Here is a 71,599-nt window from a genome sequence, read left to right as displayed (position 1 = left end):
TGCGCATTAAGAAATGACCACCTCCAACGTTTGGTTTATGTTTTATAAGCATTTTTAATTTTATTGCTTAAATCGCATTTTCTCGGCGAGCTGAGCGCTTTTTCTGAATTGTGCCGCTCCCGTCACTCTGGTTAGGTTGGCATCGAAAAAAACGCTCTCGGGTGCTTTAGAGTGCCGAGTTTATTACTGCGCATTAAGAAATGACCACCTCCAACGTTTGGTTTATGTTTTATAAGCATTTTTAATTTTATTGCTTAAATCGCATTTTCTCGGCGAGCTGAGCACTTTTTCTGAATTGTGCCGCTCCCGTCACTCTGGTTAGGTTGGCATCGAAAAAAACGCTCTCGGGTGCTTTAGAGTGCCGAGTTATTCACTGCGCATGAAGAAATGACCACCTCCAACGTTTGGTTTATGTTTTATAAGCATTTTTAATTTTATTGCTTAAATCGCATTTTCTCGGCGAGCTGAGCGCTTTTTCTGAATTGTGCCGCTCCCGTCACTCTGGTTAGGTTGGCATCGAAAAAAACGCTCTCGGGTGCTTTAGAGTGCCGAGTTATTCACTGCGCATGAAGAAATGACCACCTCCAACGTTTGGTTTATGTTTAATAAGCATTTTTAATTTTATTGCTTAAATCGCATTTTCTCGGCGAGCTGAGCGCTTTTTCTGAATTGTGCCGCTCCCGTCACTCTGGTTAGGTTGGCATCGAAAAAAACGCTCTCGGGTGCTTTAGAGTGCCGAGTTATTCACTGCGCATGAAGAAATGACCACCTCCAACGTTTGGTTTATGTTTATAAGCATTTTTAATTTTATTGCTTAAATGGCATTTTCTCGGCGAGCTGAGCACTTTTTCTGAATTGTGCCGCTCCCGTCACTCTGGTTAGGTTGGCATCGAAAAAAACGCTCTCCGGTGCTTTAGAGTGCCGAGTTATTCACTGCGCATGAAGAAATGACCACCTCCAACGTTTGGTTTATGTTTAATAAGCATTTTTAATTTTATTGCTTGAATCGCATTTTCTCAGCGAGCTGAGCACTTTTTCTGAATTGTGCCGCTCCCGTCACTCTGGTTAGGTTGGCATCGAAAAAAACGCTCTCGGGTGCTTTAGAGTGCCGAGTTTATTACTGCGCATTAAGAAATGACCACCTCCAACGTTTGGTTTATGTTTTATAAGCATTTTTAATTTTATTGCTTAAATCGCATTTTCTCGGCGAGCTGAGCACTTTTTCTGAATTGTGCCGCTCCCGTCACTCTGGTGAGGTTGGCATCGAAAAAAACGCTCTCGGGTGCTTTAGAGTGCCGAGTTTATCACTGCGCATGAAGAAATGACCACCTCCAACGTTTGGTTTATGTTTTATAAGCATTTTTAATTTTATTGCTGAAATCGCATTTTCTCGGCGAGCTGAGCGCTTTTTCTGAATTGTGCCTCTCCCGTCACTCTGGTTAGGTTGGCATCGAAAAAAACGCTCTCGGGTGCTTTAGAGTGCCGAGTTATTCACTGCGCATGAAGAAATGACCACCTCCAACGTTTGGTTTATGTTTTATAAACATTTTTAATTTTATTGCTTAAATCGCATTTTCTCGGCGAGCTGAGCGCTTTTTCTGAATTGTGCCGCTCCCGTAACTCTGGTTAGGTTGGCATCGAAAAAAACGCTCTCGGGTGCTTTAGAGTGCCGAGTTTATCACTGCGCATGAAGAAATGACCACTTCCAACGTTTGGTTTATGTTTTATAAGCATTTTTAATTTTATTGCTTAAATCGCATTTTCTCGGCGAGCTGAGCACTTTTTCTGAATTGTGCCGCTCCCGTCACTCTGGTTAGGTTGGCATCGAAAAAAACGCTCTCGGGTGCTTTAGAGTGCCGAGTTTATTACTGCGCATTAAGAAATGACCACCTCCAACGTTTGGTTTATGTTTTATAAGCATTTTTAATTTTATTGCTTAAATCGCATTTTCTCGGCGAGCTGAGCACTTTTTCTGAATTGTGCCGCTCCCGTCACTCTGGTTAGGTTGGCATCGAAATAAACGCTCTCGGGTGCTTTAGAGTGCCGAGTTTATCACTGCGCATGAAGAAATGACCACCTCCAACGTTTGGTTTATGTTTTATAAGCATTTTTAATTTTATTGCTTAAATCGCATTTTCTCGGCGAGCTGAGCGCTTTTTCTGAATTGTGCCGCTCCCGTCACTCTGGTTAGGTTGGCATCGAAAAAAACGCTCTCGGGTGCTTTAGAGTGCCGAGTTATTCACTGCGCATGAAGAAATGACCACCTCCAATCTTTGGTTTATGTTTAATAAGCATTTTTAATTTTATTGCTGAAATCGCATTTTCTCGGCGAGCTGAGCGCTTTTTCTGAATTGTGCCGCTCCCGTCACTCTGGTTAGGTTGGCATCGAAAAAAATGCTCTCGGGTGCTTTAGAGTGCCGAGTTATTCACTGCGCATGAAGAAATGACCACCTCCAACGTTTGGTTTATGTTTAATAAGCATTTTTAATTTTATTGCTTAAATCGCATTTTCTCGGCGAGCTGAGCACTTTTTCTGAATTGTGCCGCTCCCGTCACTCTGGTTAGGTTGGCATCGAAAAAAACGCTCTCGGGTGCTTTAGAGTGCCGAGTTTATTACTGCGCATTAGGAAATGACCACCTCCAACGTTTGGTTTATGTTTTATAAGCATTTTTAATTTTATTGCTTAAATCGCATTTTCTCGGCGAGCTGAGCGCTTTTTCTGAATTGTGCCGCTCCCGTCACTCTGGTTAGGTTGGCATCGAAAAAAACGCTCTCGGGTGCTTTAGAGTGCCGAGTTTATTACTGCGCATTAAGAAATGACCACCTCCAACGTTTGGTTTATGTTTTATAAGCATTTTTAATTTTATAGCTTAAATCGCATTTTCTCGGCGAGCTGAGCACTTTTCCTGAATTGTGCCGCTCCCGTCACTCTGGTTAGGTTGGCATCGAAAAAAACGCTCTCGGGTGCTTTAGAGTGCCGAGTTTATTACTGCGCATTAAGAAATGACCACCTCCAACGTTTGGTTTATGTTTTATAAGCATTTTTAATTTTATTGCTTTAATCGCATTTTCTCGGCGAGCTGAGCACTTTTTCTGAATTGTGCCGCTCCCGTCACTCTGGTTAGGTTGGCATCGAAAAAAACGCTCTCGGGTGCTTTAGAGTGCCGAGTTTATTACTGCGCATTAAGAAATGACCACCTCCAACGTTTGGTTTATGTTTTATAAGCATTTTTAATTTTATTGCTTAAATCGCATTTTCTCGGCGAGCTGAGCACTTTTTCTGAATTGTGCCGCTCCCGTCACTCTGATTAGGTTGGCATCGAAAAAAACGCTCTCGGGTGCTTTAGAGTGCCGAGTTATTCACTGCGCATGAAGAAATGACCACCTCCAACGTTTGGTTTATGTTTAATAAGCATTTTTAATTTTATTGCTTGAATCGCATTTTCTCGGCGAGCTGAGCACTTTTTCTGAATTGTGCCGCTCCCGTCACTCTGGTCAGGTTGGCATCGAAAAAAACGCTCTCGGGTGCTTTAGAGTGCCGAGTTTATCACTGCGCATGAAGAAATGACCACCTCCAACGTTTGGTTTATGTTTTATAAGCATTTTTAATTTTATTGCTTAAATCGCATTTTCTCGGCGAGCTGAGCGCTTTTTCTGAATTGTGCCGCTCCCGTCACTCTGGTTAGGTTGGCATCGAAAAAAACGCTCTCGGGTGCTTTAGAGTGCCGAGTTTATCACTGCGCATGAAGAAATGACCACCTCCAACGTTTGGTTTATGTTTTATAAGCATTTTTAATTTTATTGCTTAAATCGCATTTTCTCGGCGAGCTGAGCACTTTTTCTGAATTGTGCCGCTCCCGTCACTCTGGTTAGGTTGGCATCGAAAAAAACGCTCTCGGGTGCTTTAGAGTGCCGAGTTTATCACTGCGCATGAAGAAATGACCACCTCCAACGTTTGGTTTATGTTTTATAAGCATTTTTAATTTTATTGCTTAAATCGCATTTTCTCGGCGAGCTGAGCGCTTCTTCTGAATTGTGCCTCTCCCGTCACTCTGGTTAGGTTGGCATCGAAAAAAACGCTCTCGGGTGCTTTAGAGTGCCGAGTTATTCACTGCGCACGAAGAAATGACCACTTCCAACGTTTGGTTTATGTTTTATAAGCATTTTTAATTTTATTGCTTAAATCGCATTTTCTCGGCGAGCTGAGCACTTTTTCTGAATTGTGCCGCTCCCGTCACTCTGGTTAGGTTGGCATCGAAAAAAACGCTCTCGGGTGCTTTAGAGTGCCGAGTTTATTACTGCGCATTAAGAAATGACCACCTCCAACGTTTGGTTTATGTTTTATAAGCATTTTTAATTTTATTGCTTAAATCGCATTTTCTCGGCGAGCTGAGCACTTTTTCTGAATTGTGCCGCTCCCGTCACTCTGGTTAGGTTGGCATCGAAAAAAACGCTCTCGGGTGCTTTAGAGTGCCGAGTTATTCACTGCGCATGAAGAAATGACCACCTCCAACGTTTGGTTTATGTTTTATAAGCATTTTTAATTTTATTGCTTAAATCGCATTTTCTCGGCGAGCTGAGCACTTTTTCTGAATTGTGCCGCTCCCGTCACTCTGGTTAGGTTGGCATCGAAAAAAACGCTCTCGGGTGCTTTAGAGTGCCGAGTTTATTACTGCGCATTAAGAAATGACCACCTCCAACGTTTGGTTTATGTTTTATAAGCATTTTTAATTTTATTGCTTAAATCGCATTTTCTCGGCGAGCTGAGCACTTTTTCTGAATTGTGCCGCTCCCGTCACTCTGGTGAGGTTGGCATCGAAAAAAACGCTCTCGGGTGCTTTAGAGTGCCGAGTTTATCACTGCGCATGAAGAAATGACCACCTCCAACGTTTGGTTTATGTTTTATAAGCATTTTTAATTTTATTGCTGAAATCGCATTTTCTCGGCGAGCTGAGCGCTTTTTCTGAATTGTGCCTCTCCCGTCACTCTGGTTAGGTTGGCATCGAAAAAAACGCTCTCGGGTGCTTTAGAGTGCCGAGTTATTCACTGCGCATGAAGAAATGACCACCTCCAACGTTTGGTTTATGTTTTATAAACATTTTTAATTTTATTGCTTAAATCGCATTTTCTCGGCGAGCTGAGCGCTTTTTCTGAATTGTGCCGCTCCCGTAACTCTGGTTAGGTTGGCATCGAAAAAAACGCTCTCGGGTGCTTTAGAGTGCCGAGTTTATCACTGCGCATGAAGAAATGACCACTTCCAACGTTTGGTTTATGTTTTATAAGCATTTTTAATTTTATTGCTTAAATCGCATTTTCTCGGCGAGCTGAGCACTTTTTCTGAATTGTGCCGCTCCCGTCACTCTGGTTAGGTTGGCATCGAAAAAAACGCTCTCGGGTGCTTTAGAGTGCCGAGTTTATTACTGCGCATTAAGAAATGACCACCTCCAACGTTTGGTTTATGTTTTATAAGCATTTTTAATTTTATTGCTTAAATCGCATTTTCTCGGCGAGCTGAGCACTTTTTCTGAATTGTGCCGCTCCCGTCACTCTGGTTAGGTTGGCATCGAAATAAACGCTCTCGGGTGCTTTAGAGTGCCGAGTTTATCACTGCGCATGAAGAAATGACCACCTCCAACGTTTGGTTTATGTTTTATAAGCATTTTTAATTTTATTGCTTAAATCGCATTTTCTCGGCGAGCTGAGCGCTTTTTCTGAATTGTGCCGCTCCCGTCACTCTGGTTAGGTTGGCATCGAAAAAAACGCTCTCGGGTGCTTTAGAGTGCCGAGTTATTCACTGCGCATGAAGAAATGACCACCTCCAATCTTTGGTTTATGTTTAATAAGCATTTTTAATTTTATTGCTGAAATCGCATTTTCTCGGCGAGCTGAGCGCTTTTTCTGAATTGTGCCGCTCCCGTCACTCTGGTTAGGTTGGCATCGAAAAAAACGCTCTCGGGTGCTTTAGAGTGCCGAGTTATTCACTGCGCATGAAGAAATGACCACCTCCAACGTTTGGTTTATGTTTAATAAGCATTTTTAATTTTATTGCTTAAATCGCATTTTCTCGGCGAGCTGAGCACTTTTTCTGAATTGTGCCGCTCCCGTCACTCTGGTTAGGTTGGCATCGAAAAAAACGCTCTCGGGTGCTTTAGAGTGCCGAGTTTATTACTGCGCATTAGGAAATGACCACCTCCAACGTTTGGTTTATGTTTTATAAGCATTTTTAATTTTATTGCTTAAATCGCATTTTCTCGGCGAGCTGAGCGCTTTTTCTGAATTGTGCCGCTCCCGTCACTCTGGTTAGGTTGGCATCGAAAAAAACGCTCTCGGGTGCTTTAGAGTGCCGAGTTTATTACTGCGCATTAAGAAATGACCACCTCCAACGTTTGGTTTATGTTTTATAAGCATTTTTAATTTTATAGCTTAAATCGCATTTTCTCGGCGAGCTGAGCACTTTTCCTGAATTGTGCCGCTCCCGTCACTCTGGTTAGGTTGGCATCGAAAAAAACGCTCTCGGGTGCTTTAGAGTGCCGAGTTTATTACTGCGCATTAAGAAATGACCACCTCCAACGTTTGGTTTATGTTTTATAAGCATTTTTAATTTTATTGCTTTAATCGCATTTTCTCGGCGAGCTGAGCACTTTTTCTGAATTGTGCCGCTCCCGTCACTCTGGTTAGGTTGGCATCGAAAAAAACGCTCTCGGGTGCTTTAGAGTGCCGAGTTTATTACTGCGCATTAACAAATGACCACCTCCAACGTTTGGTTTATGTTTTATAAGCATTTTTAATTTTATTGCTTAAATCGCATTTTCTCGGCGAGCTGAGCACTTTTTCTGAATTGTGCCGCTCCCGTCACTCTGATTAGGTTGGCATCGAAAAAAACGCTCTCGGGTGCTTTAGAGTGCCGAGTTATTCACTGCGCATGAAGAAATGACCACCTCCAACGTTTGGTTTATGTTTAATAAGCATTTTTAATTTTATTGCTTGAATCGCATTTTCTCGGCGAGCTGAGCACTTTTTCTGAATTGTGCCGCTCCCGTCACTCTGGTTAGGTTGGCATCGAAAAAAACGCTCTCGGGTGCTTTAGAGTGCCGAGTTTATCACTGCGCATGAAGAAATGACCACCTCCAACGTTTGGTTTATGTTTTATAAGCATTTTTAATTTTATTGCTTAAATCGCATTTTCTCGGCGAGCTGAGCGCTTTTTCTGAATTGTGCCGCTCCCGTCACTCTGGTTAGGTTGGCATCGAAAAAAACGCTCTCGGGTGCTTTAGAGTGCCGAGTTTATCACTGCGCATGAAGAAATGACCACCTCCAACGTTTGGTTTATGTTTTATAAGCATTTTTAATTTTATTGCTTAAATCGCATTTTCTCGGCGAGCTGAGCACTTTTTCTGAATTGTGCCGCTCCCGTCACTCTGGTTAGGTTGGCATCGAAAAAAACGCTCTCGGGTGCTTTAGAGTGCCGAGTTTATCACTGCGCATGAAGAAATGACCACCTCCAACGTTTGGTTTATGTTTTATAAGCATTTTTAATTTTATTGCTTAAATCGCATTTTCTCGGCGAGCTGAGCGCTTCTTCTGAATTGTGCCTCTCCCGTCACTCTGGTTAGGTTGGCATCGAAAAAAACGCTCTCGGGTGCTTTAGAGTGCCGAGTTATTCACTGCGCACGAAGAAATGACCACTTCCAACGTTTGGTTTATGTTTTATAAGCATTTTTAATTTTATTGCTTAAATCGCATTTTCTCGGCGAGCTGAGCACTTTTTCTGAATTGTGCCGCTCCCGTCACTCTGGTTAGGTTGGCATCGAAAAAAACGCTCTCGGGTGCTTTAGAGTGCCGAGTTTATTACTGCGCATTAAGAAATGACCACCTCCAACGTTTGGTTTATGTTTTATAAGCATTTTTAATTTTATTGCTTAAATCGCATTTTCTCGGCGAGCTGAGCACTTTTTCTGAATTGTGCCGCTCCCGTCACTCTGGTTAGGTTGGCATCGAAAAAAACGCTCTCGGGTGCTTTAGAGTGCCGAGTTATTCACTGCGCATGAAGAAATGACCACCTCCAACGTTTGGTTTATGTTTTATAAGCATTTTTAATTTTATTGCTTAAATCGCATTTTCTCGGCGAGCTGAGCACTTTTTCTGAATTTTGCCGCTCCCGTCACTCTGGTTAGGTTGGCATCGAAAAAAACGCTCTCGGGTGCTTTAGAGTGCCGAGTTTATCACTGCGCATGAAGAAATGACAACCTCCAACGTTTGGTTTATGTTTTATAAGCATTTTTAATTTTATTGCTTAAATCGCATTTTCTCGGCGAGCTGAGCGCTTTTTCTGAATTGTGCCGCTCCCGTCACTCTGGTTAGGTTGGCATCGAAAAAAACGCTCTCGGGTGCTTTAGAGTGCCGAGTTATTCACTGCGCATGAAGAAATGACCACCAACGTTTGGTTTATGTTTAATAAGCATTTTTAATTTTATTGCTTAAATTGCATTTTCTCGGCGAGCTGAGCGCTTTTTCTGAATTGTGCCGCTCCCGTCACTCTGGTTAGGTTGGCATCGAAAAAAACGCTCTCGGGTGCTTTAGAGTGCCGAGTTATTCACTGCGCATGAAGAAATGACCACCTCCAACGTTTGGTTTATGTTTAATAAGCATTTTTAATTTTATTGCTTAAATCGCATTTTCTCGGCGAGCTGAGCACTTTTTCTGAATTGTGCCGCTCCCGTCACTCTGGTTAGGTTGGCATCGAAAAAAACGCTCTCGGGTGCTTTAGAGTGCCGAGTTTATTACTGCGCATTAAGAAATGACCACCTCCAACGTTTGGTTTATGTTTTATAAGCATTTTTAATTTTATTGCTTAAATCGCATTTTCTCGGCGAGCTGAGCGCTTTTTCTGAATTGTGCCGCTCCCGTCACTCTGGTTAGGTTGGCATCGAAAAAAACGCTCTCGGGTGCTTTAGAGTGCCGAGTTTATTACTGCGCATTAAGAAATGACCACCTCCAACGTTTGGTTTATGTTTTATAAGCATTTTTAATTTTATTGCTTAAATCGCATTTTCTCGGCGAGCTGAGCACTTTTTCTGAATTGTGCCGCTCCCGTCACTCTGGTTAGGTTGGCATCGAAAAAAACGCTCTCGGGTGCTTTAGAGTGCCGAGTTATTCACTGCGCATGAAGAAATGACCACCTCCAACGTTTGGTTTATGTTTTATAAGCATTTTTAATTTTATTGCTTAAATCGCATTTTCTCGGCGAGCTGAGCGCTTTTTCTGAATTGTGCCGCTCCCGTCACTCTGGTTAGGTTGGCATCGAAAAAAACGCTCTCGGGTGCTTTAGAGTGCCGAGTTATTCACTGCGCATGAAGAAATGACCACCTCCAACGTTTGGTTTATGTTTAATAAGCATTTTTAATTTTATTGCTTAAATCGCATTTTCTCGGCGAGCTGAGCGCTTTTTCTGAATTGTGCCGCTCCCGTCACTCTGGTTAGGTTGGCATCGAAAAAAACGCTCTCGGGTGCTTTAGAGTGCCGAGTTATTCACTGCGCATGAAGAAATGACCACCTCCAACGTTTGGTTTATGTTTATAAGCATTTTTAATTTTATTGCTTAAATGGCATTTTCTCGGCGAGCTGAGCACTTTTTCTGAATTGTGCCGCTCCCGTCACTCTGGTTAGGTTGGCATCGAAAAAAACGCTCTCGGGTGCTTTAGAGTGCCGAGTTATTCACTGCGCATGAAGAAATGACCACCTCCAACGTTTGGTTTATGTTTAATAAGCATTTTTAATTTTATTGCTTGAATCGCATTTTCTCGGCGAGCTGAGCACTTTTTCTGAATTGTGCCGCTCCCGTCACTCTGGTTAGGTTGGCATCGAAAAAAACGCTCTCGGGTGCTTTAGAGTGCCGAGTTTATTACTGCGCATTAAGAAATGACCACCTCCAACGTTTGGTTTATGTTTTATAAGCATTTTTAATTTTATTGCTTAAATCGCATTTTCTCGGCGAGCTGAGCACTTTTTCTGAATTGTGCCGCTCCCGTCACTCTGGTGAGGTTGGCATCGAAAAAAACGCTCTCGGGTGCTTTAGAGTGCCGAGTTTATCACTGCGCATGAAGAAATGACCACCTCCAACGTTTGGTTTATGTTTTATAAGCATTTTTAATTTTATTGCTTAAATCGCATTTTCTCGGCGAGCTGAGCGCTTTTTCTGAATTGTGCCTCTCCCGTCACTCTGGTTAGGTTGGCATCGAAAAAAACGCTCTCGGGTGCTTTAGAGTGCCGAGTTATTCACTGCGCATGAAGAAATGACCACCTCCAACGTTTGGTTTATGTTTTATAAACATTTTTAATTTTATTGCTTAAATCGCATTTTCTCGGCGAGCTGAGCGCTTTTTCTGAATTGTGCCGCTCCCGTAACTCTGGTTAGGTTGGCATCGAAAAAAACGCTCTCGGGTGCTTTAGAGTGCCGAGTTTATCACTGCGCATGAAGAAATGACCACTTCCAACGTTTGGTTTATGTTTTATAAGCATTTTTAATTTTATTGCTTAAATCGCATTTTCTCGGCGAGCTGAGCACTTTTTCTGAATTGTGCCGCTCCCGTCACTCTGGTTAGGTTGGCATCGAAAAAAACGCTCTCGGGTGCTTTAGAGTGCCGAGTTTATTACTGCGCATTAAGAAATGACCACCTCCAACGTTTGGTTTATGTTTTATAAGCATTTTTAATTTTATTGCTTAAATCGCATTTTCTCGGCGAGCTGAGCACTTTTTCTGAATTGTGCCGCTCCCGTCACTCTGGTTAGGTTGGCATCGAAATAAACGCTCTCGGTGCTTTAGAGTGCCGAGTTTATCACTGCGCATGAAGAAATGACCACCTCCAACGTTTGGTTTATGTTTTATAAGCATTTTTAATTTTATTGCTTAAATCGCATTTTCTCGGCGAGCTGAGCGCTTTTTCTGAATTGTGCCGCTCCCGTCACTCTGGTTAGGTTGGCATCGAAAAAAACGCTCTCGGGTGCTTTAGAGTGCCGAGTTATTCACTGCGCATGAAGAAATGACCACCTCCAATGTTTGGTTTATGTTTAATAAGCATTTTTAATTTTATTGCTGAAATCGCATTTTCTCGGCGAGCTGAGCGCTTTTTCTGAATTGTGCCGCTCCCGTCACTCTGGTTAGGTTGGCATCGAAAAAAACGCTCTCGGGTGCTTTAGAGTGCCGAGTTATTCACTGCGCATGAAGAAATGACCACCTCCAACGTTTGGTTTATGTTTAATAAGCATTTTTAATTTTATTGCTTAAATCGCATTTTCTCGGCGAGCTGAGCACTTTTTCTGAATTGTGCCGCTCCCGTCACTCTGGTTAGGTTGGCATCGAAAAAAACGCTCTCGGGTGCTTTAGAGTGCCGAGTTTATTACTGCGCATTAGGAAATGACCACCTCCAACGTTTGGTTTATGTTTTATAAGCATTTTTAATTTTATTGCTTAAATCGCATTTTCTCGGCGAGCTGAGCGCTTTTTCTGAATTGTGCCGCTCCCGTCACTCTGGTTAGGTTGGCATCGAAAAAAACGCTCTCGGGTGCTTTAGAGTGCCGAGTTTATTACTGCGCATTAAGAAATGACCACCTCCAACGTTTGGTTTATGTTTTATAAGCATTTTTAATTTTGTAGCTTAAATCGCATTTTCTCGGCGAGCTGAGCACTTTTCCTGAATTGTGCCGCTCCCGTCACTCTGGTTAGGTTGGCATCGAAAAAAACGCTCTCGGGTGCTTTAGAGTGCCGAGTTTATTACTGCGCATTAAGAAATGACCACCTCCAACGTTTGGTTTATGTTTTATAAGCATTTTTAATTTTATTGCTTTAATCGCATTTTCTCGGCGAGCTGAGCACTTTTTCTGAATTGTGCCGCTCCCGTCACTCTGGTTAGGTTGGCATCGAAAAAAACGCTCTCGGGTGCTTTAGAGTGCCGAGTTTATTACTGCGCATTAAGAAATGACCACCTCCAACGTTTGGTTTATGTTTTATAAGCATTTTTAATTTTATTGCTTAAATCGCATTTTCTCGGCGAGCTGAGCACTTTTTCTGAATTGTGCCGCTCCCGTCACTCTGATTAGGTTGGCATCGAAAAAAACGCTCTCGGGTGCTTTAGAGTGCCGAGTTATTCACTGCGCATGAAGAAATGACTGTCAGGGTTTTCCAAAACTATCTTGATCAATGATTATGTTGGAATGTATGTAACCAGTAATGAATAACCTTGGTAGATTAGTTTTATGCTTATGTTGGTGTGTAACCAGTAATAAATAACCTAGCTTGTTCCATCCTACACAATGTCGTAAAACATCCCCTGCTCTGCTAATCTAGAGGTCAAGGGCCTTTCTTACTTGTCTATTCAGTCTACGGTCACCCCCACCCTTTTTCTCTTAATAAAGATGGTCTTGTGGGAAGCGAGAGTCAGACGTCATTCGATCATTGTTGTACGCACAGTGACGAATGGACTCTCCGCCTGCAGGTGCCCAAAACGACTAACTTGTCTCCAAGTGGTTCTTGCAAAATAAGTTAGAGTGAGCACCACTCTAACATTTTGGTGCCGAAACCCGGGACCCTCATACCCACCATCTGACTGACGGAGGAAGACATGCTGCATTGTCGACAAGCCAGCGTCCATTAGGAGGACCTGGAAAAGAAAGTCCTGGGAAGAGAACTTCTTCGCTGGGCCAGCATCTTAAGTCTGCCTTCGTCTGACAGAGGTGGTTGACGGGACCCGGAAATGCAACGAACCAGGGGTCAAGTGAGTTAAAGCCCTAAAGTTGTGTGATTGTGTTGTTGTAAGACGCGTAAAAAGTTAAAAAGGTGCACGAGATTTCAAGCTTTGGTTTGTCCGAGCTATGAGATTCAGCTTTGGTTTGTCCGAGCTATGAGATTCAGCTTTGGTTCGTCCGAGCTATGAGATTCAGCTTTGGTTTGTCCGAGCTATGAGATTCAGCTTTGGTTTGTCCGAGCTATGAGATTCAGCTTTGGTTCGTCCGAGCTATGAGATACAGCTTTGGTTTTTCCAAGCTAAGAAACAGCTGGGATTCTAGTCCCAGTGGAAAGAACGGGCTAAGAAAAAAGTTTTTTTTCTTAATTGAAGATTCATTTTTTTTGTCCGTTTTTTCCAAGCTGTTTGGAAGGGTTTCACACCCATCCTGGATAGGCCTAAGAATAAAAATAAAAAAGCGCTGGAGTTTGTGTGATTGGGAGTGACTGGTAGGATAAATTGACTAAATAGCAGTTCTAGCATTGATCCACGAAAATAATACAGGCTAGTAATTGTTCAAAGGTCAATTTAATCTTGCATTGAGGATCCTCAAAGAAAAAATAAATAAATAAATAAATAAATAATAATAATAATAATAATAATAATAATTGTATAAACCTAAAATACCAAATTAAGATGGGAAATAAATATAGTAGATCCCTAGCTCTTGATGGAGATGAGTTCATGGCGAGTAGATTTCTTGATTGTATGTAATACATGCTGAAGTGGAAAAAGAAAAGAGAGAGAGTTGAATTGTGCTAGACTGTGGTTGAAAGCTTCACAAGAGAGAAGAGAATAAATCCAAAAGACAGAAAGTTGAAAAGTGCTGCGACCATGTTTGTCAGGCCGGAAGACAATGAGGCCACAGTGCGCAGGCGCACTGTCCCGGCCACGGCTCCAGCCGCAGCTCAAGCAGAAGAGCAAGAGAGGCATTCCGCTCGTGTGCAAAACTTGTATACAACAACTATGCAGTGGGACAGGCATGCTGAAAAAGTTATCCAAAAAGGCAAATGTTCTGATGTATTTCATCTAGATGATGATAATGATCTAAATGAAGATACAACGATCTTCTCCCAAAGTTCCCAAAGGGGAGAGGAAGAGAGAGAGACCAACAAGGCCGAAGGCCACCATATAATTCAAAACCCCCATCAGATTCTGACAACTGTTGGAACTGTGGGAAACGTGGACACTGGTCAATAGAGTGTTTTAGAAGAAAAGAAAAAAAGCGGTGCCAGTCAAGGGGCAGAGGAAGAGGAAAAATTTAACGTAAAAAATATAACATTTACAGCATGACAAGCTTCCTCTCCTTTGACCCCTCATGCTAATACAGAGTAAAGGGAAATGTGCTTTTGGGAGTTTGCAAACATATTTTAAGGTTGTGTTAAACTTATAATCATATTAATATCTAGTATTGGAGTGCTCGTGTGGATTGGTGGGGCCGAGGAATGTGCAGGCAAACTGTATGAACTTGTTTTCTCGGAAGTGTTGTGTATAGTTCTAGACAGGGAGTACCGGACGAGATAATCTCAAGGTCGGTGAGCTACGAGAACAACGAGCAACTATATGAAACCAGACTTCGAGGGGAAAACCAAACCGTCTGACCTCAGCGACACCTGGACGGGGAGGAGATGGCCATCCACCAATCATCTCACAATATTTTGCATGCTTTAATATTCATATTGTGTTTCTTTAAAACTGGGCAACCCGGAAGAATGTGTCGTCTTTGGTGGTCACAAAAACGCACGAGTTTTAGTGTGAGGGACCCGGGACCCAGGCCTGTATTAGTGCGCTTTGTCAGGAATAAATAATTGGTAAATTTGGTCTAATTGATCTACTGGTCTTCTCTTTGACAGAACGAACTCGCAAAATTGTTAGGTGCGCCAGTGTGTGGATTAGGACATTGCAATTTATGTGTTAAGTGTTGATCACAATTTGGAGTCAGATCAATAGCTAAAATCCGTATCCTAACAGTTTCTTGGTGACCCCGTACGTGATGTCAAGAGAAGGGTAATTGACAAACTCGTGGTCTGTGTCCAAGTCATCGGACAGTTAGTCTGGGACAGCTGTCTCCCGGTCGGCGTACCGTTTGAATAAGGAATAAGCGCACAACGTTGAGCTGGTACGACGTCTCCTAAACCCTGAGCTCATCAATGATAAGGTAAGCAGAATACCTGTTACTATATGTCGAAATTCTGCAAATTGAAAGAGGAAATTTAAGAGGAGACTGTCGTTCAGATCAAATAAGGTGTGCATGAAGTGAATATACATACGGTGAATAAGTTTGGAACTTACGTGTGTAACGTGTACGGTAAAGTCAGGGACTTACGCGTACTACGGATAGGTCAGGGACCTAGTGCTTCGTCGTGGCGGACAAGGGTACGGTGACGATCGTATTCAGATAGCTGGGGTTAATAAAGAGATCCCCGAGGGGAAGTGAGGCCTCCTCAAAAAATATCCGGTGGTAACAGTTCCTCCTGTGAGAGACCAGACCGCTAAAATATCCAAAATGTGCAACCAAATTGGGGGGAGTGTGTGTGTGATGAGAGGAATGAATGGAGTGAGATTGAGAGGAATGTATGCTGGAAGTGCAAATTGTGAGCTACATGAGAGATGGATTCGAATCCCTTTGTCTGTGTGTTCTGTGTATGTGCGTAATCTCTGTAAAAGTTTGTGTCAGTCTATCGTCGTTCGTCTGAGCTCTGCGCGAGCACTTTGTGTATTGGCGTGCGTGCCGTGCGGATGCGTGTGTGTATGTGCGGTTGTGTGCGCGCTCGCTGTGTGTGCGTTTATGTGTACATGTGTGGTTGCGGGCGTGTGAGGAGGAAGAAGATGATGTTGTGATGCAACAGAGAAAAATGTTGGAGTGCGCGAATCAGGACAGTAGAAAGAAGTGCAGCCAGGGAGAGAGAGAGACACGGAGAAAATATAATTTGCGGAGTGGTCAGGGACAGATGACACAGGCCGAGGTGCAGAAAAATGAATTGATGTGTCCGCTGGTGACCACATCGGGCGGTCAGCACTACGAGCCCATGGTGCTCCGTGATGTGACCGCGATGATGGAAAAGATGCCCCCACTTCACAGAGGAGGCAAGGTGTGGCTGAACAAATTTTTAGCTCTGATGAGTGGGCAGAGCTGTACACTCGGTGACATGCGCCAGATGTTGGCAGGAGCATGCTCTCTAGTGCAATTGCAGGCAATTGAGGAAGCAGCAGGCACAGCGAGGCTGGGGAGGGAGGTGCCCTTGCCACAAGTAGCAGCGCCCCTGTTTGAAAACATTAAATTGACTTTCCCACAACCCACCGATCTGGCCCCCACTATGTTTCCTTATGATGTGAAAATGTCACCTGCACAACATTATGTAACATGTGTGGAAAGTTGGATTGAAACCACAGGTCGACATCCAGCTCTCACGCACGAGGCAGAGGTGCTCTTCCGAACGGCGCTGCTGGATGGACTTCCGCCAGATGTGAAGAAGCAGCTAATGTCAGATCCTGACATTCTGGTTTGTGCCGAAGAACGATTTAAACGTCATCTTTTGCATCACTGCAGAATGTTCACTGAGTCACAAGCTAAAGTTGAAAACGAGACAGATGCATTATCTAAACAGTTGTTGAAATTACAGTTGGCAAAAATGCATGGTGAAGCTAAACAGTCTAAATCACAAAAAAAAGGAAAATGCAAATGTCACAGGCTCCTCAGGTGGTGGGGCGCGGAAGGGGCCAGTTCCGGGGCGGATACAGGGGCCGGGGAGGGAGTGCACCTGCTTACCCGGGGAGGGCAACATACAAGCCCCATTCAACAAATGCATGTTTCATCTGCGGCGAAACCGATCACTGGGCAAGAGGATGTCCACAGTATCGACCACGCGGAGCCACCCACCCAGCCGAAGGCCCGCCATACCAACCCGGAGCGCCGATGCAACAGGCAGGAACAGCTCCACCCGGTGGACGGCCCTGGCAACAGCCACAAACGCACGGAGGTCAGTACTACCAACATGATGATCTCTGGTGTGGACAATTTGAATAGGGCTGCCCGGGGAGCCAGGAAAGCAGTGGCCCGGCGGAGCCAATGCTTCATGTGACAGTGGAAGGAAAACCTGTGAAGATGCTGGTGGACACGGGAGCAACTTATTCATCAATAAACACTGCCCTTCCTGTATCCTCACTGTCAAAGAAAACAACGACTTTAGTCGGCTTCTCGGGACAACCACGTACTCTGCCTTTCACCAAACCACTTGAAACTGTGATCACCCGAACAGGGTGTAGACTGTGGCACAAATACATCCATTCCACAGACACTCCGATCAATTTGATGGGAAGGGACTTGCTGTCAGCCGTTCAAGCCAGAATTCTGTGTGGGCCAGAGGGAGTGATTATTCAATTTCCAGATGGCATCAGCATCCAGTGCTCACAGCAGCTACAACAACATGGTCAGTGGCTGATGGCGCCCCTACCGGCAGAAGCAGAAACTGCAACCATCTACTGGGCCAGGCTGGAGCCAGAGACCCCTGCTGGTGGCGGTGTGTTCTCGACCTACCTACTGTGGAAGCCCTGGATCTGCTCACTGGCGCCATACCACCCACCTGTTGATCCTTTGCATTGCACGCTATATTATGACCGAAAAAGTGATGATGTTTATCGGGATTTGTTTGAAGAAATTGAAGGGCACATGTGGGATTTAACTTCATCATGCATTTTGATTGGTAAAGAGGGAGTTGCAGCAGCTACTGAATTAACACCAGAACAAATGCAGTGGTTCAAAATGACAGAAAAAGGGGTACCACACATTTCACTAGCTCTTGCCCCAGGTCATGAAGCCAGAGAATTGGGCTCAATGGTCAAACATTTGTTGCTGCAAACCGACTGGCGGAAGACACACATCCCTAATTTGTACTGGTCAGAGTCTCAGAAAGCTTACCAAATTAAACAACCCATGGTAGACTCAGGGCTGCCGGAGATGATGTTGGTATCTCGCACACATGGCAGGGAATTAACTGATCATGAGGACGCTGAAGTAATGCTCGCGGCCTTGCCCGACACCTTGTGGTCCCAAGGTCCATTTGATGTCGGGTTTTGTCACTCGATGGCCCCTATTGATCTCCAAATGGATGAGACGCAGCCTATCAAACGACCCCAATATCGTTGGCCGAGTGAGGCGAACCAAGGCATGGAAGACACTCTCTGCGGCCTCTGGGACGCAGGGGTGTTGGAAGTGTCATGCTCCGAATGGAACACCCCGTTAAGGCCAGTCCAAAAAGCAGATGGGAAAACATGGCGCATGGCGCATGATTTGAGAGCAGTAAATGATGTCACTATAACTCCTGTTCTTCCTGTGCCAGACCCGCACCGAATCCTTGCATCATTGAACCCTGCCTATCAGTGGTTCACCGTGATTGATTTGGCTAACGCCTTCTTCTGCCTCCCGCTTTCCCCCTCAGTGCGGCACGTGTTCGCATTCACTTACAAAGGGATGAAATTACAATACACTCGCATGCCGCAGGGATTCAAAAATTCGCCAGGATTGTTCAATCAGGTCCTCAAAGAACTCCTCGAACCATGCCAAATGCCGGATGGCACATTGTTGTTGCAATATGTCGATGATTTGTTGATTGCAGCAAAGGACGAGCAGGCGTGTCTTGCAGGAACAAAGAAAGTGTTGTTGTGGTTAGGAGAGAAAGGGTTCAAGGTGTCAAGGAAGAAACTGCAATGCTGTCGCCAACAGGTCACTTTTCTAGGTCGAGTGTTGACCCCTAGTGGCCTCGCCATGTCGCCTGAACATAGAAACTCCATCCTCCGGCACCCACGGCCCGCCACCGTCCAGGAGATGCTATCATTCCTGGGGTTGTGTGGCTACAGCAGACATTACATACCCTGTTTTGCCGACAAAACTGGTGTCCTCCGAGCCCTGATCCGCGAACAGGGGGCCAGGAATCTCAAGGCTTGCCTGGTCTGGACACCGGAGGCTACCGAGGTCTTTGTGTCACTGGTGCAGGAGCTGGCCTCTGCTGCGACCTTGGCCACTCCTGACTACACTCTGCCCTTCCATCTAGATGTCTCTATTTCAGGGAAAGTTGTGAATGGAGCTCTGTACCAGAAAATGCAGCATGGACGTGCAGTGTTGATGTATTGCAGCGTCCCCTTGGACAACATTGAGCAACGACAACCCGATTGTTCCAGGTATGCGGCTGGCCTGGCGAAGGTCTTACTCAAAACAGCCCACACGGTCATGGGGCATCCAGTCTATGTGTTAACTGATCATGCGGTCTCCTCGTTTGTCGCATCGGCGGCATTCACGTTGACTCCGCTGCGACAAACACGACTGTTGAAAATATTGACTGCCCCAAATGTCAACTATGTCCATTCCGGTGTGAACATGGCCGATCAATTGTTGGTGGGACCCCATGAGTGTGCATCAAAGGTCCAGACGGTGACGAAAGTCCGACCTGACCTCTATTCCACTCCGCTCGGGCACGGTCGGGTAGCGTTTACAGATGGCTGCTGTTGGAGAGACAGGATGGGCTCCCTCCATGCGGCCGCGGCGGCGGTCGAGTGGAGGGATGGCTCCTTCCAGCCTCTTAAAGTGATGAAGCTCAACACCCACCCATCAGCCCAGGCGGCGGAAGTCTTTGCTCTGGTGTTAGCTTTGCGACAATGCAAGGGGGAGGCCGTGACCATCTATTCTGACTCCGCTTATGCGGTGTCGGCGGCTTTGATCGATCTGGTAGGGTGGCTACAGAATGGGTTCACGACGGCCAGAGGCTCGGAGATTGCGCACAAGGATTTGATGTTGCAGTTGTTTGAGGCGTTGAAGTACCCGAGCGAGGTGGCCATTGTCAAAGTGCCTGGTCACTCCAAAGCTGACACTTTAGTGGCTAGGGGGAATCGAGCGGCTGATGAATTGGCCAAGCAGACGGCCGGGTACGGCGGGGCAGAGGACATGATGGTGTCCCGCGGTCCACTAATTGTGGACGGGGAGCACCCCGACTCCTGTTTGCCTCTGTCACTCTCGCATGCCGATCTGTGTGCCGCCCAGGGTGCCACCTCCCCGGAACAAAAATCGGTTTGGCTGGCAGCAAAGGCTGTCAAACGATCAGATGGCTTGTGGGTAGGACCCAAAGGACAGCCAGCTCTTCCGGAGGGAAGGCTGATGTCGGAGATCCTGACACAGGCTCACACACCTTCCCATGTGGGTCCCCATGACATGATGATCCATCTTCGAAGTTGGTGGCATCCCAAACTCTCGGATGTGGTCTGGAAATTCGTTGCAGATTGTGAGTCTTGCCAGACGTTCAATGCACGCCCTACGTTGAAACCAAAGCCCGGCCTGTTTCAGCCGGCCCCGTGGCCGGGGGCAGAGGTGATCATTGATTTTACCGACATGAGTACAAGAGTGAATGGGAAACGCTTTTTGCTTGTGATGGTTGACGCTTACTCAGGCTGGCCTGAGGCATATCCGTGCTCGAAAGAAGATTCTACTGCTGTGATCAAGGCTTTGATCACCCATTACATCCCCACGCATGGTTTCCCGGCCCTGATCCGCTCTGACAATGGTACACACTTTAACAACAAAGCCTTGGCCAAGGTAGAATCAATTTTGGGGTTGAAGCATCGATTCGGCTGTGTCTACCATCCTCAGAGTCAGGGCGGAGTTGAACGTATGAATCGAACACTGAAGGAGAAATTAGCCAAAATTATGGCTCAAACGACAATGAATTGGCTCCAAGCGCTCTCGCTTGCCTTGTTGTCTGTGCGGCAATCCGTTAACAGGCGCACTGGATTCGCACCATTTGAATTGATGACGGGTCGTCTAATGCCGGGACCAGCAACGACGCTCGTCCCACCAGAGGATGTTACGGTACCAAATTTGTCTCATGCAGCATACTGGTCCTATTTGTCTGCTTTGGTGTCCAGTGTTTCTGCACAGATTGGAGAGAAATCCGCTGCGGCTGCGGCGGAGGAAGGCGTGTCAGCGGAGAAACAGCTCACGCCGTACGTGTACGTCCGAGTCATCTCTAGAAAGTGGACGGACCCCCGGTGGAAGGGCCCCTTTCGTGTCTTGGCCAGGACGTCTCACGCGGCCCAGCTCGACTTCAAAGGACGCCGGTGGTATCACTACTCACAACTCCGTCCGGCCCCAGAGTTTGTTCCGTCAGGATGAAGGTATTCCTGTTTGGCCGTGTCCCGGACCCGGCCAAAAGGGGGGGAACAGAAGGAACAATACGGAAAAGGAAAGGTTTTTGGGAATTTTCAGAATTATTTTTAGTAGGAGTGCTATGTGTGAGTTGTCTTTTTGTGTGGGCATTGATGACAATTGATGAGACCATCCAGCAGAAAACGTCCCAAATTCAAAATTCACCCACCAACAAACAATACCGATGCAGAGGAAAAGTAGTCTATGAAGCTGAGGTGAACACAACAGAAGAGCTCTCACGAGAGGAACAGGAAGGTTTGAGACAGAGATGTGACAGCAAAAATTGGCAAACGTATGTCACGTTGTCTAATTGGACAGAGACCAACCAAACCTTACATGACAAATTGGAAAAGTACCAGAGAAGGGTGTGGAGGAACCAAATTCAACAAGTAAAGAGAGTATTGGATTTAGCCCCACCCGATAGAGAAGGGACATGTATTTACCAATGTAAAGAAGATGGACAGTTTGTTGTTGCTTCGTGTCATGGGAAAAAAGAAAGCCCATTTTTGACAACCATGTGACTCAACAAAATATGACATGTTTAAAGTTAAACGGAACCGGCATAAGTATTGGGACAATAGATCCCACATGGTGCAAAGTCAATTTGTCACTGAATGTAACCTCTCCTCTCTCTCGTGCAGACATCTGGTTGTGGTGTGGTGATGACAAATTATATGATCGCTTGCCGAAGAACGCATCAGGTATCTGTGCCCTCGTGTCTTTGATAATGCCTGTGGTGGTTGTCCCCATTGAAATACAGAATCTCAATTGGGACCTGGAGTTCCCACTGGCGGAGCTCCTGAAGCGAGCCAAAAGAGACGTTTTGCCCCCGTGGTTGAACGACGACGATCCAACATATATTGACGCTATAGGAGTGCCCCGGGGTGTACCAGATGAGTATAAACTCGCTAATCAAGTGGCTTCGGGATTCGAAAGTATCTTCCTATGGATCACCCCCAATAAAAATGTAGACCGCATTAATTACGTTCATTACAATGTCCAACGACTGGGTAATTATACAGCTGAATCATTCGCCGCAGTTCATGAACAATTGGCTGCAACGTCGTTAATGGCGTTCCAAAATAGAATTGCGTTGGACATGTTATTGGCTAAGGAACATGGTGTATGTGGAATGTTTGGTGACGCATGTTGTACTTTTATCCCAAACAACACGGCACCAGGGGGCCGACTGACCAGGGCGTTGGAAGGACTAAGGACACTGAACAAAAAGATGAAAGATCATTCAGGTGTACACACCGATATTTGGTATGATTGGATGAAAGCGTTTGGAAACTGGAAAGGGCTCATCATGTCTGTGCTTGTTGCTGTGGCTATTTTCACTACAATCATGATATTATGCGGTTGTTGTTGTATTCCATGTATTAGATCACTCACTGTCCGGTTGATCGAGAAAACCGTTGGCCCGTTGCCACCGATGGGGCAATATGTCCTGTTGACTCAACATGAGCCGCAGGGGGAAGGAAGGATCGACACCACGCTGGTGGCTGTTTGCTAGGGTAACGGGTGATGACCTCATAAATGAGGTCATGAGAGGGAATAAAGGGAAATGTGCTTTTGGGAGTTTGCAAACATATTTTAAGGTTGTGTTAAACTTATAATCATATTAATATCTAGTATTGGAGTGCTCGTGTGGATTGGTGGGGCCGAGGAATGTGCAGGCAAACTGTATGAACTTGTTTTCTCGGAAGTGTTGTGTATAGTTCTAGACAGGGAGTACCGGACGAGATAATCTCAAGGTCGGTGAGCTACGAGAACAACGAGCAACTATATGAAACCAGACTTCGAGGGGAAAACCAAACCGTCTGACCTCAGCGACACCTGGACGGGGAGGAGATGGCCATCCACCAATCATCTCACAATATTTTGCATGCTTTAATATTCATATTGTGTTTCTTTAAAACTGGGCAACCCGGAAGAATGTGTCGTCTTTGGTGGTCACAAAAACGCACGAGTTTTAGTGTGAGGGACCCGGGACCCAGGCCTGTATTAGTGCGCTTTGTCAGGAATAAATAATTGGTAAATTTGGTCTAATTGATCTACTGGTCTTCTCTTTGACAGAACGAACTCGCAAAATTGTTAGGTGCGCCAGTGTGTGGATTAGGACATTGCAATTTATGTGTTAAGTGTTGATCACAATTTGGAGTCAGATCAATAGCTAAAATCCGTATCCTAACAAGAGAAAGAAAGAATAGATGCCCATATGACAGCAAAACATGTCATTGTCAGATTATTGGAACATTTTCTGGATTATTAGAGCTCTTGTCCATGCAAGACGTATGACAATGCTGTTTGTATGCCCAATGACAAATGACCAGAGATCAAATTGTGTGTGTACACTAAAGTTCAAATTTGCAAATCAAGTGGTAAATAAATGCAACTTGCTTCTAGAAGATAAATGAAAAATTAAAATGTACTGTCCTTGTGTGCGTGGGAGGGACTAGCTCATGATCGACCACAGGAAATGGCCAGCCTGTGACGAATCATTGGTGCTGGGACCTGCCCTACGCGCGCGAGAGCTGTGCATGTGTGTTAAAATGATGAAGATTGGCTAAACTTTTAGTGTAAAGAAATTTGTTAGATTGTGGTCTATCCAATTTGCACCGCAGAACAGAAACGATTTGGAAAGATAAAAATGAGAGGAAAAGAGAAAAATGTGTTTGCGAGCAGAAATTTATCCACACTAGTGCATGTTAAGTGTTGAGCCCTCATGAGAAATTTGAAAAAGAAACGACAGAACATGCTTTCAGGAATTGGAAGAAGCAAAATTGTGAATTTAAGACATTGCAATGCTACATTTAATAGGAATAATTGATTGATGGTGTTATAGAATTATACAAACTGCTATATGCGAGCTAAATCTGAGAAATTGAGTTCGTTAAATCTAAAAGCAAAGAGAACTTCAGATTAATTTGCCAGTAGTTTTTTGAGTTGAGTTTTTTTTGGGATTGGTGGATTGTTCTATCAGGAACCTTGAGTTGAAAATGGTATATGGATGTTGTGTGGTGAGCTTGGATGAATTGAGACCAATGTGATGGTAAGACTCCTTTTTGGAGACTGTGTGTGAGATGCAAATGAGCATTGATGAATGATTGCCTTGAATGATAGGAAAATACAGGTTGAATGGTTGAAGCTGTTGGCGACTACTATGGAAAATTAGTAGAGTGACTTTGCTGAAAGAGTGGTTTTGAGTAAGTTGAATGCTAAAATGAAAAACATAGTTTTTGGATTAATGATTAACTAGAGAAAAAACTGGAGAACCAGTAACACATGCAGAAGATGTGTGAACTGGGAAATTGAGAAGCGTTTTGGAAAGAAAGTCAAATTAAATTATGGGATCATATGTAGTAAAGAACACATTCTCCCAAAAAAGTTTGTCAAGGTGTGTGGCATGGGCGTTGTCGAGCCTCAGAAGGAGGGAGTGAATAGGACAGATAGTGGAAGATAGTAATAATACAAACCCTTACGACATATGGATTTTCTAATACATTTAGTGTCATACTGTGGAAAAATTCTATTCTGGTATCATGCAATGTATATCTCACTAGTAAGCCTAAGTGTGACCGCGTCATGTTTCGGGTCAGGTTCGTGCGGGATTGTTTGGGCCTTGGTCCATGATCTCATTGGCACGAGACATCTGGTTTCCATTAACAACTGACAAGATATGGACCCGAGTGAGGAAAGGGAGGCTAACTCATAAATAATGAGGAGATATTGGGAGTAATCTGTTGGTCCTTTCTTTAAGACCCTTCCTGGTGCAGATAGGTTAGCAACAAGAGAGATTTAGAGGTTCAACAGAAAGACAGTTAAAAGAAAACAACATTATTAATTTGGACAATTGCAGGCTAACAGGAGCATGAGAAAGAAGAGCTAAGAAGCGGGATCCAATTTGATCAGGGAGATTGGAAATTCACAACACCATATTCTAAGTCACATTTTTGAGCAAGCATGACACAGGTAATAACGTTTGAGAGGTCAAGACATAGATCAGGGCTAGATGTGGAACGCAGACCTCGTTGAGTTAATTTTAAATAATGATACTGAAGATAATGTACTGTCTCATTAAATAGGAACTATAGACGAAACGTAGCTCGAAAATAGGATGAGTTGCAGGACTTACAATATAAAGACGAGATCGCTATTACTAGGAGAATTTGAAGTTTGGTAAACAAACGTTACTAGCGAACTGATGGCAGCAGCTACATTTGGTTACAAGTTTGATGTCCCAGTCTGTCACTCTCAGTGCCAGGATCCCTGAAAACTCAATCCCGAGACTCTGCCTGCAGCCATGGACGACTACAAAAAGGTGCCTGGCTTTGAGGCACCTTTGACCTTTGGCAAGGACAAAGAAAGACTGTTGTTGTGCTTGGAAGGGGCAAGTACACTCCGGAGAAAAGACGACATCTTCGGGGACGAGAAAAGACAGTGAGAAGTGGAGGAACTCACAATGTTGAAGAAAACTCACAATGTTGAAGAAAAAATGGACATTTGAACAATGGACTCATTCGAGAGTGATGGATGTGTTGACTCTGAAGCAACAACAAAAGAACACCATCTTGAGAGGGTGAGGTGCGGCAAAAGATATGGACTTGAAATGTCCAACGGCCAAATCGCACTCCGTGCTGAAACTTCGTGGGGCTTGGGGTAAAGTGGAAAGGAGCTTCATTGTGCACTGGGTTTGACAGAACTGAGGAGATTTGATAAAAAATTGAATAATGCGTAGAGCTACAGAGAAACGCATCATAATCGGAGACTGAACAGATTTGGATAGGACAAATAGGCTAAAACGGTAGGAAACAAGAGCGAGATCTGATGTTTTGGCTCATCAGGCATAAGAAGTAGAAATTGAGTTAGATAAATTTTAGAATAGGACACTTGGACTAAAGTGAATTCAGTCAAGAGGAAGCTAGGTTGCTCAATGTACCTACTCAATAAAATAGTAAGTTCGTTGCACCACAGTGGAGTTTGGGTGGTCAAAAAGTTGGATACGTTCAATTTTTGACTTTCACGCAATCATGCATAGGAGTCGCACAAGGCGACAGTTAACAAGACAATGACTGCAATAGGGATCACTTACGACTGCACCGACATGGAAAAGTAGAAGCAAGGGAGTTGAGTAAGGGATTATATGCAGAACAGTCCGCTATACAGTTACCAATAGGAGGTTCTATCAAAAGGTGCAATGATGGATACAGATAATATCCACCGCATCAATGACAAACCTGTTTTACCAAAATCACTTTTTAAGGCAGCGGCAATTGCGACCCATGGGCCTTGCCATGTGTCGACAGGAGGGATGAAGTCTATCATACATCAACAATTCACTACCTTTGGTTTAGATGCTTACTTAAAAAAATTTTGTAAAGCATGTCCTGTTTGCGTGAAACATAATCCACAAGGAAATATGAGACCTAAGAGAGCCTCATTTCCAAAACCGTCTTACCCATTTCAAATTATGCATATGGATTTTATTGAGCTCACACAAAGTGGACCTCACAAATACTGCTTAGTGATGATTGATGCATTTTCCAAATGGGTGGAAATAGTTCCATATAAACGAGCAGATGCCTTAACAGTGGCAAAAGCCATCTGCAAAGCCATCATACCGACTCATGGCATCCCCCAAACCATTTACAGTGACAATGGTCCACACTTTGTGAACCAAGTTGTACAGAACATGGCTGTACACCTTGGGATAACATTAAAAAACCACTGCGCTTGGCATCCTGCGAGCGCTGGCCTGGTTGAACGAGCAAACTCCACTATCAAAAGCAGGTTGAAAAAATGCATGGAAACAACAGGCAGATCTTGGCCAGAGTGCTTAGACTTAGTGAAGCTCTATATGAGAATTACTCCCACTTCAGAAGGACTGACACCTTTCGAAATCATCCATGGGAGACCATATGGACTACCTTTGTTCCCTGCAGATTTGCAAAAAGCTGATGAAGAGCAGTCCTTGGCAGACTATATGATAAGGACGCTCAAACTGAAAGATGTGTCAAATGCAAATTTACTGCCGCCTGATCTTTCCTCCTCACAGGTCGACAACCCCATCAATCCAGGAGACTGGGTCTACATCAAGGTCATCAAAAGAAGGAACTGGGCCAGCCATGGTGGGAGGGACCATTCCAAGTCTTGCTGACTACCCCCCTCCGCAGTGAAGATCGCTGAACGACCCAGCTGGAGTCACCTTAGCCAATGCAAGCTACAAGGAGTGCTGGACCCCTCATTTCGGGACGGTGGCAAAGTCTGCGAACAACAATCCCAACTCCGCTAGGCGGGGGGATGTCTCGGTGTTCCTGTCATCTTGGTAGCAACGGGGCTCCACATGCCAGGTGGATCCTCTGCTGCGTTGTGGTTGGAGCATGCTATAGTCTATGGACACATCTGAACAGACCAAGTGATAATGTTGACCGTGGGACACGATGGTCACACGATGAGAACTTTGAGGACTGGTCATGAGACCCCAGAAACCCATACGAAACCAACGCTTGGTACCGGTATGTGACGGTCACTGTGAGAGCGCACACACAGGAGGGATGTTATCTGTGTTTCCAAAAACTCCCCTTGCTCCACACAAGTTCACTTGGAGGCCAGAGCAATGAATGTCACTGAAGCAAAATGTATGGCATCCATGGGAGGAGATTGATATCAACACCGTACTGTCAGTCAGTGACGCTACCCCTACCGCCCTGGACTCGCAGGAATGAATCTGTGATCAAACTATTTTGGATTAATCCAAATGTGACTGTTGGAGGACGACAGATGCCACAAGTGGCCTAAACCAGGACGCTACCTGGAATGAACTACACGTGTTTCATCCAAGAAAACAAGACCCACGGATGCATCCACGACAACTGCTCTCCAGGAGGGAACTGGATGGGAGCTTTGGACATCACCGCTGTGTGCCAGGATGGGAGAGCCATTTCAAGGTGTAAGGGCTCTCCTGCCAACATGGCTGTACCATTGGACGGGTCCTACTTCATTCGGAACGGATCGTGACTTTATTTATATTTTCTTATTGATAGCATTCTGGTCGCCTAAGGCAGAGGGACCGTGTGAGACTTTTCCTGCGATTTAACATCGGCCAGCAGGTTTTTAGACCACACAATAAGTTTAATCTGGAGTATTGAGGAAAGTCCTCATCTTCACTGGAAGTTGTTGCTATCATTGTTTGTTTTTTTTGTCATGTTTTACCCTACACGCTCCCCAGCCCATTCGCTGTCATCTCAGTTTTTCTATTGATTTTTTTATTATTGTTTTTACTATTCTTCTTTATATTTTCTTACTTATGTTTGATTGATCTGGTTCACATAATCGTATGATAAAACAGGAGGGAGATGTCAGGGTTTTCCAAAACTATCTTGATCATATGATTATGTTGGAATGTATGTAACCAGTAATGAATAACCTTGGTAGATTAGTTTTATGCTTATGTTGGTGTGTAACCAGTAATAAATAACCTAGCTTGTTCCATCCTACACAATGTCGTAAAACATCCCCTGCTCTGCTAATCTAGAGGTCAAGGGCCTTTCTTACTTGTCTATTCAGTCTACGGTCACCCCCACCCTTTTTCTCTTAATAAAGATGGTCTTGTGGGAAGCGAGAGTCAGACGTCATTCGATCATTGTTGTACGCACAGTGACGAATGGACTCTCCGCCTGCAGGTGCCCAAAACGACTAACTTGTCTCCAAGTGGTTCTTGCAAAATAAGTTAGAGTGAGCACCACTCTAACATTTTGGTGCCGAAACCCGGGACCCTCATACCCACCATCTGACTGACGGAGGAAGACATGCTGCATTGTCGACAAGCCAGCGTCCATTAGGAGGACCTGGAAAAGAAAGTCCTGGGAAGAGAACTTCTTCGCTGGGCCAGCATCTTAAGTCTGCCTTCGTCTGACAGAGGTGGTTGACGGGACCCGGAAATGCAACGAACCAGGGGTCAAGTGAGTTAAAGCCCTAAAGTTGTGTGATTGTGTTGTTGTAAGACGCGTAAAAAGTTAAAAAGGTGCACGAGATTTCAAGCTTTGGTTTGTCCGAGCTATGAGATTCAGCTTTGGTTTGTCCGAGCTATGAGATTCAGCTTTGGTTCGTCCGAGCTATGAGATTCAGCTTTGGTTTGTCCGAGCTATGAGATTCAGCTTTGGTTTGTCCGAGCTATGAGATTCAGCTTTGGTTCGTCCGAGCTATGAGATACAGCTTTGGTTTTTCCAAGCTAAGAAACAGCTGGGATTCTAGTCCCAGTGGAAAGAACGGGCTAAGAAAAAAGTTTTTTTTCTTAATTGAAGATTCATTTTTTTTGTCCGTTTTTTCCAAGCTGTTTGGAAGGGTTTCACACCCATCCTGGATAGGCCTAAGAATAAAAATAAAAAAGCGCTGGAGTTTGTGTGATTGAGAGTGACTGGTAGGATAAATTGACTAAATAGCAGTTCTAGCATTGATCCACGAAAATAATACAGGCTAGTAATTGTTCAAAGAGTGCCGAGTTATTCACTGCGCATGAAGAAATGACCACCTCCAACGTTTGGTTTATGTTTAATAAGCATTTTTAATTTTATTGCTTGAATCGCATTTTCTCGGCGAGCTGAGCACTTTTTCTGAATTGTGCCGCTCCCGTCACTCTGGTTAGGTTGGCATCGAAAAAAACGCTCTCGGGTGCTTTAGAGTGCCGAGTTTATCACTGCGCATGAAGAAATGACCACCTCCAACGTTTGGTTTATGTTTTATAAGCATTTTTAATTTTATTGCTTAAATCGCATTTTCTCGGCGAGCTGAGCGCTTTTTCTGAATTGTGCCGCTCCCGTCACTCTGGTTAGGTTGGCATCGAAAAAAACGCTCTCGGGTGCTTTAGAGTGCCGAGTTTATCACTGCGCATGAAGAAATGACCACCTCCAACGTTTGGTTTATGTTTTATAAGCATTTTTAATTTTATTGCTTAAATCGCATTTTCTCGGCGAGCTGAGCACTTTTTCTGAATTGTGCCGCTCCCGTCACTCTGGTTAGGTTGGCATCGAAAAAAACGCTCTCGGGTGCTTTAGAGTGCCGAGTTTATCACTGCGCATGAAGAAATGACCACCTCCAACGTTTGGTTTATGTTTTATAAGCATTTTTAATTTTATTGCTTAAATCGCATTTTCTCGGCGAGCTGAGCGCTTTTTCTGAATTGTGCCTCTCCCGTCACTCTGGTTAGGTTGGCATCGAAAAAAACGCTCTCGGGTGCTTTAGAGTGCCGAGTTATTCACTGCGCACGAAGAAATGACCACTTCCAACGTTTGGTTTATGTTTTATAAGCATTTTTAATTTTATTGCTTAAATCGCATTTTCTCGGCGAGCTGAGCACTTTTTCTGAATTGTGCCGCTCCCGTCACTCTGGTTAGGTTGGCATCGAAAAAAACGCTCTCGGGTGCTTTAGAGTGCCGAGTTTATTACTGCGCATTAAGAAATGACCACCTCCAACGTTTGGTTTATGTTTTATAAGCATTTTTAATTTTATTGCTTAAATCGCATTTTCTCGGCGAGCTGAGCACTTTTTCTGAATTGTGCCGCTCCCGTCACTCTGGTTAGGTTGGCATCGAAAAAAACGCTCTCGGGTGCTTTAGAGTGCCGAGTTATTCACTGCGCATGAAGAAATGACCACCTCCAACGTTTGGTTTATGTTTTATAAGCATTTTTAATTTTATTGCTTAAATCGCATTTTCTCGGCGAGCTGAGCACTTTTTCTGAATTTTGCCGCTCCCGTCACTCTGGTTAGGTTGGCATCGAAAAAAACGCTCTCGGGTGCTTTAGAGTGCCGAGTTTATCACTGCGCATGAAGAAATGACAACCTCCAACGTTTGGTTTATGTTTTATAAGCATTTTTAATTTTATTGCTTAAATCGCATTTTCTCGGCGAGCTGAGCGCTTTTTCTGAATTGTGCCGCTCCCGTCACTCTGGTTAGGTTGGCATCGAAAAAAACGCTCTCGGGTGCTTTAGAGTGCCGAGTTATTCACTGCGCATGAAGAAATGACCACCTCCAACGTTTGGTTTATGTTTAATAAGCATTTTTAATTTTATTGCTTAAATCGCATTTTCTCGGCGAGCTGAGCGCTTTTTCTGAATTGTGCCGCTCCCGTCACTCTGGTTAGGTTGGCATCGAAAAAAACGCTCTCGGGTGCTTAAGAGTGCCGAGTTATTCACTGCGCATGAAGAAATGACCACCTCCAACGTTTAGTTTATGTTTAATAAGCATTTTTAATTTTATTGCTTAAATCGCATTTTCTCGGCGAGCTGAGCACTTTTTCTGAATTGTGCCGCTCCCGTCACTCTGGTTAGGTTGGCATCGAAAAAAACGCTCTCGGGTGCTTTAGAGTGCCGAGTTTATTACTGCGCATTAAGAAATGACCACCTCCAACGTTTGGTTTATGTTTTATAAGCATTTTTAATTTTATTGCTTAAATCGCATTTTCTCGGCGAGCTGAGCGCTTTTTCTGAATTGTGCCGCTCCCGTCACTCTGGTTAGGTTGGCATCGAAAAAAACGCTCTCGGGTGCTTTAGAGTGCCGAGTTTTTACTGCGCATTAAGAAATGACCACCTCCAACGTTTGGTTTATGTTTTATAAGCATTTTTAATTTTATTGCTTAAATCGCATTTTCTCGGCGAGCTCAGCACTTTTTCTGAATTGTGCCGCTCCCGTCACTCTGGTTAGGTTGGCATCGAAAAAAACGCTCTCGGGTGCTTTAGAGTGCCGAGTTATTCACTGCGCATGAAGAAATGACCACCTCCAACGTTTGGTTTATGTTTAATAAGCATTTTTAATTTTATTGCTTAAATCGCATTTTCTCGGCGAGCTGAGCACTTTTTCTGAATTGTGCCGCTCCCGTCACTCTGGTTAGGTTGGCATCGAAAAAAACGCTCTCGGGTGCTTTAGAGTGCCGAGTTTATTACTGCGCATTAAGAAATGACCACCTCCAACGTTTGGTTTATGTTTTATAAGCATTTTTAATTTTATTGCTTAAATCGCATTTTCTCGGCGAGCTGAGCACTTTTTCTGAATTGTGCCGCTCCCGTCACTCTGGTTAGGTTGGCATCGAAAAAAACGCTCTCGGGTGCTTTAGAGTGCCGAGTTATTCACTGCGCACGAAGAAATGACCACCTCCAACGTTTGGTTTATGTTTTATAAGCATTTTTAATTTTATTGCTTAAATCGCATTTTCTCGGCGATCTGAGCGCTTTTTCTGAATTGTGCCGCTCCCGTCACTCTGGTTAGGTTGGCATCGAAAAAAACGCTCTCGGGTGCTTTAGAGTGCCGAGTTTATTACTGCGCATTAAGAAATGACCACCTCCAACGTTTGGTTTATGTTTTATAAGCATTTTTAATTTTATTGCTTAAATCGCATTTTCTCGGCGAGCTGAGCACTTTTTCTGAATTGTGCCGCTCCCGTCACTCTGGTTAGGTTGGCATCGAAAAAAACGCTCTCGGGTGCTTTAGAGTGCCGAGTTTATTACTGCGCATGAAGAAATGACCACCTCCAACGTTTGGTTTATGTTTTATAAGCATTTTTAATTTTATTGCTTAAATCGCATTTTCTCGGCGAGCTGAGCACTTTTTCTGAATTGTGCCGCTCCCGTCACTCTGGTTAGGTTGGCATCGAAAGAAACGCTCTCGGGTGCTTTAGAGTGCCGAGTTTATCACTGCGCATGAAGAAATGACCACCTCCAACGTTTGGTTTATGTTTTATAAGCATTTTTAATTTTATTGCTTAAATCGCATTTTCTCGGCGAGCTGAGCACTTTTTCTGAATTGTGCCGCTCCCGTCACTCTGGTTAGATTGGCATCGAAAAAAACGCTCTCGGGTGCTTTAGAGTGCCGAGTTATTCACTGCGCATGAAGAAATGACCACCTCCAACGTTTGGTTTATGTTTTATAAGCATTTTTAATTTTATTGCTTAAATCGCATTTTCTCGGCGAGCTGAGCACTTTTTCTGAATTGTGCCGCTCCCGTCACTCTGGTTAGGTTGGCATCGAAAAAAACGCTCTCGGGTGCTTTAGAGTGCCGAGTTTATCACTGCGCATGAAGAAATGACCACCTCCAACGTTTGGTTTATGTTTTATAAGCATTTTTAATTTTATTGCTTAAATCGCATTTTCTCGGCGAGCTGAGCGCTTTTATGAATTGTGCCGCTCCCGTCACTCTGGTTAGGTTGGCATCGAAAAAAACGCTCTCGGGTGCTTTAGAGTGCCGAGTTTATCACTGCACATGAAGAAATGACCACCTCCAACGTTTGGTTTATGTTTTATAAGCATTTTTAATTTTATTGCTTAAATCGCATTTTCTCGGCGAGCTGAGCGCTTTTTATGAATTGTGCCGCTCCCGTCACTCTGGTTAGGTTGGCATCGAAAAAAACGCTCTCGGGTGCTTTAGAGTGCCGAGTTATTCACTGCGCATGAAGAAATGACCACCTCCAACGTTTGGTTTATGTTTAATAAGCATTTTTAATTTTATTGCTTAAATCGCATTTTCTCGGCGAGCTGAGCACTTTTTCTGAATTGTGCCGCTCCCGTCACTCTGGTTAGGTTGGCATCGAAAAAAACGCTCTCGGGTGCTTTAGAGTGCCGAGTTTATTACTGCGCATTAAGAAATGACCACCTCCAACGTTTGGTTTATGTTTTATAAGCATTTTTAATTTTATTGCTTAAATCGCATTTTCTCGGCGAGCTGAGCACTTTTTCTGAATTGTGCCGCTCCCGTCACTCTGGTTAGGTTGGCATCGAAAAAAACGCTATCGGGTGCTTTAGAGTGCCGAGTTATTCACTGCGCATGAAGAAATGACCACCTCCAACGTTTGGTTTATGTTTAATAAGCATTTTTAATTTTATTGCTTAAATCGCATTTTCTCGGCGAGCTGAGCACTTTTTCTGAATTGTGCCGCTCCCGTCACTCTGGTTAGGTTGGCATCGAAAAAAACGCTCTCGGGTGCTTTAGAGTGCCGAGTTTATTACTGCGCATTAAGAAATGACCACCTCCAACGTTTGGTTTATGTTTTATAAGCATTTTTAATTTTATTGCTTAAATCGCATTTTCTCGGCGAGCTGAGCACTTTTTCTGAATTGTGCCGCTCCCGTCACTCTGGTTAGGTTGGCATCGAAAAAAACGCTCTCGGGTGCTTTAGAGTGCCGAGTTTATTACTGCGCATTAAGAAATGACCACCTCCAACGTTTGGTTTATGTTTTATAAGCATTTTTAATTTTATTGCTTAAATCGCATTTTCTCGGCGAGCTGAGCACTTTTTCTGAATTGTGCCGCTCCCGTCACTCTGGTTAGGTTGGCATCGAAAAAAACGCTCTCGGGTGCTTTAGAGTGCCGAGTTATTCACTGCGCATGAAGAAATGACCACCTCCAACGTTTGGTTTATGTTTAATAAGCATTTTTAATTTTATTGCTTGAATCGCATTTTCTCGGCGAGCTGAGCACTTTTTCTGAATTGTGCCGCTCCCGTCACTCTGGTTAGGTTGGCATCGAAAAAAACGCTCTCGGGTGCTTTAGAGTGCCGAGTTTATCACTGCGCATGAAGAAATGACCACCTCCAACGTTTGGTTTATGTTTTATAAGCATTTTTAATTTTATTGCTTAAATCGCATTTTCTCGGCGAGCTGAGCGCTTTTTCTGAATTGTGCCGCTCCCGTCACTCTGGTTAGGTTGGCATCGAAAAAAACGCTCTCGGGTGCTTTAGAGTGCCGAGTTTATCACTGCGCATGAAGAAATGACCACCTCCAACGTTTGGTTTATGTTTTATAAGCATTTTTAATTTTATTGCTTAAATCGCATTTTCTCGGCGAGCTGAGCACTTTTTCTGAATTGTGCCGCTCCCGTCACTCTGGTTAGGTTGGCATCGAAAAAAACGCTCTCGGGTGCTTTAGAGTGCCGAGTTTATCACTGCGCATGAAGAAATGACCACCTCCAACGTTTGGTTTATGTTTTATAAGCATTTTTAATTTTATTGCTTAAATCGCATTTTCTCGGCGAGCTGAGCGCTTTTTCTGAATTGTGCCTCTCCCGTCACTCTGGTTAGGTTGGCATCGAAAAAAACGCTCTCGGGTGCTTTAGAGTGCCGAGTTATTCACTGCGCATGAAGAAATGACCACTTCCAACGTTTGGTTTATGTTTTATAAGCATTTTTAATTTTATTGCTTAAATCGCATTTTCTCGGCGAGCTGAGCGCTTTTTCTGAATTGTGCCGCTCCCGTCACTCTGGTTAGGTTGGCATCGAAAAAAACGCTCTCGGGTGCTTTAGAGTGCCGAGTTATTCACTGCGCATGAAGAAATGACCACCTCCAACGTTTGGTTTATGTTTAATAAGCATTTTTAATTTTATTGCTTAAATCGCATTTTCTCGGCGAGCTGAGCACTTTTTCTGAATTGTGCCGCTCCCGTCACTCTGGTTAGGTTGGCATCGAAAAAAACGCTCTCGGGTGTTTACAGTGCCGAGTTTATTACTGCGCATTAAGAAATGACCACCTCCAACGTTTGGTTTATGTTTTATAAGCATTTTTAATTTTATTGCTTAAATCGCATTTTCTCGGCGAGCTGAGCACTTTTCCTGAATTGTGCCGCTCCCGTCACTCTGGTTAGGTTGGCATCGAAAAAAACGCTCTCGGGTGCTTTAGAGTGCCGAGTTATTAACTGTGCACGAAGAAATGACCACCTCCAACGTTTGGTTTATGTTTTATAAGCATTTTTAATTTTATTGCTTAAATCGCATTTTCTCGGCGAGCTGAGCACTTTTTCTGAATTGTGCCGCTCCCGTCACTCTGGTTAGGTTGGCATCGAAAAAAACGCTCTCGGGTGCTTTAGAGTGCCGAGTTTATTACTGCGCATTAAGAAATGACCACCTCCAACGTTTGGTTTATGTTTTATAAGCATTTTTAATTTTATTGCTTAAATCGCATTTTCTCGGCGAGCTGAGCACTTTTTCTGAATTGTGCCGCTCCCGTCACTCTGGTTAGGTTGGCATCGAAAAAAACGCTCTCGGGTGCTTTAGAGTGCCGAGTTTATCACTGCGCATGAAGAAATGACCACCTCCAACGTTTGGTTTATGTTTTATAAGCATTTTTAATTTTATTGCTTAAATCGCATTTTCTCGGCGAGCTGAGCGCTTTTTCTGAATTGTGCCGCTCCCGTCACTCTGGTTAGGTTGGCATCGAAAAAAACGCTCTCGGGTGCTTTAGAGTGCCGAGTTATTCACTGCGCATGAAGAAATGCCCACCTCCAATGTTTGGTTTATGTTTAATAAGCATTTTTAATTTTATTGCTTAAATCGCATTTTCTCGGCGAGCTGAGCGCTTTTTCTGAATTGTGCCGCTCCCGTCACTCTGGTTAGGTTGGCATCGAAAAAAACGCTCTCGGGTGCTTTAGAGTGCCGAGTTATTCACTGCGCATGAAGAAATGACCACCTCCAACGTTTGGTTTATGTTTAATAAGCATTTTTAATTTTATTGCTTAAATCGCATTTTCTCGGCGAGCTGAGCACTTTTTCTGAATTGTGCCGCTCCCGTCACTCTGGTTAGGTTGGCATCGAAAAAAACGCTCTCGGGTGCTTTAGAGTGCCGAGTTTATTACTGCGCATTAGGAAATGACCACCTCCAACGTTTGGTTTATGTTTTATAAGCATTTTTAATTTTATTGCTTAAATCGCATTTTCTCGGCGAGCTGAGCGCTTTTTCTGAATTGTGCCGCTCCCGTCACTCTGGTTAGGTTGGCATCGAAAAAAACGCTCTCGGGTGCTTTAGAGTGCCGAGTTTATTACTGCGCATTAAGAAATGACCACCTCCAACGTTTGGTTTATGTTTTATAAGCATTTTTAATTTTATTGCTTAAATCGCATTTTCTCGGCGAGCTGAGCACTTTTTCTGAATTGTGCCGCTCCCGTCACTCTGGTTAGGTTGGCATCGAAAAAAACGCTCTCGGGTGCTTTAGAGTGCCGAGTTTATTACTGCGCATTAAGAAATGACCACCTCCAACGTTTGGTTTATGTTTTATAAGCATTTTTAATTTTATTGCTTAAATCGCATTTTCTCGGCGAGCTGAGCACTTTTTCTGAATTGTGCCGCTCCCGTCACTCTGGTTAGGTTGGCATCGAAAAAAAACGCTCTCGGGTGCTTTAGAGTGCCGAGTTTATTACTGCGCATTAAGAAATGACCACCTCCAACGTTTGGTTTATGTTTTATAAGCATTTTTAATTTTATTGCTTAAATCGCATTTTCTCGGCGAGCTGAGCACTTTTTCTGAATTGTGCCGCTCCCGTCACTCTGGTTAGGTTGGCATCGAAAAAAACGCTCTCGGGTGCTTTAGAGTGCCGAGTTATTCACTGCGCATGAAGAAATGACCACCTCCAACGTTTGGTTTATGTTTAATAAGCATTTTTAATTTTATTGCTTGAATCGCATTTTCTCGGCGAGCTGAGCACTTTTTCTGAATTGTGCCGCTCCCGTCACTCTGGTTAGGTTGGCATCGAAAAAAACGCTCTCGGGTGCTTTAGAGTGCCGAGTTTATCACTGCGCATGAAGAAATGACCACCTCCAACGTTTGGTTTATGTTTTATAAGCATTTTTAATTTTATTGCTTAAATCGCATTTTCTCGGCGAGCTGAGCGCTTTTTCTGAATTGTGCCGCTCCCGTCACTCTGGTTAGGTTGGCATCGAAAAAAACGCTCTTGGGTGCTTTAGAGTGCCGAGTTTATCACTGCGCATGAAGAAATGACCACCTCCAACGTTTGGTTTATGTTTTATAAGCATTTTTAATTTTATTGCTTAAATCGCATTTTCTCGGCGAGCTGAGCACTTTTTCTGAATTGTGCCGCTCCCATCACTCTGGTTAGGTTGGCATCGAAAAAAACGCTCTCGGGTGCTTTAGAGTGCCGAGTTTATCACTGCGCATGAAGAAATGACCACCTCCAACGTTTGGTTTATGTTTTATAAGCATTTTTAATTTTATTGCTTAAATCGCATTTTCTCGGCGAGCTGAGCGCTTTTTCTGAATTGTGCCTCTCCCGTCACTCTGGTTAGGTTGGCATCGAAAAAAACGCTCTCGGGTGCTTTAGAGTGCCGAGTTATTCACTGCGCATGAAGAAATGACCACTTCCAACGTTTGGTTTATGTTTTATAAGCATTTTTAATTTTATTGCTTAAATCGCATTTTCTCGGCGAGCTGAGCACTTTTTCTGAATTGTGCCGCTCCGTCACTCTGGTTAGGTTGGCATCGAAAAAAACGCTCTCGGGTGCTTTAGAGTGCCGAGTTTATCACTGCGCATGAAGAAATGACCACCTCCAACGTTTGGTTTATGTTTTATAAGCATTTTTAATTTTATTGCTTAAATCGCATTTTCTCGGCGAGCTGAGCGCTTTTTCTGAATTGTGCCGCTCCCGTCACTCTGGTTAGGTTGGCATCGAAAAAAACGCTCTTGGGTGCTTTAGAGTGCCGAGTTTATCACTGCGCATGAAGAAATGACCACCTCCAACGTTTGGTTTATGTTTTATAAGCATTTTTAATTTTATTGCTTAAATCGCATTTTCTCGGCGAGCTGAGCACTTTTTCTGAATTGTGCCGCTCCCATCACTCTGGTTAGGTTGGCATCGAAAAAAACGCTCTCGGGTGCTTTAGAGTGCCGAGTTTATCACTGCGCATGAAGAAATGACCACCTCCAACGTTTGGTTTATGTTTTATAAGCATTTTTAATTTTATTGCTTAAATCGCATTTTCTCGGCGAGCTGAGCGCTTTTTCTGAATTGTGCCTCTCCCGTCACTCTGGTTAGGTTGGCATCGAAAAAAACGCTCTCGGGTGCTTTAGAGTGCCGAGTTATTCACTGCGCATGAAGAAATGACCACTTCCAACGTTTGGTTTATGTTTTATAAGCATTTTTAATTTTATTGCTTAAATCGCATTTTCTCGGCGAGCTGAGCACTTTTTCTGAATTGTGCCGCTCCGTCACTCTGGTTAGGTTGGCATCGAAAAAAACGCTCTCGGGTGCTTTAGAGTGCCGAGTTTATTACTGCGCATTAAGAAATGACCACCTCCAACGTTTGGTTTATGTTTTATAAGCATTTTTAATTTTATTGCTTAAATCGCATTTTCTCGGCGAGCTGAGCACTTTTTCTGAATTGTGCCGCTCCCGTCACTCTGGTTAGGTTGGCATCGAAAAAAACGCTCTCGGGTGCTTTAGAGTGCCGAGTTATTCACTGCGCATGAAGAAATGACCACCTCCAACGTTTGGTTTATGTTTTATAAGCATTTTTAATTTTATTGCTTAAATCGCATTTTCTCGGCGAGCTGAGCACTTTTTCTGAATTGTGCCGCTCCCGTCACTCTGGTTAGGTTGGCATCGAAAAAAACGCTCTCGGGTGCTTTAGAGTGCCGAGTTTATCACTGCGCATGAAGAAATGACCACCTCCAACGTTTGGTTTATGTTTTATAAGCATTTTTAATTTTATTGCTTAAATCGCATTTTCTCGGCGAGCTGAGCGCTTTTTCTGAATTGTACCGCTCCCGTCACTCTGGTTAGGTTGGCATCGAAAAAAACGCTCTCGGGTGCTTTAGAGTGCCGAGTTATTCACTGCGCATGAAGAAATGACCACCTCCAACGTTTGGTTTATGTTTAATAAGCATTTTTAATTTTATTGCTTAAATCGCATTTTCTCGGCGAGCTGAGCGCTTTTTCTGAATTGTGCCGCTCCCGTCACTCTGGTTAGGTTGGCATCGAAAAAAACGCTCTCGGGTGCTTTAGAGTGCCGAGTTATTCACTGCGCATGAAGAAATGACCACCTCCAACGGTTGGTTTATGTTTAATAAGCATTTTTAATTTTATTGCTTAAATCGCATTTTCTCGGCGAGCTGAGCACTTTTTCTGAATTGTGCCGCTCCCGTCACTCTGGTTAGGTTGGCATCGAAAAAAACGCTCTCGGGTGCTTTAGAGTGCCGAGTTTATTACTGCGCATTAAGAAATGACCACCTCCAACGTTTGGTTTATGTTTTATAAGCATTTTTAATTTTATTGCTTAAATCGCATTTTCTCGGCGAGCTGAGCGCTTTTTCTGAATTGTGCCGCTCCCGTCACTCTGGTTAGGTTGGCATCGAAAAAAACGCTCTCGGGTGCTTTAGAGTGCCGAGTTATTCACTGCGCATGAAGAAATGACCACCTCCAACGTTTGGTTTATGTTTAATAAGCATTTTTAATTTTATTGCTTAAATCGCATTTTCTCGGCGAGCTGAGCACTTTTTCTGAATTGTGCCGCTCCCGTCACTCTGGTTAGGTTGGCATCGAAAAAAACGCTCTCGGGTGCTTTAAGTGCCGAGTTTATTACTGCGCATTAAGAAATGACCACCTCCAACGTTTGGTTTATGTTTTATAAGCATTTTTAATTTTATTGCTTAAATCGCATTTTCTCGGCGAGCTGAGCACTTTTTCTGAATTGTGCCGCTCCCGTCACTCTGGTTAGGTTGGCATCGAAAAAAACGCTCTCGGGTGCTTTAGAGTGCCGAGTTATTCACTGCGCATGAAGAAATGACCACCTCCAACGTTTGGTTTATGTTTTATAAGCATTTTTAATTTTATTGCTTAAATCGCATTTTCTCGGCGAGCTGAGCACTTTTTCTGAATTGTGCCGCTCCCGTCACTCTGGTTAGGTTGGCATCGAAAAAAACGCTCTCGGGTGCTTTAGAGTGCCGAGTTTATCACTGCGCATGAAGAAATGACCACCTCCAACGTTTGGTTTATGTTTTATAAGCATTTTTAATTTTATTGCTTAAATCGCATTTTCTCGGCGAGCTGAGCGCTTTTTCTGAATTGTGCCGCTCCCGTCACTCTGGTTAGGTTGGCATCGAAAAAAACGCTCTCGGGTGCTTTAGAGTGCCGAGTTATTCACTGCGCATGAAGAAATGACCACCTCCAACGTTTGGTTTATGTTTAATAAGCATTTTTAATTTTATTGCTTAAATCGCATTTTCTCGGCGAGCTGGGCGCTTTTTCTGAATTGTGCCGCTCCCGTCACTCTGGTTAGGTTGGCATCGAAAAAAACGCTCTCGGGTGCTTTAGAGTGCCGAGTTATTCACTGCGCATGAAGAAATGACCACCTCCAACGTTTGGTTTATGTTTAATAAGCATTTTTAATTTTATTGCTTAAATCGCATTTTCTCGGCGAGCTGAGCACTTTTTCTGAATTGTGGCGCTCCCGTCACTCTGGTTAGGTTGGCATCGAAAAAAACGCTCTCGGGTGCTTTAGAGTGCCGAGTTTATTACTGCGCATTAAGAAATGACCACCTCCAACGTTTGGTTTATGTTTTATAAGCATTTTTAATTTTATTGCTTAAATCGCATTTTCTCGGCGAGCTGAGCACTTTTTCTGAATTGTGCCGCTCCCGTCACTCTGGTTAGGTTGGCATCGAAAAAAACGCTCTCGGGTGCTTTAGAGTGCCGAGTTATTCACTGTGCATGAAGAAATGACCACCTCCAACGTTTGGTTTATGTTTAATAAGCATTTTTAATTTTATTGCTTGAATCGCATTTTCTCGGCGAGCTGAGCACTTTTTCTGAATTGTGCCGCTCCCGTCACTCTGGTTAGGTTGGCATCGAAAAAAACGCTCTCGGGTGCTTTAGAGTGCCGAGTTTATCACTGCGCATGAAGAAATGACCACCTCCAACGTTTGGTTTATGTTTTATAAGCATTTTTAATTTTATTGCTTAAATCGCATTTTCTCGGCGAGCTGAGCGCTTTTTCTGAATTGTGCCGCTCCCGTCACTCTGGTTAGGTTGGCATCGAAAAAAACGCTCTCGGGTGCTTTAGAGTGCCGAGTTTATCACTGCGCATGAAGAAATGATCACCTCCAACGTTTGGTTTATGTTTTATAAGCATTTTTAATTTTATTGCTTAAATCGCATTTTCTCGGCGAGCTGAGCACTTTTTCTGAATTGTGCCGCTCCCGTCACTCTGGTTAGGTTGGCATCGAAAAAAACGCTCTCGGGTGCTTTAGAGTGCCGAGTTTATCACTGCGCATGAAGAAATGACCACCTCCAACGTTTGGTTTATGTTTTATAAGCATTTTTAATTTTATTGCTTAAATCGCATTTTCTCGGCGAGCTGAGCGCTTTTTCTGAATTGTGCCTCTCCCGTCACTCTGGTTAGGTTGGCATCGAAAAAAACGCTCTCGGGTGCTTTAGAGTGCCGAGTTATTCACTGTGCATGAAGAAATGACCACTTCCAACGTTTGGTTTATGTTTTATAAGCATTTTTAATTTTATTGCTTAAATCGCATTTTCTCGGCGAGCTGAGCACTTTTTCTGAATTGTGCCGCTCCGTCACTCTGGTTAGGTTGGCATCGAAAAAAACGCTCTCGGGTGCTTTAGAGTGCCGAGTTTATTACTGCGCATTAAGAAATGACCACCTCCAACGTTTGGTTTATGTTTTATAAGCATTTTTAATTTTATTGCTTAAATCGCATTTTCTCGGCGAGCTGAGCACTTTTTCTGAATTGTGCCGCTCCCGTCACTCTGGTTAGGATGGCATCGAAAAAAACGCTCTCGGGTGCTTTAGAGTGCCGAGTTATTCACTGCGCATGAAAAAATGACCACCTCCAACGTTTGGTTTATGTTTTATAAGCATTTTTAATTTTATTGCTTAAATCGCATTTTCTCGGCGAGCTGAGCACTTTTTCTGAATTGTGCCGCTCCCGTCACTCTGGTTAGGTTGGCATCGAAAAAAACGCTCTCGGGTGCTTTAGAGTGCCGAGTTTATCACTGCGCATGAAGAAATGACCACCTCCAACGTTTGGTTTATGTTTTATAAGCATTTTTAATTTTTTTGCTTAAATCGCATTTTCTCGGCGAGCTGAGCGCTTTTTCTGAATTGTGCCGCTCCCGTCACTCTGGTTAGGTTGGCATCGAAAAAAACGCTCTCGGGTGCTTTAGAGTGCCGAGTTTATTACTGCGCATTAAGAAATGACCACCTCCAACGTTTGGTTTATGTTTTATAAGCATTTTTAATTTTATTGCTTAAATCGCATTTTCTCGGCGAGCTGAGCGCTTTTTCTGAATTGTGCCGCTCCCGTCACTCTGGTTAGGTTGGCATCGAAAAAAACGCTCTCGGGTGCTTTAGAGTGCCGAGTTATTCACTGCGCATGAAGAAATGACCACCTCCAACGTTTGGTTTATGTTTAATAAGCATTTTTAATTTTATTGCTTAAATCGCATTTTCTCGGCGAGCTGAGCACTTTTTCTGAATTGTGCCGCTCCCGTCACTCTGGTTAGGTTGGCATCGAAAAAAACGCTCTCGGGTGCTTTAGAGTGCCGAGTTTATTACTGCGCATTAAGAAATGACCACCTCCAACGTTTGGTTTATGTTTTATAAGCATTTTTAATTTTATTGCTTAAATCGCATTTTCTCGGCGAGCTGAGCACTTTTTCTGAATTGTGCCGCTCCCGTCACTCTGGTTAGGTTGGCATCGAAAAAAACGCTCTCGGGTGCTTTAGAGTGCCGAGTTATTCACTGCGCACGAAGAAATGACCACCTCCAACGTTTGGTTTATGTTTTATAAGCATTTTTAATTTTATTGCTTAAATCGCATTTTCTCGGCGAGCTGAGCGCTTTTTCTGAATTGTGCCGCTCCCGTCACTCTGGTTAGGTTGGCATCGAAAAAAACGCTCTCGGGTGCTTTAGAGTGCCGAGTTTATTACTGCGCATTAAGAAATGACCACCTCCAAGTTTGGTTTATGTTTTATAAGCATTTTTAATTTTATTGCTTAAATCGCATTTTCTCGGCGAGCTGAGCACTTTTTCTGAATTGTGCCGCTCCCGTCACTCTGGTTAGGTTGGCATCGAAAAAAACGCTCTCGGGTGCTTTAGAGTGCCGAGTTTATTACTGCGCATTAAGAAATGACCACCTCCAACGTTTGGTTTATGTTTTATAAGCATTTTTAATTTTATTGCTTAAATCGCAATTTCTCGGCGAGCTGAGCACTTTTTCTGAATTGTGCCGCTCCCGTCACTCTGGTTAGGTAGGCATCGAAAAAAACGCTCTCGGGTGCTTTAGAGTGCCGAGTTTATCACTGCGCATGAAGAAATGACCACCTCCAACGTTTGGTTTATGTTTAATAAGCATTTTTAATTTTATTGCTTAAATCGCATTTTCTCGGCGAGCGGAGCACTTTTTCTGAATTGTGCCGCTCCCGTCACTCTGGTTAGGTGGCATCGAAAAAAACGCTCTCGGGTGCTTTAGAGTGCCGAGTTTATTACTGCGCATTAAGAAATGACCACCTCCAACGTTTGGTTTATGTTTTATAAGCATTTTTAATTTTATTGCTTAAATCGCATTTTCTCGGCGAGCTGAGCGCTTTTTCTGAATTGTGCCGCTCCCGTCACTCTGGTTAGGTTGGCATCGAAAAAAACGCTCTCGGGTGCTTTAGAGTGCCGAGTTATTCACTGCGCATGAAGAAATGACCACCTCCAACGTTTGGTTTATGTTTAATAAGCATTTTTAATTTTATTGCTTAAATCGCATTTTCTCGGCGAGCTGAGCACTTTTTCTGAATTGTGCCGCTCCCGTCACTCTGGTTAGGTTGGCATCGAAAAAAACGCTCTCGGGTGCTTTAAGTGCCGAGTTTATTACTGCGCATTAAGAAATGACCACCTCCAACGTTTGGTTTATGTTTTATAAGCATTTTTAATTTTATTGCTTAAATCGCATTTTCTCGGCGAGCTGAGCACTTTTTCTGAATTGTGCCGCTCCCGTCACTCTGGTTAGGTTGGCATCGAAAAAAACGCTCTCGGGTGCTTTAGAGTGCCGAGTTATTCACTGCGCATGAAGAAATGACCACCTCCAACGTTTGGTTTATGTTTTATAAGCATTTTTAATTTTATTGCTTAAATCGCATTTTCTCGGCGAGCTGAGCACTTTTTCTGAATTGTGCCGCTCCCGTCACTCTGGTTAGGTTGGCATCGAAAAAAACGCTCTCGGGTGCTTTAGAGTGCCGAGTTTATCACTGCGCATGAAGAAATGACCACCTCCAACGTTTGGTTTATGTTTTATAAGCATTTTTAATTTTATTGCTTAAATCGCATTTTCTCGGCGAGCTGAGCGCTTTTTCTGAATTGTGCCGCTCCCGTCACTCTGGTTAGGTTGGCATCGAAAAAAACGCTCTCGGGTGCTTTAGAGTGCCGAGTTATTCACTGCGCATGAAGAAATGACCACCTCCAACGTTTGGTTTATGTTTAATAAGCATTTTTAATTTTATTGCTTAAATCGCATTTTCTCGGCGAGCTGGGCGCTTTTTCTGAATTGTGCCGCTCCCGTCACTCTGGTTAGGTTGGCATCGAAAAAAACGCTCTCGGGTGCTTTAGAGTGCCGAGTTATTCACTGCGCATGAAGAAATGACCACCTCCAACGTTTGGTTTATGTTTAATAAGCATTTTTAATTTTATTGCTTAAATCGCATTTTCTCGGCGAGCTGAGCACTTTTTCTGAATTGTGGCGCTCCCGTCACTCTGGTTAGGTTGGCATCGAAAAAAACGCTCTCGGGTGCTTTAGAGTGCCGAGTTTATTACTGCGCATTAAGAAATGACCACCTCCAACGTTTGGTTTATGTTTTATAAGCATTTTTAATTTTATTGCTTAAATCGCATTTTCTCGGCGAGCTGAGCACTTTTTCTGAATTGTGCCGCTCCCGTCACTCTGGTTAGGTTGGCATCGAAAAAAACGCTCTCGGGTGCTTTAGAGTGCCGAGTTATTCACTGCGCATGAAGAAATGACCACCTCCAACGTTTGGTTTATGTTTAATAAGCATTTTTAATTTTATTGCTTGAATCGCATTTTCTCGGCGAGCTGAGCACTTTTTCTGAATTGTGCCGCTCCCGTCACTCTGGTTAGGTTGGCATCGAAAAAAACGCTCTCGGGTGCTTTAGAGTGCCGAGTTTATCACTGCGCATGAAGAAATGACCACCTCCAACGTTTGGTTTATGTTTTATAAGCATTTTTAATTTTATTGCTTAAATCGCATTTTCTCGGCGAGCTGAGCGCTTTTTCTGAATTGTGCCGCTCCCGTCACTCTGGTTAGGTTGGCATCGAAAAAAACGCTCTCGGGTGCTTTAGAGTGCCGAGTTTATCACTGCGCATGAAGAAATGATCACCTCCAACGTTTGGTTTATGTTTTATAAGCATTTTTAATTTTATTGCTTAAATCGCATTTTCTCGGCGAGCTGAGCACTTTTTCTGAATTGTGCCGCTCCCGTCACTCTGGTTAGGTTGGCATCGAAAAAAACGCTCTCGGGTGCTTTAGAGTGCCGAGTTTATCACTGCGCATGAAGAAATGACCACCTCCAACGTTTGGTTTATGTTTTATAAGCATTTTTAATTTTATTGCTTAAATCGCATTTTCTCGGCGAGCTGAGCGCTTTTTCTGAATTGTGCCTCTCCCGTCACTCTGGTTAGGTTGGCATCGAAAAAAACGCTCTCGGGTGCTTTAGAGTGCCGAGTTATTCACTGCGCATGAAGAAATGACCACTTCCAACGTTTGGTTTATGTTTTATAAGCATTTTTAATTTTATTGCTTAAATCGCATTTTCTCGGCGAGCTGAGCACTTTTTCTGAATTGTGCCGCTCCGTCACTCTGGTTAGGTTGGCATCGAAAAAAACGCTCTCGGGTGCTTTAGAGTGCCGAGTTTATTACTGCGCATTAAGAAATGACCACCTCCAACGTTTGGTTTATGTTTTATAAGCATTTTTAATTTTATTGCTTAAATCGCATTTTCTCGGCGAGCTGAGCACTTTTTCTGAATTGTGCCGCTCCCGTCACTCTGGTTAGGATGGCATCGAAAAAAACGCTCTCGGGTGCTTTAGAGTGCCGAGTTATTCACTGCGCATGAAAAAATGACCACCTCCAACGTTTGGTTTATGTTTTATAAGCATTTTTAATTTTATTGCTTAAATCGCATTTTCTCGGCGAGCTGAGCACTTTTTCTGAATTGTGCCGCTCCCGTCACTCTGGTTAGGTTGGCATCGAAAAAAACGCTCTCGGGTGCTTTAGAGTGCCGAGTTTATCACTGCGCATGAAGAAATGACCACCTCCAACGTTTGGTTTATGTTTTATAAGCATTTTTAATTTTTTTGCTTAAATCGCATTTTCTCGGCGAGCTGAGCGCTTTTTCTGAATTGTGCCGCTCCCGTCACTCTGGTTAGGTTGGCATCGAAAAAAACGCTCTCGGGTGCTTTAGAGTGCCGAGTTTATTACTGCGCATTAAGAAATGACCACCTCCAACGTTTGGTTTATGTTTTATAAGCATTTTTAATTTTATTGCTTAAATCGCATTTTCTCGGCGAGCTGAGCGCTTTTTCTGAATTGTGCCGCTCCCGTCACTCTGGTTAGGTTGGCATCGAAAAAAACGCTCTCGGGTGCTTTAGAGTGCCGAGTTATTCACTGCGCATGAAGAAATGACCACCTCCAACGTTTGGTTTATGTTTAATAAGCATTTTTAATTTTATTGCTTAAATCGCATTTTCTCGGCGAGCTGAGCACTTTTTCTGAATTGTGCCGCTCCCGTCACTCTGGTTAGGTTGGCATCGAAAAAAACGCTCTCGGGTGCTTTAGAGTGCCGAGTTTATTACTGCGCATTAAGAAATGACCACCTCCAACGTTTGGTTTATGTTTTATAAGCATTTTTAATTTTATTGCTTAAATCGCATTTTCTCGGCGAGCTGAGCACTTTTTCTGAATTGTGCCGCTCCCGTCACTCTGGTTAGGTTGGCATCGAAAAAAACGCTCTCGGGTGCTTTAGAGTGCCGAGTTATTCACTGCGCACGAAGAAATGACCACCTCCAACGTTTGGTTTATGTTTTATAAGCATTTTTAATTTTATTGCTTAAATCGCATTTTCTCGGCGAGCTGAGCGCTTTTTCTGAATTGTGCCGCTCCCGTCACTCTGGTTAGGTTGGCATCGAAAAAAACGCTCTCGGGTGCTTTAGAGTGCCGAGTTTATTACTGCGCATTAAGAAATGACCACCTCCAAGTTTGGTTTATGTTTTATAAGCATTTTTAATTTTATTGCTTAAATCGCATTTTCTCGGCGAGCTGAGCACTTTTTCTGAATTGTGCCGCTCCCGTCACTCTGGTTAGGTTGGCATCGAAAAAAACGCTCTCGGGTGCTTTAGAGTGCCGAGTTTATTACTGCGCATTAAGAAATGACCACCTCCAACGTTTGGTTTATGTTTTATAAGCATTTTTAATTTTATTGCTTAAATCGCAATTTCTCGGCGAGCTGAGCACTTTTTCTGAATTGTGCCGCTCCCGTCACTCTGGTTAGGTAGGCATCGAAAAAAACGCTCTCGGGTGCTTTAGAGTGCCGAGTTTATCACTGCGCATGAAGAAATGACCACCTCCAACGTTTGGTTTATGTTTAATAAGCATTTTTAATTTTATTGCTTAAATCGCATTTTCTCGGCGAGCGGAGCACTTTTTCTGAATTGTGCCGCTCCCGTCACTCTGGTTAGGTGGCATCGAAAAAAACGCTCTCGGGTGCTTTAGAGTGCCGAGTTTATTACTGCGCATTAAGAAATGACCACCTCCAACGTTTGGTTTATGTTTTATAAGCATTTTTAATTTTATTGCTTAAATCGCATTTTCTCGGCGAGCTGAGCACTTTTTCTGAATTGTGCCGCTCCCGTCACTCTGGTTAGGTTGGCATCGAAAAAAACGCTCTCGGGTGCTTTAGAGTGCCGAGTTATTCACTGCGCACGAAGAAATGACCACCTCCAACGTTTGGTTTATGTTTTATAAGCATTTTTAGTTTTAATGCTTAAATCGCCTTTTCTCGGCGAGCTGAGCACTTTTTCTGAATTGTGCCGCTCCCGTCACTCTGGTTAGGTTGGCATCGAAAAAAACGCTCTCGGGTGCTTTAGAGTGCCGAGTTTATCACTGCGCATGAAGAAATGACCACCTCCAACGTTTGGTTTATGTTTTATAAGCATTTTTAATTTTATTGCTTAAATCGCATTTTCTCGGCGAGCTGAGCACTTTTTCTGAATTGTGCCGCTCCCGTCACTCTGGTTAGGTTGGCATAAAAAAAAACGCTCTCGGGTGCTTTAGAGTGCCGAGTTTATCACTGCGCATGAAGAAATGACCACCTCCAACGTTTGGTTTATGTTTTATAAGCATTTTTAATTTTATTGCTTAAATCGCATTTTCTCGGCGAGCTGAGCACTTTTTCTGAATTGTGCCGCTCCCGTCACTCTGGTTAGGTTGGCATCGAAAAAAACGCTCTCGGGTGCTTTAGAGTGCCGAGTTATTCACTGCGCATGAAGAAATGACCACTTCCAACGTTTGGTTTATGTTTTATAAGCATTTTTAATTTTATTGCTTAAATCGCATTTTCTCGGCGAGCTGAGCACTTTTTCTGAATTGTGCCGCTCCCGTCACTCTGGTTAGGTTGGCATCGAAAAAAACGCTCTCGGGTGCTTTAGAGTGCCGAGTTTATCACTGCGCATGAAGAAATGACCACCTCCAACGTTTGGTTTATGTTTTATAAGCATTTTTAATTTTATTGTTTAAATCGCATTTTCTCGGCGAGCTGAGCACTTTTTCTGAATTGTGCCGCTCCCGTCACTCTGGTTAGGTTGGCATCGAAAAAAACGCTCTCGGGTGCTTTAGAGTGCCGAGTTATTCACTGCGCATGAAGAAATGACCACCTCCAACGTTTGGTTTATGTTTAATAAGCATTTTTAATTTTATTGCTTAAATCGCATTTTCTCGGCGAGCTGAGCGCTTTTTCTGAATTGTGCCGCTCCCGTCACTCTGGTTAGGTTGGCATCGAAAAAAACGCTCTCGGGTGCTTTAGAGTGCCGAGTTATTCACTGCGCATGAAGAAATGACCACCTCCAACGTTTGGTTTATGTTTAATAAGCATTTTTAATTTTATTGCTTAAATCGCATTTTCTCGGCGAGCTGAGCACTTTTTCTGAATTGTGCCGCTCCCGTCACTCTGGTTAGGTTGGCATCGAAAAAAACGCTCTCGGGTGCTTTAGAGTGCCGAGTTTATTACTGCGCATTAAGAAATGACCACCTCCAACGTTTGGTTTATGTTTTATAAGCATTTTCAATTTTATTGCTTAAATCGCATTTTCTCGGCGAGCTGAGCACTTTTTCTGAATTGTGCCGCTCCCGTCACTCTGGTTAGGTTGGCATCGAAAAAAACGCTCTCGGGTGCTTTAGAGTGCCGAGTTATTCACTGCGCACGAAGAAATGACCACCTCCAACGTTTGGTTTATGTTTTATAAGCATTTTTAATTTTATTGCTTAAATCGCATTTTCTCGGCGAGCTGAGCGCTTTTTCTGAATTGTGCCGCTCCCGTCACTCTGGTTAGGTTGGCATCGAAAAAAACGCTCTCGGGTGCTTTAGAGTGCCGAGTTTATTACTGCGCATTAAGAAATGACCACCTCCAACGTTTGGTTTATGTTTTATAAGCATTTTTAATTTTATTGCTTAAATCGCATTTTCTCGGCGAGCTGAGCACTTTTTCTGAATTGTGCCGCTCCCGTCACTCTGGTTAGGTTGGCATCGAAAAAAACGCTCTCGGGTGCTTTAGAGTGCCGAGTGTATTACTGCGCATTAAGAAATGACCACCTCCAACGTTTGGTTTATGTTTTATAAGCATTTTTAATTTTATTGCTTAAATCGCATTTTCTCGGCGAGCTGAGCACTTTTTCTGAACTGTGCCGCTCCCGTCACTCTGGTTAGGTTGGCATCGAAAAAAACGCTCTCGGGTGCTTTAGAGTGCCGAGTTATTCACTGCGCATGAAGAAATGACCACCTCCAACGTTTGGTTTATGTTTAATAAGCATTTTTAATTTTATTGCTTAAATCGCATTTTCTCCGCGAGCTGAGCACTTTTTCTGAATTGTGCCGCTCCCGTCACTCTGGTTAGGTTGGCATCGAAAAAAACGCTGTCGGGTGCTTTAGAGTGCCGAGTTTATTACTGCGCATTAAGAAATGACCACCTCCAACGTTTGGTTTATGTTTTATAAGCATTTTTAATTTTATTGCTTAAATCGCGTTTTCTCGGCGAGCTGAGCGCTTTTTCTGAATTGTGCCGCTCCCGTCACTCTGGTTAGGTTGGCATCGAAAAAAACGCTCTCGGGTGCTTTAGAGTGCCGAGTTTATTACTGCGCATTAAGAAATGACCACCTCCAACCTTTGGTTTATGTTTTATAAGCATTTTTAATTTTATTGCTTAAATCGCATTTTCTCGGCGAGCTGAGCACTTTTTCTGAATTGTGCCGCTCCCGTCACTCTGGTTAGGTTGGCATCGAAAAAAACGCTCTCGGGTGCTTTAGAGTGCCGAGTTTATTACTGCGCATTAAGAAATGACCACCTCCAACGTTTGGTTTATGTTTTATAAGCATTTTTAATTTTATTGCTTAAATCGCATTTTCTCGGCGAGCTGAGCACTTTTTCTGAATTGTGCCGCTCCCGTCACTCTGGTTAGGTTGGCATAAAAAAAAACGCTCTCGGGTGCTTTAGAGTGCCGAGTTTATCACTGCGCATGAAGAAATGACCACCTCCAACGTTTGGTTTATGTTTTATAAGCATTTTTAATTTTATTGCTTAAATCGCATTTTCTCGGCGAGCTGAGCGCTTTTTCTGAATTGTGCCGCTCCCGTCACTCTGGTTAGGTTGGCATCGAAAAAAACGCTCTCGGGTGCTTTACAGTGCCGAGTTTATCACTGCGCATGAAGAAATGACCACCTCCAACGTTTGGTTTATGTTTTATAAGCATTTTTAATTTTATTGCTTAAATCGCATTTTCTCGGCGAGCTGAGCACTTTTTCTGAATTGTGCCGCTCCCGTCACTCTGGTTAGGTTGGCATCGAAAAAAACGCTCTCGGGTGCTTTAGAGTGCCGAGTTATTCACTGCGCACGAAGAAATGACCACCTCCAACGTTTGGTTTATGTTTTATAAGCATTTTTAATTTTATTGCTTAAATCGCATTTTCTCGGCGAGCTGAGCGCTTTTTCTGAATTGTGTCGCTCCCGTCACTCTGGTTAGGTTGGCATCGAAAAAAACGCTCTCGGGTGCTTTAGAGTGCCGAGTTTATTACTGCGCATTAAGAAATGACCACCTCCAACGTTTGGTTTATGTTTTATAAGCATTTTTAATTTTATTGCTTAAATCGCATTTTCTCGGCGAGCTGAGCACTTTTTCTGAATTGTGCCGCTTCCGTCACTCTGGTTAGGTTGGCATCGAAAAAAACGCTCTCGGGTGCTTTAGAGTGCCGAGTTTATTACTGCGCATTAAGAAATGACCACCTCCAACGTTTGGTTTATGTTTTATAAGCATTTTTAATTTTATTGCTTAAATCGCATTTTCTCGGCGAGCTGAGCACTTTTTCTGAATTGTGCCGCTCCCGTCACTCTGGTTAGGTTGGCATCGAAAAAAACGCTCTCGGGTGCTTTAGAGTGCCGAGTTTATCACTGCGCATGAAGAAATGACCACCTCCAACGTTTGGTTTATGTTTTATAAGCATTTTTAATTTTATTGCTTAAATCGCATTTTCTCGGCGAGCTGAGCACTTTTTCTGAATTGTGCCGCTCCCGTCACTCTGGTTAGGTTGGCATAAAAAAAAACGCTCTCGGGTGCTTTAGAGTGCCGAGTTTATTACTGCGCATTAAGAAATGACCACCTCCAACGTTTGGTTTATGTTTTATAAGCATTTTTAATTTTATTGCTTAAATCGCATTTTCTCGGCGAGCTGAGCACTTTTTCTGAATTGTGCCGCTCCCGTCACTCTGGTTAGGTTGGCATCGAAAAAAACGCTCTCGGGTGCTTTAGAGTGCCGAGTTTATCACTGCGCATGAAGAAATGACCACCTCCAACGTTTGGTTTATGTTTTATAAGCATTTTTAATTTTATTGCTTAAATCGCATTTTCTCGGCGAGCTGAGCACTTTTTCTGAATTGTGCCGCTCCCGTCACTCTGGTTAGGTTGGCATCGAAAAAAACGCTATCGGGTGCTTTAGAGTGCCGAGTTATTCACTGCGCATGAAGAAATGACCACCTCCAACGTTTGGTTTATGTTTAATAAGCATTTTTAATTTTATTGCTTAAATCGCATTTTCTCGGCGAGCTGAGCACTTTTTCTAAATTGTGCCGCTCCCGTCACTCTGGTTAGGTTGGCATCGAAAAAAACGCTCTCGGGTGCTTTAGAGTGCCGAGTTTATTACTGCGCATTAAGAAATGACCACCTCCAACGTTTGGTTTATGTTTTATAAGCATTTTTAATTTTATTGCTTAAATCGCATTTTCTCGGCGAGCTGAGCACTTTTTCTGAATTGTGCCGCTCCCGTCACTCTGGTTAGGTTGGCATCGAAAAAAACGCTATCGGGTGCTTTAGAGTGCCGAGTTATTCACTGCGCATGAAGAAATGACCACCTCCAACGTTTGGTTTATGTTTAATAAGCATTTTTAATTTTATTGCTTGAATCGCATTTTCTCGGCGAGCTGAGCACTTTTTCTGAATTGTGCCGCTCCCGTCACTCTGGTTAGGTTGGCATCGAAAAAAACGCTCTCGGGTGCTTTAGAGTGCCGAGTTTATCACTGCGCATGAAGAAATGACCACCTCCAACGTTTGGTTTATGTTTTATAAGCATTTTTAATTTTATTGGTTAAATCGCATTTTCTCGGCGAGCTGAGCGCATTTTCTGAATTGTGCCGCTCCCGTCACTCTGGTTAGGTTGGCATCGAAAAAAACGCTCTCGGGTGCTTTAGAGTGCCGAGTTTATCACTGCGCATGAAGAAATGACCACCTCCAACGTTTGGTTTATGTTTTATAAGCATTTTTAATTTTATTGCTTAAATCGCATTTTCTCGGCGAGCTGAGCGCTTTTTCTGAATTGTGCCTCTCCCGTCACTCTGGTTAGGTTGGCATCGAAAAAAACGCTCTCGGGTGCTTTAGAGTGCCGAGTTATTCACTGCGCATGAAGAAATGACCACTTCCAACGTTTGGTTTATGTTTTATAAGCATTTTTAATTTTATTGCTTAAATCGCATTTTCTCGGCGAGCTGAGCACTTTTTCTGAATTGTGCCGCTCCGTCACTCTGGTTAGGTTGGCATCGAAAAAAACGCTCTCGGGTGCTTTAGAGTGCCGAGTTTATCACTGCGCATGAAGAAATGACCACCTCCGACGTTTGGTTTATGTTTTATAAGCATTTTTAATTTTATTGCTTAAATCGCATTTTCTCGGCGAGCTGAGCGCTTTTTCTGAATTGTGCCGCTCCCGTCACTCTGGTTAGGTTGGCATCGAAAAAAACGCTCTCGGGTGCTTTAGAGTGCCGAGTTATTCACTGCGCATGAAGAAATGACCACCTCCAACGTTTGGTTTATGTTTAATAAGCATTTTTAATTTTATTGCTTAAATCGCATTTTCTCGGCGAGCTGAGCGCTTTTTCTGAATTGTGCCGCTCCCGTCACTCTGGTTAGGTTGGCATCGAAAAAAACGCTCTCGGGTGCTTTAGAGTGCCGAGTTATTCACTGCGCATGAAGAAATGACCACCTCCAACGTTTGGTTTATGTTTAATAAGCATTTTTAATTTTATTGCTTAAATCGCATTTTCTCGGCGAGCTGAGCACTTTTTCTGAATTGTGCCGCTCCCGTCACTCTGGTTAGGTTGGCATCGAAAAAAACGCTCTCGGGTGCTTTAGAGTGCCGAGTTTATTACTGCGCATTAAGAAATGACCACCTCCAACGTTTGGTTTATGTTTTATAAGCATTTTTAATTTTATTGCTTAAATCGCATTTTCTCGGCGAGCTGAGCACTTTTTCTGAATTGTGCCGCTCCCGTCACTCTGGTTAGGTTGGCATCGAAAAAAACGCTCTCGGGTGCTTTAGAGTGCCGAGTTATTCACTGCGCATGAAGAAATGACCACCTCCAACGTTTGGTTTATGTTTAATAAGCATTTTTAATTTTATTGCTTGAATCGCATTTTCTCGGCGAGCTGAGCACTTTTTCTGAATTGTGCCGCTCCCGTCACTCTGGTTAGGTTGGCATCGAAAAAAACGCTCTCGGGTGCTTTAGAGTGCCGAGTTTATCACTGCGCATGAAGAAATGACCACCTCCAACGTTTGGTTTATGTTTTATAAGCATTTTTAATTTTATTGCTTAAATCGCATTTTCTCGGCGAGCTGAGCGCTTTTTCTGAATTGTGCCGCTCCCGTCACTCTGGTTAGGTTGGCATCGAAAAAAACGCTCTCGGGTGCTTTAGAGTGCCGAGTTTATCACTGCGCATGAAGAAATGACCACCTCCAACGTTTGGTTTATGTTTTATAAGCATTTTTAATTTTATTGCTTAAATCGCATTTTCTCGGCGAGCTGAGCGCTTTTTCTGAATTGTGCCTCTCCCGTCACTCTGGTTAGGTTGGCATCGAAAAAAACGCTCTCGGGTGCTTTAGAGTGCCGAGTTATTCACTGCGCATGAAGAAATGACCACTTCCAACGTTTGGTTTATGTTTTATAAGCATTTTTAATTTTATTGCTTAAATCGCATTTTCTCGGCGAGCTGAGCACTTTTTCTGAATTGTGCCGCTCCGTCACTCTGGTTAGGTTGGCATCGAAAAAAACGCTCTCGGGTGCTTTAGAGTGCCGAGTTTATTACTGCGCATTAAGAAATGACCACCTCCAACGTTTGGTTTATGTTTTATAAGCATTTTTAATTTTATTGCTTAAATCGCATTTTCTCGGCGAGCTGAGCACTTTTTCTGAATTGTGCCGCTCCCGTCACTCTGGTTAGGTTGGCATCGAAAAAAACGCTCTCGGGTGCTTTAGAGTGCCGAGTTATTCACTGCGCATGAAGAAATGACCACCTCCAACGTTTGGTTTATGTTTTATAAGCATTTTTAATTTTATTGCTTAAATCGCATTTTCTCGGCGAGCTGAGCACTTTTTCTGAATTGTGCCGCTCCCGTCACTCTGGTTAGGTTGGCATCGAAAAAAACGCTCTCGGGTGCTTTAGAGTGCCGAGTTTATCACTGCGCATGAAGAAATGACCACCTCCGACGTTTGGTTTATGTTTTATAAGCATTTTTAATTTTATTGCTTAAATCGCATTTTCTCGGCGAGCTGAGCGCTTTTTCTGAATTGTGCCGCTCCCGTCACTCTGGTTAGGTTGGCATCGAAAAAAACGCTCTCGGGTGCTTTAGAGTGCCGAGTTATTCACTGCGCATGAAGAAATGACCACCTCCAACGTTTGGTTTATGTTTAATAAGCATTTTTAATTTTATTGCTTAAATCGCATTTTCTCGGCGAGCTGAGCGCTTTTTCTGAATTGTGCCGCTCCCGTCACTCTGGTTAGGTTGGCATCGAAAAAAACGCTCTCGGGTGCTTTAGAGTGCCGAGTTATTCACTGCGCATGAAGAAATGACCACCTCCAACGTTTGGTTTATGTTTAATAAGCATTTTTAATTTTATTGCTTAAATCGCATTTTCTCGGCGAGCTGAGCACTTTTTCTGAATTGTGCCGCTCCCGTCACTCTGGTTAGGTTGGCATCGAAAAAAACGCTCTCGGGTGCTTTAGAGTGCCGAGTTTATTACTGCGCATTAAGAAATGACCACCTCCAACGTTTGGTTTATGTTTTATAAGCATTTTTAATTTTACTGCTTAAATCGCATTTTCTCGGCGAGCTGAGCGCTTTTTCTGAATTGTGCCGCTCCCGTCACTCTGGTTAGGTTGGCATCGAAAAAAACGCTCTCGGGTGCTTTAGAGTGCCGAGTTATTCACTGCGCATGAAGAAATGACCACCTCCAACGTTTGGTTTATGTTTAATAAGCATTTTTAATTTTATTGCTTAAATCGCATTTTCTCGGCGAGCTGAGCACTTTTTCTGAATTGTGCCGCTCCCGTCACTCTGGTTAGGTTGGCATCGAAAAAAACGCTCTCGGGTGCTTTAGAGTGCCGAGTTTAGTACTGCGCATTAAGAAATGACCACCTCCAATGTTTGGTTTATGTTTAATAAGCATTTTTAATTTTATTGCTTAAATCGCATTTTCTCGGCGAGCTGAGCACTTTTTCTGAATTGTGCCGCTCCCGTCACTCTGGTTAGGTTGGCATCGAAAAAAACGCTCTCGGGTGCTTTAGAGTGCCGAGTTATTCACTGCGCACGAAGAAATGACCACCTCCAACGTTTGGTTTATGTTTTATAAGCATTTTTAATTTTATTGCTTAAATCGCATTTTCTCGGCGAGCTGAGCACTTTTTCTGAATTGTGCCGCTCCCGTCACTCTGGTTAGGTTGGCATCGAAAAAAACGCTCTCGGGTGCTTTAGAGTGCCGAGTTATTCACTGCGCATGAAGAAATGACCACCTCCAACGTTTGGTTTATGTTTTATAAGCATTTTTAATTTTATTGCTTAAATCGCATTTTCTCGGCGAGCTGAGCACTTTTTCTGAATTGTGCCGCTCCCGTCACTCTGGTTAGGTTGGCATCGAAAAAAACGCTCTCGGGTGCTTTAGAGTGCCGAGTTTATCACTGCGCATAAGAAATGACCACCTCCAACGTTTGGTTTATGTTTTATAAGCATTTTTAATTTTATTGCTTAAATCGCATTTTCTTGGCGAGCTGAGCGCTTTTTCTGAATTGTGCCGCTCCCGTCACTCTGGTTAGGTTGGCATCGAAAAAAACGCTCTCGGGTGCTTTAGAGTGCCGAGTTATTCACTGCGCATGAAGAAATGACCACCTCCAACGTTTGGTTTATGTTTAATAAGCATTTTTAATTTTATTGCTTAAATCGCATTTTCTCGGCGAGCTGAGCGCTTTTTCTGAATTGTGCCGCTCCCGTCACTCTGGTTAGGTTGGCATCGAAAAAAAACGCTCTCGGGTGCTTTAGAGTGCCGAGTTATTCACTGCGCATGAAGAAATGACCACCTCCAACGTTTGGTTTATGTTTAATAAGCATTTTTAATTTTATTGCTTAAATCGCATTTTCTCCGCGAGCTGAGCACTTTTTCTGAATTGTGCCGCTCCCGTCACTCTGGTTAGGTTGGCATCGAAAAAAACGCTGTCGGGTGCTTTAGAGTGCCGAGTTTATTACTGCGCATTAAGAAATGACCACCTCCAACGTTTGGTTTATGTTTTATAAGCATTTTTAATTTTATTGCTTAAATCGCATTTTCTCGGCGAGCTGAGCGCTTTTTCTGAATTGTGCCGCTCCCGTCACTCTGGTTAGGTTGGCATCGAAAAAAACGCTCTCGGGTGCTTTAGAGTGCCGAGTTATTCACTGCGCACGAAGAAATGACCACCTCCAACGGTTGGTTTATGTTTTATAAGCATTTTTAATTTTATTGCTTAAATCGCATTTTCTCGGCGAGCTGAGCGCTTTTTCTGAATTGTGCCGCTCCCGTCACTCTGGTTAGGTTGGCATCGAAAAAAACGCTCTCGGGTGCTTTAGAGTGCCGAGTTTATTACTGCGCATTAAGAAATGACCACCTCCAACCTTTGGTTTATGTTTTATAAGCATTTTTAATTTTATTGCTTAAATCGCATTTTCTCGGCGAGCTGAGCACTTTTTCTGAATTGTGCCGCTCCCGTCACTCTGGTTAGGTTGGCATCGAAAAAAACGCTCTCGGGTGCTTTAGAGTGCCGAGTTTATTACTGCGCATTAAGAAATGACCACCTCCAACGTTTGGTTTATGTTTTATAAGCATTTTTAATTTTATTGCTTAAATCGCATTTTCTCGGCGAGCTGAGCACTTTTTCTGAATTGTGCCGCTCCCGTCACTCTGGTTAGGTTGGCATAAAAAAAAACGCTCTCGGGTGCTTTAGAGTGCCGAGTTTATCACTGCGCATGAAGAAATGACCACCTCCAACGTTTGGTTTATGTTTTATAAGCATTTTTAATTTTATTGCTTAAATCGCATTTTCTCGGCGAGCTGAGCACTTTTTCTGAATTGTGCCGCTCCCGTCACTCTGGTTAGGTTGGCATCGAAAAAAACGCTCTCGGGTGCTTTAGAGTGCCGAGTTATTCACTGCGCATGAAGAAATGACCACTTCCAACGTTTGGTTTATGTTTTATAAGCATTTTTAATTTTATTGCTTAAATCGCATTTTCTCGGCGAGCTGAGCACTTTTTCTGAATTGTGCCGCTCCCGTCACTCTGGTTAGGTTGGCATCGAAAAAAACGCTCTCGGGTGCTTTAGAGTGCAGAGTTTATCACTGCGCATGAAGAAATGACCACCTCCAACGTTTGGTTTATGTTTTATAAGCATTTTTAATTTTATTGTTTAAATCGCATTTTCTCGGCGAGCTGAGCACTTTTTCTGAATTGTGCCGCTCCCGTCACTCTGGTTAGGTTGGCATCGAAAAAAACGCTCTCGGGTGCTTTAGAGTGCCGAGTTATTCACTGCGCATGAAGAAATGACCACCTCCAACGTTTGGTTTATGTTTAATAAGCATTTTTAATTTTATTGCTTAAATCGCATTTTCTCGGCGAGCTGAGCGCTTTTTCTGAATTGTGCCGCTCCCGTCACTCTGGTTAGGTTGGCATCGAAAAAAACGCTCTCGGGTGCTTTAGAGTGCCGAGTTATTCACTGCGCATGAAGAAATGACCACCTCCAACGTTTGGTTTATGTTTAATAAGCATTTTTAATTTTATTGCTTAAATCGCATTTTCTCGGCGAGCTGAGCACTTTTTCTGAATTGTGCCGCTCCCGTCACTCTGGTTAGGTTGGCATCGAAAAAAACGCTCTCGGGTGCTTTAGAGTGCCGAGTTTATTACTGCGCATTAAGAAATGACCACCTCCAACGTTTGGTTTATGTTTTATAAGCATTTTCAATTTTATTGCTTAAATCGCATTTTCTCGGCGAGCTGAGCACTTTTTCTGAATTGTGCCGCTCCCGTCACTCTGGTTAGGTTGGCATCGAAAAAAACGCTCTCGGGTGCTTTAGAGTGCCGAGTTATTCACTGCGCACGAAGAAATGACCACCTCCAACGTTTGGTTTATGTTTTATAAGCATTTTTAATTTTATTGCTTAAATCGCATTTTCTCGGCGAGCTGAGCGCTTTTTCTGAATTGTGCCGCTCCCGTCACTCTGGTTAGGTTGGCATCGAAAAAAACGCTCTCGGGTGCTTTAGAGTGCCGAGTTTATTACTGCGCATTAAGAAATGACCACCTCCAACGTTTGGTTTATGTTTTATAAGCATTTTTAATTTTATTGCTTAAATCGCATTTTCTCGGCGAGCTGAGCACTTTTTCTGAATTGTGCCGCTCCCGTCACTCTGGTTAGGTTGGCATCGAAAAAAACACTCTCGGGTGCTTTAGAGTGCCGAGTGTATTACTGCGCATTAAGAAATGACCACCTCCAACGTTTGGTTTATGTTTTATAAGCATTTTTAATTTTATTGCTTAAATCGCATTTTCTCGGCGAGCTGAGCACTTTTTCTGAACTGTGCCGCTCCCGTCACTCTGGTTAGGTTGGCATCGAAAAAAACGCTCTCGGGTGCTTTAGAGTGCCGAGTTATTCACTGCGCATGAAGAAATGACCACCTCCAACGTTTGGTTTATGTTTAATAAGCATTTTTAATTTTATTGCTTAAATCGCATTTTCTCCGCGAGCTGAGCACTTTTTCTGAATTGTGCCGCTCCCGTCACTCTGGTTAGGTTGGCATCGAAAAAAACGCTGTCGGGTGCTTTAGAGTGCCGAGTTTATTACTGCGCATTAAGAAATGACCACCTCCAACGTTTGGTTTATGTTTTATAAGCATTTTTAATTTTATTGCTTAAATCGCATTTTCTCGGCGAGCTGAGCGCTTTTTCTGAATTGTGCCGCTCCCGTCACTCTGGTTAGGTTGGCATCGAAAAAAACGCTCTCGGGTGCTTTAGAGTGCCGAGTTATTCACTGCGCACGAAGAAATGACCACCTCCAACGTTTGGTTTATGTTTTATAAGCATTTTTAATTTTATTGCTTAAATCGCATTTTCTCGGCGAGCTGAGCGCTTTTTCTGAATTGTGCCGCTCCCGTCACTCTGGTTAGGTTGGCATCGAAAAAAACGCTCTCGGGTGCTTTAGAGTGCCGAGTTTATTACTGCGCATTAAGAAATGACCACCTCCAACCTTTGGTTTATGTTTTATAAGCATTTTTAATTTTATTGCTTAAATCGCATTTTCTCGGCGAGCTGAGCACTTTTTCTGAATTGTGCCGCTCCCGTCACTCTGGTTAGGTTGGCATCGAAAAAAACGCTCTCGGGTGCTTTAGAGTGCCGAGTTATTCACTGCGCATGAAGAAATGACCACCTCCAACGTTTGGTTTATGTTTAATAAGCATTTTTAATTTTATTGCTTGAATCGCATTTTCTCGGCGAGCTGAGCACTTTTTCTGAATTGTGCCGCTCCCGTCACTCTGGTTAGGTTGGCATCGAAAAAAACGCTCTCGGGTGCTTTAGAGTGCCGAGTTTATCACTGCGCATGAAGAAATGACCACCTCCAACGTTTGGTTTATGTTTTATAAGCATTTTTAATTTTATTGCTTAAATCGCATTTTCTCGGCGAGCTGAGCGCTTTTTCTGAATTGTGCCGCTCCCGTCACTCTGGTTAGGTTGGCATCGAAAAAAACGCTCTCGGGTGCTTTAGAGTGCCGAGTTTATCACTGCGCATGAAGAAATGACCACCTCCAACGTTTGGTTTATGTTTTATAAGCATTTTTAATTTTATTGCTTAAATCGCATTTTCTCGGCGAGCTGAGCGCTTTTTCTGAATTGTGCCTCTCCCGTCACTCTGGTTAGGTTGGCATCGAAAAAAACGCTCTCGGGTGCTTTAGAGTGCCGAGTTATTCACTGCGCATGAAGAAATGACCACTTCCAACGTTTGGTTTATGTTTTATAAGCATTTTTAATTTTATTGCTTAAATCGCATTTTCTCGGCGAGCTGAGCACTTTTTCTGAATTGTGCCGCTCCGTCACTCTGGTTAGGTTGGCATCGAAAAAAACGCTCTCGGGTGCTTTAGAGTGCCGAGTTTATTACTGCGCATTAAGAAATGACCACCTCCAACGTTTGGTTTATGTTTTATAAGCATTTTTAATTTTATTGCTTAAATCGCATTTTCTCGGCGAGCTGAGCACTTTTTCTGAATTGTGCCGCTCCCGTCACTCTGGTTAGGTTGGCATCGAAAAAAACGCTCTCGGGTGCTTTAGAGTGCCGAGTTATTCACTGCGCATGAAGAAATGACCACCAACGTTTGGTTTATGTTTTATAAGCATTTTTAATTTTATTGCTTAAATCGCATTTTCTCGGCGAGCTTTGCACTTTTTCTGAATTGTGCCGCTCCCGTCACTCTGGTTAGGTTGGCATCGAAAAAAACGCTCTCGGGTGCTTTAGAGTGCCGAGTTTATCACTGCGCATGAAGAAATGACCACCTCCGACGTTTGGTTTATGTTTTATAAGCATTTTTAATTTTATTGCTTAAATCGCATTTTCTCGGCGAGCTGAGCGCTTTTTCTGAATTGTGCCGCTCCCGTCACTCTGGTTAGGTTGGCATCGAAAAAAACGCTCTCGGGTGCTTTAGAGTGCCGAGTTATTCACTGCGCATGAAGAAATGACCACCTCCAACGTTTGGTTTATGTTTAATAAGCATTTTTAATTTTATTGCTTAAATCGCATTTTCTCGGCGAGCTGAGCGCTTTTTCTGAATTGTGCCGCTCCCGTCACTCTGGTTAGGTTGGCATCGAAAAAAACGCTCTCGGGTGCTTTAGAGTGCCGAGTTATTCACTGCGCATGAAGAAATGACCACCTCCAACGTTTGGTTTATGTTTAATAAGCATTTTTAATTTTATTGCTTAAATCGCATTTTCTCGGCGAGCTGAGCACTTTTTCTGAATTGTGCCGCTCCCGTCACTCTGGTTAGGTTGGCATCGAAAAAAACGCTCTCGGGTGCTTTAGAGTGCCGAGTTTATTACTGCGCATTAAGAAATGACCACCTCCAACGTTTGGTTTATGTTTTATAAGCATTTTTAATTTTATTGCTTAAATCGCATTTTCTCGGCGAGCTGAGCACTTTTTCTGAATTGTGCCGCTCCCGTCACTCTGGTTAGGTTGGCATCGAAAAAAACGCTCTCGGGTGCTTTAGAGTGCCGAGTTATTCACTGCGCATGAAGAAATGACCACCTCCAACGTTTGGTTTATGTTTAATAAGCATTTTTAATTTTATTGCTTGAATCGCATTTTCTCGGCGAGCTGAGCACTTTTTCTGAATTGTGCCGCTCCCGTCACTCTGGTTAGGTTGGCATCGAAAAAAACGCTCTCGGGTGCTTTAGAGTGCCGAGTTTATCACTGCGCATGAAGAAATGACCACCTCCAACGTTTGGTTTATGTTTTATAAGCATTTTTAATTTTATTGCTTAAATCGCATTTTCTCGGCGAGCTGAGCGCTTTTTCTGAATTGTGCCGCTCCCGTCACTCTGGTTAGGTTGGCATCGAAAAAAACGCTCTCGGGTGCTTTAGAGTGCCGAGTTTATCACTGCGCATGAAGAAATGACCACCTCCAACGTTTGGTTTATGTTTTATAAGCATTTTTAATTTTATTGCTTAAATCGCATTTTCTCGGCGAGCTGAGCGCTTTTTCTGAATTGTGCCTCTCCCGTCACTCTGGTTAGGTTGGCATCGAAAAAAACGCTCTCGGGTGCTTTAGAGTGCCGAGTTATTCACTGCGCATGAAGAAATGACCACTTCCAACGTTTGGTTTATGTTTTATAAGCATTTTTAATTTTATTGCTTAAATCGCATTTTCTCGGCGAGCTGAGCACTTTTTCTGAATTGTGCCGCTCCGTCACTCTGGTTAGGTTGGCATCGAAAAAAACGCTCTCGGGTGCTTTAGAGTGCCGAGTTTATTACTGCGCATTAAGAAATGACCACCTCCAACGTTTGGTTTATGTTTTATAAGCATTTTTAATTTTATTGCTTAAATCGCATTTTCTCGGCGAGCTGAGCACTTTTTCTGAATTGTGCCGCTCCCGTCACTCTGGTTAGGTTGGCATCGAAAAAAACGCTCTCGGGTGCTTTAGAGTGCCGAGTTATTCACTGCGCATGAAGAAATGACAACCTCCAACGTTTGGTTTATGTTTTATAAGCATTTTTAATTTTATTGCTTAAATCGCATTTTCTCGGCGAGCTGAGCACTTTTTCTGAATTGTGCCGCTCCCGTCACTCTGGTTAGGTTGGCATCGAAAAAAACGCTCTCGGGTGCTTTAGAGTGCCGAGTTTATCACTGCGCATGAAGAAATGACCACCTCCGACGTTTGGTTTATGTTTTATAAGCATTTTTAATTTTATTGCTTAAATCGCATTTTCTCGGCGAGCTGAGCGCTTTTTCTGAATTGTGCCGCTCCCGTCACTCTGGTTAGGTTGGCATCGAAAAAAACGCTCTCGGGTGCTTTAGAGTGCCGAGTTATTCACTGCGCATGAAGAAATGACCACCTCCAACGTTTGGTTTATGTTTAATAAGCATTTTTAATTTTATTGCTTAAATCGCATTTTCTCGGCGAGCTGAGCGCTTTTTCTGAATTGTGCCGCTCCCGTCACTCTGGTTAGGTTGGCATCGAAAAAAACGCTCTCGGGTGCTTTAGAGTGCCGAGTTATTCACTGCGCATGAAGAAATGACCACCTCCAACGTTTGGTTTATGTTTAATAAGCATTTTTAATTTTATTGCTTAAATCGCATTTTCTCGGCGAGCTGAGCACTTTTTCTGAATTGTGCCGCTCCCGTCACTCTGGTTAGGTTGGCATCGAAAAAAACGCTCTCGGGTGCTTTAGAGTGCCGAGTTTATTACTGCGCATTAAGAAATGACCACCTCCAACGTTTGGTTTATGTTTTATAAGCATTTTTAATTTTACTGCTTAAATCGCATTTTCTCGGCGAGCTGAGCGCTTTTTCTGAATTGTGCCGCTCCCGTCACTCTGGTTAGGTTGGCATCGAAAAAAACGCTCTCGGGTGCTTTAGAGTGCCGAGTTATTCACTGCGCATGAAGAAATGACCACCTCCAACGTTTGGTTTATGTTTAATAAGCATTTTTAATTTTATTGCTTAAATCGCATTTTCTCGGCGAGCTGAGCACTTTTTCTGAATTGTGCCGCTCCCGTCACTCTGGTTAGGTTGGCATCGAAAAAAACGCTCTCGGGTGCTTTAGAGTGCCGAGTTTATTACTGCGCATTAAGAAATGACCACCTCCAATGTTTGGTTTATGTTTAATAAGCATTTTTAATTTTATTGCTTAAATCGCATTTTCTCGGCGAGCTGAGCACTTTTTCTGAATTGTGCCGCTCCCGTCACTCTGGTTAGGTTGGCATCGAAAAAAACGCTCTCGGGTGCTTTAGAGTGCCGAGTTATTCACTGCGCACGAAGAAATGACCACCTCCAACGTTTGGTTTATGTTTTATAAGCATTTTTAATTTTATTGCTTAAATCGCATTTTCTCGGCGAGCTGAGCGCTTTTTCTGAATTGTGCCGCTCCCGTCACTCTGGTTAGGTTGGCATCGAAAAAAACGCTCTCGGGTGCTTTAGAGTGCCGAGTTTATTACTGCGCATTAAGAAATGACCACCTCCAACGTTTGGTTTATGTTTTATAAGCATTTTTAATTTTATTGCTTAAATCGCATTTTCTCGGCGAGCTGAGCACTTTTTCTGAATTGTGCCGCTCCCGTCACTCTGGTTAGGTTGGCATCGAAAAAAACGCTCTCGGGTGCTTTAGAGTGCCGAGTGTATTACTGCGCATTAAGAAATGACCACCTCCAACGTTTGGTTTATGTTTTATAAGCATTTTTAATTTTATTGCTTAAATCGCATTTTCTCGGCGAGCTGAGCACTTTTTCTGAACTGTGCCGCTCCCGTCACTCTGAGGTTGGCATCGAAAAAAACGCTCTCGGGTGCTTTAGAGTGCCGAGTTTATCACTGCGCATGAAGAAATGACCACCTCCAACGTTTGGTTTATGTTTTATAAGCATTTTTAATTTTATTGCTTAAATCGCATTTTCTCGGCGAGCTGAGCGCTTTTTCTGAATTGTGCCGCTCCCGTCACTCTGGTTAGGTTGGCATCGAAAAAAACGCTCTCGGGTGCTTTAGAGTGCCGAGTTTATCACTGCGCATGAAGAAATGACCACCTCCAACGTTTGGTTTATGTTTTATAAGCATTTTTAATTTTATTGCTTAAATCGCATTTTCTCGGCGAGCTGAGCGCTTTTTCTGAATTGTGCCGCTCCCGTCACTCTGGTTAGGTTGGCATCGAAAAAAACGCTCTCGGGTGCTTTAGAGTGCCGAGTTTATCACTGCGCATGAAGAAATGACCACCTCCAACGTTTGGTTTATGTTTTATAAGTATTTTTAATTTTATTGCTTAAATCGCATTTTCTCGGCGAGCTGAGCGCTTTTTCTGAATTGTGCCGCTCCCGTCACTCTGGTTAGGTTGGCATCGAAAAAAACGCTCTCGGGTGCTTTAGAGTGCCGAGTTATTCACTGCGCATGAAGAAATGACCACCTCCAATGTTTGGTTTATGTTTAATAAGCATTTTTAATTTTATTGCTTAAATCGCATTTTCTCGGCGAGCTGAGCGCTTTTTCTGAATTGTGCCGCTCCCGTCACTCTGGTTAGGTTGGCATCGAAAAAAACGCTCTCGGGTGCTTTAGAGTGCCGAGTTATTCACTGCGCATGAAGAAATGACCACCTCCAACGTTTGGTTTATGTTTAATAAGCATTTTTAATTTTATTGCTTAAATCGCATTTTCTCGGCGAGCTGAGCACTTTTTCTGAATTGTGCCGCTCCCGTCACTCTGGTTAGGTTGGCATCGAAAAAAACGCTCTCGGGTGCTTTAGAGTGCCGAGTTTATTACTGCGCATTAAGAAATGACCACCTCCAACGTTTGGTTTATGTTTTATAAGCATTTTTAATTTTATTGCTTAAATCGCATTTTCTCGGCGAGCTGAGCACTTTTTCTGAATTGTGCCGCTCCCGTCACTCTGGTTAGGTTGGCATCGAAAAAAACGCTCTCGGGTGCTTTAGAGTGCCGAGTTATTCACTGCGCACGAAGAAATGACCACCTCCAACGTTTGGTTTATGTTTTATAAGCATTTTTTATTTTATTGCTTAAATCGCATTTTCTCGGCGAGCTGAGCGCTTTTTCTGAATTGTGCCGCTCCCGTCACTCTGGTTAGGTTGGCATCGAAAAAAACGCTCTCGGGTGCTTTAGAGTGCCGAGTTTATTACTGCGCATTAAGAAATGACCACCTCCAACGTTTGGTTTATGTTTTATAAGCATTTTTAATTTTATTGCTTAAATCGCATTTTCTCGGCGAGCTGAGCACTTTTTCTGAATTGTGCCGCTCCCGTCACTCTGGTTAGGTTGGCATCGAAAAAAACGCTCTCGGGTGCTTTAGAGTGCCGAGTTTATTACTGCGCATTAAGAAATGACCACCTCCAACGTTTGGTTTATGTTTTATAAGCATTTTTAATTTTATTGCTTAAATCGCATTTTCTCGAAGAGCTGAGCACTTTTTCTGAATTGTGCCGCTGCCGTCACTCTGGTTAGGTTGGCATCGAAAAAAACGCTCTCGGGTGCTTTAGAGTGCCGAGTTATTCACTGCGCACGAAGAAATGACCACCTCCAACGTTTGGTTTATGTTTTATAAGCATTTTTTATTTTATTGCTTAAATCGCATTTTCTCGGCGAGCTGAGCGCTTTTTCTGAATTGTGCCGCTCCCGTCACTCTGGTTAGGTTGGCATCGAAAAAAACGCTCTCGGGTGCTTTAGAGTGCCGAGTTTATTACTGCGCATTAAGAAATGACCACCTCCAACGTTTGGTTTATGTTTTATAAGCATTTTTAATTTTATTGCTTAAATCGCATTTTCTCGGCGAGCTGAGCACTTTTTCTGAATTGTGCCGCTCCCGTCACTCTGGTTAGGTTGGCATCGAAAAAAACGCTCTCGGGTGCTTTAGAGTGCCGAGTTTATTACTGCGCATTAAGAAATGACCACCTCCAACGTTTGGTTTATGTTTTATAAGCATTTTTAATTTTATTGCTTAAATCGCATTTTCTCGGCGAGCTGAGCACTTTTTCTGAATTGTGCCGCTCCCGTCACTCTGGTTAGGTTGGCATCGAAAAAAACGCTCTCGGGTGCTTTAGAGTGCCGAGTTATTCACTGCGCATGAAGAAATGACCACCTCCAACGTTTGGTTTATGTTTTATAAGCATTTTTAATTTTATTGCTTAAATCGCATTTTCTCGGCGAGCTGAGCGCTTTTTCTGAATTGTGCCGCTCCCGTCACTCTGGTTAGGTTGGCATCGAAAAAAACGCTCTCGGGTGCTTTAGAGTGCCGAGTTTATCACTGCACATGAAGAAATGACCACCTCCAACGTTTGGTTTATGTTTTATAAGCATTTTTAATTTTATTGCTTAAATCGCATTTTCTCGGCGAGCTGAGCACTTTTTCTGAATTGTGCCGCTCCCGTCACTCTGGTTAGGTTGGCATCGAAAAAAACGCTCACGGGTGCTTTAGAGTGCCGAGTTTATTACTGCGCATTAAGAAATGACCACCTCCAACGTTTGGTTTATGTTTTATAAGCATTTTTAATTTTATTGCTTAAATCGCATTTTCTCGGCGAGCTGAGCACTTTTTCTGAATTGTGCCGCTCCCGTCACTCTGGTTAGGTTGGCATCGAAAAAAACGCTCTCGGGTGCTTTAGAGTGCCGAGTTATTCACTGCGCATGAAGAAATGACCACCTCCAACGTTTGGTTTATGTTTTATAAGCATTTTTAATTTTATTTCTTAAATCGCATTTTCTCGGCGAGCTGAGCACTTTTTCTGAATTGTGCCGCTCCCGTCACTCTGGTTAGGTTGGCATCGAAAAAAACGCTCTCGGGTGCTTTAGAGTGCCGAGTTTATCACTGCGCATGAAGAAATGACCACCTCCAACGTTTGGTTTATGTTTTATAAGCATTTTTAATTTTATTGCTTAAATCGCATTTTCTCGGCGAGCTGAGCGCTTTTTCTGAATTGTGCCTCTCCCGTCACTCTGGTTAGGTTGGCATCGAAAAAAACGCTCTCGGGTGCTTTAGAGTGCCGAGTTATTCACTGCGCATGAAGAAAGGACCACCTCCAACGTTTGGTTTATGTTTAATAAGCATTTTTAATTTTATTGCTTAAATCGCATTTTCTCGGCGAGCTGAGCGCTTTTTCTGAATTGTGCCGCTCCCGTCACTCTGGTTAGGTTGGCATCGAAAAAAACGCTCTCGGGTGCTTTAGAGTGCCGAGTTATTCACTGCGCATGAAGAAATGACAACCTCCAACGTTTGGTTTACGTTTAATAAGCATTTTTAATTTTATTGCTTAAATCGCATTTTCTCGGCGAGCTGAGCACTTTTTCTGAATTCTGCCGCTCCCGTCACTCTGGTTAGGTTGGCATCGAAAAAAACGCTCTCGGGTGCTTTAGAGTGCCGAGTTTATCACTGCGCATGAAGAAATGACCACCTCCAACGTTTGGTTTATGTTTTATAAGCATTTTTAATTTTATTGCTTAAATCGCATTTTCTCGGCGAGCTGAGCGCTTTTTCTGAATTGTGCCGCTCCCGTCACTCTGGTTAGGTTGGCATCGAAAAAAACGCTCTCGGGTGCTTTAGAGTGCCGAGTTATTCACTGCGCATGAAGAAATGACCACCTCCAACGTTTGGTTTATGTTTAATAAGCATTTTTAATTTTATTGCTTAAATCGCATTTTCTCGGCGAGCTGAGCACTTTTTCTGAATTGTGCCGCTCCCGTCACTCTGGTTAGGTTGGCATCGAAAAAAACGCTCTCGGGTGCTTTAGAGTGCCGAGTTTATTACTGCGCAATAAGAAATGACCACCTCCAACGTTTGGTTTATGTTTTATAAGCATTTTTAATTTTATTGCTTAAATCGCATTTTCTCGGCGAGCTGAGCACTTTTTCTGAATTGTGCCGCTCCCGTCACTCTGGTTAGGTTGGCATCGAAAAAAACGCTATCGGGTGCTTTAGAGTGCCGAGTTATTCACTGCGCATGAAGAAATGACCACCTCCAACGTTTGGTTTATGTTTAATAAGCATTTTTAATTTTATTGCTTAAATCGCATTTTCTCGGCGAGCTGAGCACTTTTTCTGAATTGTGCCGCTCCCGTCACTCTGGTTAGGTTGGCATCGAAAAAAACGCTCTCGGGTGCTTTAGAGTGCCGAGTTTATCACTGCGCATGAAGAAATGACCACCTCCAACGTTTGGTTTATGTTTTATAAGCATTTTTAATTTTATTGCTTAAATCGCATTTTCTCGGCGAGCTGAGCGCTTTTTCTGAATTGTGCCGCTCCCGTCACTCTGGTTAGGTTGGCATCGAAAAAAACGCTCTGGGGTGCTTTAGAGTGCCGAGTTTATCACTGCGCATGAAGAAATGACCACCTCCAACGTTTGGTTTATGTTTTATAAGCATTTTTAATTTTATTGCTTAAATCGCATTTTCTCGGCGAGCTGAGCACTTTTTCTGAATTGTGCCGCTCCCGTCACTCTGGTTAGGTTGGCATCGAAAAAAACGCTCTCGGGTGCTTTAGAGTGCCGAGTTTATTACTGCGCATTAAGAAATGACCACCTCCAACGTTTGGTTTATGTTTTATAAGCATTTTTAATTTTATTGCTTAAATCGCATTTTCTCGGCGAGCTGAGCACTTTTTCTGAATTGTGCCGCTCTTGTCACTCTGGTTAGGTTGGCATCGAAAAAAACGCTCTCGGGTGCTTTAGAGTGCCGAGTTATTCACTGCGCATGAAGAAATGACCACCTCCAACGTTTGGTTTATGTTTAATAAGCATTTTTAATTTTATTGCTTGAATCGCATTTTCTCGGCGAGCTGAGCACTTTTTCTGAATTGTGCCGCTCCCGTCACTCTGGTTAGGTTGGCATCGAAAAAAACGCTCTCGGGTGCTTTAGAGTGCCGAGTTTATCACTGCGCATGAAGAAATGACCACCTCCAACGTTTGGTTTATGTTTTATAAGCATTTTTAATTTTATTGCTTAAATCGCATTTTCTCGGCGAGCTGAGCGCTTTTTCTGAATTGTGCCTCTCCCGTCACTCTGGTTAGGTTGGCATCGAAAAAAACGCTCTCGGGTGCTTTAGAGTGCCGAGTTATTCACTGCGCATGAAGAAATGACCACCTCCAACGTTTGGTTTATGTTTAATAAGAATTTTTAATTTTATTGCTTAAATCGCATTTTCTCGGCGAGCTGAGCGCTTTTTCTGAATTGTGCCGCTCCCGTCACTCTGGTTAGGTTGGCATCGAAAAAAACGCTCTCGGGTGCTTTAGAGTGCCGAGTTATTCACTGCGCATGAAGAAATGACCACCTCCAACGTTTGGTTTATGTTTTATAAGCATTTTTAATTTTATTGCTTAAATCGCATTTTCTCGGCGAGCTGAGCGCTTTTTCTGAATTGTGCCGCTCCCGTCACTCTGGTTAGGTTGGCATCGAAAAAAACGCTCTCGGGTGCTTTAGAGTGCCGAGTTTATCACTGCGCATGAAGAAATGACCACCTCCAACGTTTGGTTTATGTTTTATAAGCATTTTTAATTTTA

General features: G+C 43.4%; 1 protein-coding gene across 1 annotated transcript; it reads left to right on the top strand.

Annotated features, from left to right (window-relative positions):
• The first annotated feature begins 16,528 nt into the window (after positions 1 to 16,528).
• On the top strand, positions 16,529 to 23,027 carry LOC133147258 (uncharacterized). Its single transcript, XM_061271249.1, has one exon. The coding sequence runs from the start codon at positions 16,850 to 16,852 to the stop codon at positions 20,936 to 20,938; it is 4,089 nt and encodes a 1,362-aa protein (XP_061127233.1). The 5' UTR covers positions 16,529 to 16,849; the 3' UTR covers positions 20,939 to 23,027.
• Positions 23,028 to 71,599: the final 48,572 nt, after the last annotated feature.

The sequence above is a fragment of the Syngnathus typhle genome, unplaced genomic scaffold (assembly GCF_033458585.1).
Source record: "Syngnathus typhle isolate RoL2023-S1 ecotype Sweden unplaced genomic scaffold, RoL_Styp_1.0 HiC_scaffold_38, whole genome shotgun sequence".
Lineage (NCBI taxonomy): Eukaryota > Metazoa > Chordata > Actinopteri > Syngnathiformes > Syngnathidae > Syngnathus > Syngnathus typhle.
Note: the sequence above shows the minus strand (reverse complement) of the source record. Positions and strands in the feature narration are given on the sequence as shown.

Coding starts and splice junctions, on each gene's coding strand:
- LOC133147258 (XM_061271249.1), top strand. CDS start 16,850: ATGCTTCATGTGACAGTGGAAGGAAAACCTGTGAAGATGCTGGTGGAC.